Source organism: Macrosteles quadrilineatus, unplaced genomic scaffold (assembly GCF_028750875.1).
Source record: "Macrosteles quadrilineatus isolate MER2022 unplaced genomic scaffold, UCM_ALF_1.0 Scaffold_2__2_contigs__length_208266976, whole genome shotgun sequence".
In the NCBI taxonomy this organism is placed as follows: Eukaryota; Metazoa; Arthropoda; class Insecta; order Hemiptera; family Cicadellidae; genus Macrosteles; species Macrosteles quadrilineatus.
Genome location: NW_026542595.1, coordinates 60,516,735 through 60,588,823, shown reverse-complemented (window position 1 = coordinate 60,588,823; position 72,089 = coordinate 60,516,735). Strand labels below are relative to the sequence as shown.

The 72,089-nt window shown below is 35.9% G+C and overlaps 1 protein-coding gene across 1 annotated transcript; it reads left to right on the top strand.

Annotated features, from left to right (window-relative positions):
• The first annotated feature begins 37,019 nt into the window (after positions 1 to 37,019).
• Positions 37,020 to 42,239, top strand: LOC128984278 (uncharacterized). The gene is made up of 4 exons (XM_054403581.1): positions 37,020 to 37,406; positions 37,866 to 37,980; positions 38,302 to 41,113; positions 41,264 to 42,239. The coding sequence occupies exons 1-4, from the start codon at positions 37,020 to 37,022 to the stop codon at positions 42,237 to 42,239; spliced, it is 4,290 nt and encodes a 1,429-aa protein (XP_054259556.1).
• Positions 42,240 to 72,089: the final 29,850 nt, after the last annotated feature.

The window sequence follows — 72,089 nt, the reverse complement described above, 5'->3', positions numbered from 1 at the left end:
CTCACCTCTACCAGTAAGTTCTTACAATTAATTTAATTGTAATTCATACATTAATTAATATATCCATACCGTACTCCCCCCAATTTAGGTCCGATCTAATCTAGATCATATTTTACTTATCTCTCCGCCGTATTAACTCGGTCTCAGTTAACTTCCGTCCCCATCGTACATCATACCTTCGTCCTTCCAACTCCCAATCCTTTTCCCCTTTTGTTATGTTCTTTATTCCAATAACTAATGTAATTTGTTAATCTAACTATTTATTGTAAAATTTTATTAATTCTGACCCCCTATCATCTATAGTAAGTAAATTATAAGTGTTTTATTGTCTTCTCAGTGCAGCTAACCGGTATGTAGTTCTTTCGCCATATTTCAATTATTGTATATTTATTAGTAATCATTTTAAATTTGACTTCAATCTATTCAATGAATGTTTAAACGAGTCCAAGTGGCATAGACTATTTAATAATAAATGAGATTTATTACATTTTAAAGAAATTACGGTTCAAAGTACCTTCTTAATATTCCTACGCCGATGTAATTAGCCATTTCTCTTCCAGTCTGGCTCTGGCCGCCGCCATTACGCGCTTATATGTGCCGCATGTAAAGTAGTCCCATATTTATCTACGTACATCTCAATAATTACATTGTATTTATGCATTATACGTTATTTATTTTTCATTCCAAGTCGTTTCAAATACATATATTCTCCTAAGACTACTTGTCAGTTAGTATTTGTCGTTTTTCTTGTTATCAAACTACTGTGTCAGGTCCGTTTGTTGCCGTCTTGGGCTAGTGTTTAAACGATCTTCATTTCGTGAAGTAGTAAGGACGCTTTCTTTTCGTTTTCTATTCTGTTTCCGTTGTCAAGTCTGTTTTGTATATATCTGTAAGTATTTACATCTCTATTAATTATCATTGTAGCCTAATAGATTATCGGTCACATTCTATGTAAGTTAATTGGATAATTATTTGTATTAATATTTCTTTCAACTAATTCAATTACGACTAGGCCTAGGCCCTATCTCCAAAACCACCTGCCCAAGTACTGTTAGGTTGACTGTAATCATTTTTTAATTTAAATTTCAAGTTTTAAATATATACTATATATTATTATTTACTCTCAGTAGTAGGTTAATATATCAATGTAGTTAAGTCATGCCTAAATAATTCTCATAAATAGCAGTAGCCTATGTTAAATGCCTATGTTTCAATCTATACTATGCCTGAATTTGGTGCCAATACATTAGTTGTAGTACAATCTTTAGTAATCTTCCCTATTTGTTTATTGTTAATGGCATCAAATAATTTAATCCTAATTATTAACAGGAATACATATACAGTGTGTAAATTAAGTATGGAAACAAATCTGTATTTTTTAAACCAAAATAGATAGAAATATTGGGTTTGTGGCATTGACTGTTAACCAAGGTTCCGCAATTTTTTGCATCAGAAAAAATTTTTCACCCCCTCAGGGGGGGTAGGGGTAGGGGGTAACTTAATTTTTTTAAATAGCAACCCCTATTGAGTGACCTCTCATTTTGAAGGGTTTGTCAAAAGAAATACAATGCCGTAAACCCGAGGTCGATATCTTACCCCTAACCAGAATGGCGGCCATTTTAAATTTCGAGATGGGCAAACGAAATCCAGTGTGGATACCCATAATTTACCTTTTAAATGGGTTACATTGGGTAAGCCGAACTCCAGATACCATTTTTAGATTGAAAAGTGGATGTTTTTATCGTATTCAAAATTTTGCCCCAGCCCCCAAAATAGGGGATTTTGGGGGCAGCCCCAAATTTTTAAACGCAACCCCCTATTGAGTGACCCTCTCGTTTTGAAGGGTTTGTCAAGACAAAAGCAGTGGCACAAATCTTAGGTCGATATGTCATCCCTAGACGAAATGGCAGGCATTCAACATTAATTGTGAAATGGGTAAAAATTTTTTACCCAATCAAGTTTTTGAATGCCTGCCATTTCGTCTAGGGATGACATATCGACCTAAGATTTGTGCCACTGCTTTTGTCTTGACAAACCCTTCAAAACGAGAGGTCACTCAATAGGGGGTTGCGTTTAAAAATTTGGGGCTGCCCCCAAAATCCCCTATTTTGGGGGCTGGGGCAAAATTTTGAATACGATAAAAACATCCACTTTTCAATCTAATAATGGTATCTGGAGTTCGGCTTACCCAATGTAACCCATTTAAAAGGTAAATTATGGGTATCCACACTGGATTTCGTTTGCCCATCTCGAAATTTAAAATGGCCGCCATTCTGGTTAGGGGTAAGATATCGACCTCGGGTTTACGGCATTGTATTTTTTTTGACAAACCCTTCAAAATGAGAGGTCACTCAATAGGGGTTGCTATTTAAAAAAAATAAGTTACCCCCTACCCCTACCCCCCCTGAGGGGGTGAAAAATTTTTTCTGATGCAAAAAATTGCGGAACCTTGGTTAACAGTCAATGCCACAAACCCAATATTTCTATCTATTTTGGTTTAAAAAATACAGATTTGTTTCCATACTTAATTTACACACTTTCACATCAGTTATAATCCAAGTACTAAACCAATAGAATAGGAATTTTTTATATTCGAAGTCCATATTAGGCCTATTCCAATTCTAGTGTAATTACATATTAATGTTTTACATTTGTATGAGCTATCCAGAAGAAGTATAATTATCTGCATTTCTAACCAATGTTAATGTTTTCATATCACTTTTGATAGCGATTAAGTAGAAGGTTTAATGTTCTGTTAACTAATCGTATCCTCATTCTTCCTTTACGACCTTCGCTACAGTGTATGTGTTTAGGCCTAATATTATGCCTTGATTTTGAATTAATCAATGTTTAAGTCTGTTACAAATATTGTTACTATTGAAATATGTTAATATGTATAGGTTACCTATAATAGCCTATAATTTCTAATAGCTCATATATCATTCTAACTACATTATTATAGTCCGGGTATGTTTTGAGTTTAAGATCTGTTTCTTAACTTTACTGAGCGTTATACTAGTAAATCGGCATAATAGTCCTGTAGTAGGCCTGCAATAATCTGTACATTACAGCTGATTACTTAAGGTTTAAATTGTAAAACAATCATTCATATATGCAACGAATATAGGCTTATTAATGCTATTTGTAAGTAATTTAACATGTTGTTTCCGTTTTTCCGAGTGTTACGTCCTTAATGAATTTCGTCTACTAGATGATAGGCTTAATAATTGCTTTTTAATTTTTCGGGGTGAGTGTTATTTAGTACTGTTTTGTTTTACAGAGCTCAATATTAGTATTATATTGAATTATTACATCAGCCTATTATTTATTTTAGGCCTACTTTGATCTATTCATGAACGTCACTTATGTTTTATATTGTCAATGACATCAGCCTATTAATTTATTGTAGGCCTACTATGAACCATTCATGAACGTCACTTTTAGTACTGTTTTGTTTTACAGAGCTCAATATTAGTATTATACTGAATTATTACATCAGCCTATTATTTATTGTAGGCCTACTTTGATCTATTCATGAACGTCACTTATGTTTTATATTGTCAATGACATCAGCCTATTAATTTATTGTAGGCCTACTATGAACCATTCATGAACGTCACTTATGTTTTCACATTAGAAAACTCCATAACAAGCGTCCGTGTATGCAACTTATGTAGACTTATTTATGTTTTATGTACTAAATTCTGTTAATATAACCATTTTTATTCCCTTGATTATTTAACAAGGTTTAGCGTAGGTTATAGTTTAGTTTTGTAGTCGCAATTGTATGCATTGACTTCTAGCCCTATTTGAAGATATTTTATTTATAAAATCCCTTTTACTATATATTATAATTATAAAAATTGTTTAAACTTATTCTGTTGAAAATTAGTCAAGCCTATTTATGTATTAAATTTCAGATATATTTGATATAATTGTCATGGGCTTTGAGAGCGAGGATGAATTTGTGGTAGCGCTTGAGGATATGTTAGGCTCAATGACTGCATTTCCTAAGAGCTGTCGAACAATATTTAATCTAAGAAATTTCCGGGAAATGAGCTATTATCCCTTTCAAGTTAAAGCAGTGACAACTTTCTTCATTAACGGTGTTGATCCCCAGGTTTTTCAAAATTTCTTGGTAAAGTGTAAAACCCATCCAAATAAAATAGTACGTGCCATGAAGCTTTGGGAAGACCTATTACGAAGTCAGCCTGGCCAACCCTGTTTTGAGTATTTTGCGTATAACCTATATACCGGTGGATATACCTATGTTCATGGTCGACCGAGGGTTACAAACGGTGACAGAGAACCACTTCCCAAGCTAGTGCCCATTTTAGGCACAGCAAATGAAACTTCAATATTTTACAATCCACAGGTCTTGAAGATGTCTGAAATTCATATTGGTGACGGCACTACGGTACAACAACTCACTGCTGAATTAAATGAAGTGGAAGCAAACCTGGCTGTCCTTCAGCGTAACCTAGATGATCTTGAAAAGAAATCAAATGAATCTGACAAGAAGCTCAAATACAAAGTTGATGAATTAGCAGCACTTGAACATACCCATGAAGATGAGCTCAACAAGTTGAGGCAAAACCATGCAATGGTTTTGAATAGATTCAGTAGTATGATGAAGCCTCAGCGAGTTGAAACCGCCAAGTTTCGGCAAGATCTTTTGCGGCTGAAGGCTGAAGTAAGGTCTGTCACTGCCCGCAGAGACAAGCTCCGCTCGAAGATCAACCATCACGAAAGTTTGGATGCGGCTCTAGCCTTGGCTGCAGATGAGTCCTCTGGTGTTACTGATATGTTCCAAGCTGCAGTAGCTGGTCCCTCTAGATGTGTCACGTCCACTCCTATCAGAAAAAGTAGCTGTTCGTGTCGACCCTATCGTTATGTAGTTGGTGTCGACAAATGCCTTAAACTCTGTGGTTCAGCTGCCGACTCATTCATTGCAGTATTGTGTTCCCATCCTGAAACTCCCTACCAATACCGTTTCAATCAGGGCATTCTTATTCGTGGTTTGAAGCGATCTAGTACAGACGACCAGAGTGATTGTGATAGATGTGAACCAGTCATTAATTCCATCTGTGACCCGCACTATGCCGTCATGATGTGTGGTACTAAACCACCAAATGCTATATATGTGAATACTTGCAGTGGTCCGGATGGTCTTAGGACCTACGAATTGGAGTTAAATGAATGGTAAACATTATATATACCTTATTTAATATTAATTAATAAAGTTACATGTACTCCATATACTCCATCTAAATTGTTATAAAAAAATAATGTGGGCCTATGTCCTTTTTAATAAACAATTTCACTATAATAGTCAATGCAATAATAAAATGTCATTTTAACTCAATCCTAATAATTGTCAAAAATTACTTGGTATTTACTAAATTATATTCATAAATATTATTGTGGCACCAAAAATATTATATTAATGAAAAGAAATTATCATGAAATTGATACTAGTCTATGTTTCAGGTCATCAACTGAATCACTTAAAGAACCAGAGGGTACTGAGTGTCAACAACCTTTGGCGTCGTCTACCCTTCCTCGACCTGAGCTACATTGCTCTGAGTCTCCAACCGATGCTGCACGTTCTACTTGCGAAGTCTCAGAACCACAGCCATTAGACACTACTCACGCACCCAATCGTCCCTCGTCACCGTGGTAATTTTTTTTGTTATAGTCTATCGTTTAACTAGTAACCAGTCCCACCTTTAGGCATTAATGTGTTATAATAATAATAAAAGTCATTGTTAAATACCAATATATTGCAGTGTATTTAGTCAATCATCTTTAAATTAAAACTTTACCCACACTATATAAATTATGTTGATTGTTTATTAATTTTATTTATTTTTTAATAATTCAGTCTTATTATGGTGAAATATTTATTAATCATATTTATTAATTATTTAGTTAACCAGTAACTTTCCCTTCAATCCTAGAACATTGCCCCTTATTTTTTAATGTCCACCATCAGTTTGATGATGTTATGTTATAGGTAAATTAACTCAGATGAGGAGTAATACTATTTATTATCATGTTTATGGCATTAATAGAAAAATATTATTTACAATTTTGAAAACCATTTAAGTTTTATACATTAATTGTTTTATTTAATTTTCAGTGCTGAGGATAGATCACCTTCTATACTTAGAAATAATGAGTCCGAAGAAGAGGTGTAAACGCAGTGTAAGAACAGGAGACCCACCTAGCAACTCTTCAAGCGAATCCAGTTTTTACGAACTATCTGATGTGGAGAGCAGTGCCAGTTCTCATCGTGATAAGTCATTAACCAAACGGAAAAAATGTATGTGTATGAAATTTAATAATTTTAGCTGTAGGTAAATAGAATATGTCCATCAGGCAAGTGTATGTGATGGTATTATTTTTAATAAAGTTCTAGTAGAACGTGGATTATGGTAATTGCATTGTGTTGTTGTGTAACAATTACATACGTGTTGACTTGGGGTTTTTACGAGTTGCTATTGTAACTCTTTGAAATAGGAATTTAACAGCAGGGAAGGGTTATGTGATGGTTAATTCCTTAATAATATTGTACTAGTAAGTGGTTTGCGGACACTGCATTGTCTAATTGTGGAACTATCTTACAAGATGCCTTGGGCCTTCAAAGTTGCTACTGAGACCATATTCTGCAAAATCATAACATAAGTATTTAATAAACTATAATTCCCATTATTAATTTTTTCTTGTTCAGAATTTTCTAAATTAAATGTGTTGTCAAATTGTAACTCATGTAAATATTTTATTAATGTGAAAGCTGATCAATTCATATTACTAACCATGCCTATTTTTTCAGCTAATCACCACGGAAAGTCCTTTACCAAGAAACAGAGGGTAGTGAACACTGAACAACGTGTTCGAGAAATATTGGAGGAATATAGTGAAGACCATGATTCTGACAGCCCTAATGTACAAAGTGAGTAAACTTATGTTCTTTTTTTAATTGCCCTAGTCAGTAGTCTCTTTGCTATTCTGCTATGTTATAAAATCAAATATGCCCCTATCTATTCTTTGTTAAATTATGTTGTTTTTAAAATTGTCCTAGTCAGTAGTCTCTTTGCAATCCTGTTCTCTCATATAATCAAATAGGCCCCAACTATTCTTCGTTAAATTGTGTTGTTTTTAAAATTGTTCTAGTCAGTAGTCTCTTTGCATCCTGTGTTCTCATATAATAAAATTGGCCCCAACTATTCTTCATTATGTCAGTCTATTAATGAAATATAAATTTTATAGGCCTAAAGTCATACTTGTTAATTTAGGTCCTTTTTACTATTAAAAAATTAAAATATCCCTTATTATAACCAACTAATGTCACTCAATATGGGTATTAAATCTATTGCTCTTAACCTACCCTAACCTAACCTAAACTAATCTATCCTAACCTAACCCAACCTATCATAACCTAACCCAAACTAACCTAACCTAACCTAACCCAACCTATCCTAACCTAACCCAACCTATCATAACCTAACCCAAACTAACCTAACCTAACCTAACCCAACCTATCCTAACCCTAACCTAAATTCAATTTCAACTGGGGCACTACAAAAGAATTAATTTTCCACAGTGCCATTAGAAGAGGTAGTTACCGTTGCCCAGAAAGGTCGTGCAGGAGCCTTCTCCAAATGTCCCCTACCTGTTGTGAAGAGGTTATCTGCTCTTAACAAAAACGTATCATCTGGTCAAATTTTGCCAACACAGCAACCTGATGTTGCAACTGGTCAGCAAAGTTCAACTCAAGGTAGTAGCTTATCATGTTCCCAAACCCGGCCTGATGTTGCATCTGGTCAGCAAAGTGCAACGCAATGTAGTAGCTTTTCATCTGCCCAATCCCGGCCATCAAATCAATCCAAAATCAAACGCACAGGTGCATCAGGTTCAGCATCTAATCAACATAGAGCGCCCCGGGTTACTACTGTATCTACCCCGCAAAACCAACCTCCTGGTGAACCTCCTTTGCGTCATTATGATCTTGTCTTCGAAGCAGGTGCAGATTATGACCAAGTCCAACTAGAGGAGCTTGCTGATATCATGACGGGTGACGGGCCGACAGGGATGTTGCAGAAAAACCAGCGCAGACCTACTTGTAACATTAGTTTACGAGTCTCCTTTCATAGGCAATTCAAATTGCCAAAGAATGTACGCTCATCACTGTACAGACTCTTTAATGACACATTGCAGTTCCAAGTCAAGCAATGTGTAATCGGCCTTGAAGTACACGAGTCTAGATTGTCTAATTCTGTTGCCCACCTTCAAGCATTTTTCCAGTTTAAGAACAGGGTCTACTTTACGGATGTCAGGAAGCATGTAGTAGAAAATTTTGGCAATGCAGTTACGACCCTAGACGTAGGTGGAGTAGGTACAGTTAAGACATTCCGGTCCTACTGTTCGAAAGATGATCCCGACTGTTTTAACATTGGACCACACAAAGATCTCCATCAGTTTGCGAAGAGTATCATATCGCTTAAGGACCAACAAGTTTTCCGATATTCATCCAAGATAGCCTTCCAGTCGCGAAATTGTCTCAACTACACCGAAAAGTGTCACGAAGAGCTGAGGCTTATGTCTGTTCCAGATTTTGCTGGGTTTCAGTATCAGAAGCTACCTCCAATTGGTTGGTGCAAAGAACTCATAGATCATATAAAGTACTTTATTGACAATCCCAATAACGAAAGTGTCAGGCAGCGTAGACATTTGGTATTGCACGGTATGCCTGGTACAGGGAAGAGCACGGCTGTTAGACTTCTGTTTACAAAGATCGATCATGAGCATCGTGTTTTTTTTCCTCGAGATCAAGGCAGTTTTATCCTCAGTGGTTTGAAGGCTGGACATCATAAGTGCATTGTATTTGATGAGCTCAGTTATCGGCAATATAAAGCGAACATGTCATTGTTCAAAAAGCTATTTTCTGGAGACAAGTTAACCATAGACGAGAAGGGTGTCAGTGTAGGAAATACTCTTGAATGGCGTTCACCAATCATATGCACCACAAACGAGGACATCAGTACTTGGCACGACCCAGCACTAACAACTCGAGTAAAGTATGTTCAGGTTAATGAGAGCATAACCGAATTGATTGCCACCTATTGTGCTGCCACTAATGTAGACCCTAATACATTTAATCAAGAACCCGTTGAAGTCATACAACTGCGCAAGGATGTTGACCTACAGATGTGTGTTGTTGATGGAGTAATAGAGCGGAAGAAGATTCAACATGATCTCAATTTGTACATCCCTAATGAACTGTTGGAACCAGTCACTGATGAATCTGTGGATGAACTATTGTCCCCATCTAGGAGTATCGGTTTGTCTGAGGCCATGTCAATATCACCATGTCTTGTAGGCTCTGTAGTGGATAGCCCTGATTCTCCAGCTGCTACTGCTCGTCAGGCTGCTTTTCAGAAACTTCACCAAGCACGTGCCAGGAGGGGTACGCATCGCCGGAGACTCACTTTCGACTCTCCAGGTTCCTCGCGTAATCAACAGTTTGCCACACCTCAAAAGCTATCAATTACTAACCGTAGGCAACGACCCATCCGGCCAGCATCATCGACTCCTAGAAAAACATCCACACCAAATTGTTTTCTCAAGGTTGCATCCCAATCAATGCCTAACCTTTCAGTCAGGACCCCAGTGATGTCACCTACCAATCAGCTCTTATTTACTCCTGTTCCAGTTTCTCCTAATATAACATCTACTCTCACTCCTATATTTTCAGCTAGTTACCCAACCAATTCTCTACCGTTCATCCTGACAAATTCACCACAATTTAGTGTGTCATCCGAAGGTTCTGCCGATCGTTCCATAGTGTTTCTAGGCCAATCCCCACAAACTGTTACTAGTGGGTCTGAATCTTTAAGTGTTATAGTACCACCCAATACCACAGTCACCATGATACCATCACAACCAGGTCCTACTTCCAACCCTGTCCATGATTCAGGCGTGTCTAATACCCCAGCCACCTCAGCTCATACCCTCTTTCAATCATACCCCAACTCCGCTGTAGCAGACCAGCCTGGCAGTCAATAGTGGTGTGTATTGTTTACTAAACCATACTAATAATAATACATAATATAAAGATTTTGTTTAAAAATTACTATCCTGCAATATTAATTGTATAATCTGTTGTGATATTTGAATAATCATTGATATAATATATCTATCAAAAAATAATTAGGCAGTTTTCCTTGTAGCAAACAAGTTATTGTCAAACGTATAGTTTAACAGTGCAACAAATTAAGAGTATTATGAATTTGTTTAATCTGAAGTGAAGTTTTATAATTAAAATAAAATTTTAATCTGTTATAACTTTGTAGTAATTAATATTCAGAATCAAAACTTTATGAATATGGATTTGTAAATTATGAACAATTTAGTAATGTTATTAATAGAAATTAAGAAATGTATATACTAAATAGATTCCGATTTATTTATATCAATACTCTTTGCTATTTTCAGTAACACCATATGGCAGCGACCCTGAATTTGTAAGGCAGCTTGAGAGGGACATACTTTTTCAGGGAACCAACACTAAGTCAACAGCAACACTAAACACTAACATATGACGGTATGTAGGATTGTTTGATGTATTTAATAATGTTGTGATTTATATAATTTTGCGTTAGGGTATGTGTGATGGATTCTACAGTTATAAATAATAATCTAGGTAGTATGGCACCTTGTCTGGCGGTGTTGTCAATGAGTATTGTATATATGCTTTTAAAAAAATTTGTAATAAATGTTCTTCTAATATGATTAATTTTTATTAAATTTAAATCTGTATAGTGTTTTGTTCGCTTCACCCAAACAAGAAATCAAATATAATCATACCACTCAGTAATAGGTAACAATTCTCTCAGATGTTAAAGGATGAAACCAACGATTTAATCAATTTGATAATAATCACTCGCTTAAACCTTGTCATAGCGGAAGCCAGTGCCATAAACCTTATTGTATCGCCTACAAATGGGAGTCAAGATCCCTTCCAAGTCCCGCATGGCGCTAATAAACAGCACAACTCAGTCCGGTACCTCAACTCAGTCCCACTTTATTTTTGGCACAAGGCTGCCGCATACAGTCCCACATTCAAACGGGTTTCGGTATCCGTATCAAGTCCCGTATGGCGCATATAAATGGCACCCTGCATCTGCCTCTCAGTCTGTTTCGAAAATTTGGTCCCTAATCATTAATCATACAATGGTGGGAACAAGGACACACTAGGAACACTCAGAAATAGTTAACAATACCCTCACACATCAAACGACAATACTAACGAGTGAAGAAACCTGATAATATTACAATTTCAAGCATTTTTACTTAGCATTTATTTGTAAACAAGGAACATAATGGAAGCTGGGGCTAATTACTGTCAATTTCTTGTTATGCTTGTGTATAGTATTGTTGTAAATCATGTGCAAATGTAGACTATTGATGAATAGTGTACTAATGTAAATTTGTTTTATTTTCTGTTTCAGTGTTCAGGAAGTCAGCTCAAAATAGTTTGCACTATTTGTTTCATATATGGTTCTGCAAGACTGCACAAACAAATTTCTACGTGGAGCCCATACTTGGCCTCAAGTACCCACTTGTCCACCTTATAAGGGACCCTCAAGCAAAATGGGACGTATCGTCAGGTGTTCCTGGTCCTGTTGTGTCGCTGGTGTTGGATTCCTTGTGTTATTACCAGACCTTTTCAAAGACCCAGAAAAAGAATTTATCAAAATCGCTCAGGCGCTTTGGTAGACGACTCCTGGATGAAGGGACTTACCGATCTCCAAGTACCATCCACGGCAGCCTAGCCACACTCCCTCCTACCAGTATATTCCAAATAGGCAGTGGTGAGTATTATATCAAATAGTAATCCTCACTCAAACTTATTGTAATACTAATCAATATAGAGGCATAGTAAACTATCATATCGGAATTTATAATATTACAGGAATAATGCATCAAACCCATATAAACATATCACCTTTGTAACAAATCTCAATCTCAACCCCCTAAATTCTTCAATAATCCATTAACACCATAAAACCAATAACCCACAATTAATTCAAATTACTCTTTGTTCCAGTGAAGTTTCCAAGCTGTCTTTTCAAGGAGCGAGCAGTTATAAAACTCTTCAATGAGATCAGGAAGAATGGATTTGGGGTTCTGCAGGGAACATCTGCTGCCTCCAAGGAAATTGCAGAACTCGACTCAATGCAATTGGATAACAAACGGCTGCGGAAATTAAATGAAGAGAAGCAGAACCTTCGAGAGAAAATTAAGCGAGCAGAGGTATGTATATCTATCTATATATTAATAGGCAAGCATGTTTCTTTAAAACCTTTTTTCTCAGCTCGTGTGCATCGCAGGGGAAATCTACGCATACTGTTAGAAAGATATTTGCCTGTAGATGTGCAGAATCCCTTTATAAATTAAAATAGGCTAAAAAATAAGCACAAAAAACGAATTTGAAAACCTCAAAAAATTAACATGGACCAACTGGGTTGCCATGATGGTGACGAAATAACAACAAAATGTAAACAGAAAATCATAACAAATGGAAGAAATCCCAATCACGTGTTTTATTTACAGTGTGGGGAGAAAATAGAGAAGTCTGTACATTAATTATTTTTGGTCGAGTTTCGACCACAGGACGACCACTAGTAATTTTATAATGTAGGTGAAATTTAAAATCATTAGAAACTCTTAACATTACTCTACTCAGCCGTGGTTGTATACCATCTCTTATTCTTCATAATTTTGTTAATCAAGTGGCAAATAACATCAATCCTAACCTAATCTGATTGAAAACTTAAGCGGTATGGGCTTAATATCTCTTTGCGTAATTGCTCTACGTTGAATTTTAGAGTCAGAATTAAACGAGCAGTGGTAAGTGTTAAGTATACAGTAGGGTGTAGAAAATGGTCAAGTAAAATCAAATAATCAGTAAATTTGGGCTAATAATAAGGATGTTGTATTATATATTTCTTTGTATTTGTCTTTCCAATCAGAGCAATATTGTCATAATGAAATTTTTTTTTATTGCAGGTCATGATATGCATTGTGAAATGTGTTTGCTGTTTTAACAATATATTATTTGGAATCATTTGTAAATGGCAAAAACTTTTTATTAAATCCCATTTGTTGTGAAAAATCATGCCATGTAGTCCTAATTGTTGTTGTGTTGTTTGTAGGATGGGATAGCGGAGTACGAGCGAGTTCTTCACGAGAAATTGGAGCAATACAAAATGGTGGCGGCGGCTGATGATGCCTTTGAGCGGCTGGTGAAGCACGTTCGTAAGTTGCCACTCAATGGTCTTGAGGGCATCTGCCTTGCGATGGTCAGGAGGGTACTGATGCAGACCGACCCCCCTCCCAGGAGTTTAGTCGATTTCATAAATGTCACCCTCGAAGTGCAATCGGCTTGGAGGTTTGTATATTTAATTTAAAATTTATTGCATCTTTTAATAATTGGTGCCTGCTTAGTATACAGAATGTGTTATCAAAGGCCTTCGGTGGTGATATCACGCGTGTAAACAAGGAGCATAGCGGAAGCCATCGCCATTAACACACAAGTCCATGAAATCAATCATTACCAAACCACTGAAAACTCAATGGTGGCAACAACAACACAATAGTAACACACAGAAATTGATAATAATTTCCCCCGACATCAAAGTACGATACCAACGAGTGAAGACACCTGATAATATATCACGCGTGTAAACAAGGAACATAGCGGAAGCCATCGCCAATTACCACACAAGACCATGAAACCAATCATTACCAAACCATTGAAAACTCAATGGTGGCAACAACAACACTCTAGGAACACACAGAAATAGATAATAATATCCCCCGACATTGAAGTACGATACCAACGAGTGAAGTAACCTGATAATATTTCACGCGTGTAAACAAGGAACATAGCGGAAGCCATCGCCAATTAACTCACAAGTCCATGAAATTAATCATTACCAAACCACTGAAAACTCAATGGTGGCAACAACAACACAATAGTAACACACAGAAATAGATAATAATTTCCCCCGACATCAAAGTACGATACCAACGAGTGAAGAAACCTGATAATATATCACGCGTGTAAACAAGGAACATAGCGGAAGCCATCGTCAATTACCACACAAGACCATGAAATCAATCATTACCAAACCACTGAAAACTCAATGGTTGTGGTTGGTACGGTATGCGCTTGGTACCTTTAATAGGCTTAATATCTTCCGGTATTGGTTTTTTCATCTGTTCAACCGCTGAAGAGGTTATTTCTATTACATTAGTTTTACTCTTTGTAAATAAAGATACCAAGTCCTTAGCACAAACAATGTCTTTTCCTTGTAAAACCATTTTGTCGGCATTTCTTTTCACCGATCCCCCCCACCCCATCCATCACACCTTTGCCGTGACCCGGCTCAGAAAAGTTCCATGTGAACCCAACTAAATTTGTAAAGTATTTTGGAAGCAAATTTTGCATCAGGTAAAAGTTATATATGCAATTGCTGATTGGGAAATACATCTATATAAAATTGGTAAATGTATTTCCATTGGCTTCATTTGGAATAGTTTATGAGATTAGGTTCATTGTATTGCTATTATAAAGCTATGGATTTTAATTTTATGCCCATTTATCTCAACATATTTAACACCAGCCGTATATATTGTAGTTAGTATTGTTTGTTAGATGCATTGTAATTGAAAACTTGTAAGAATAATGTAATTAGCCATCTAAATTGTTTATTGTTGTTTTTAAAAGTTATTAAGTGACCCCGCACCGAAATTATATCCCTCATAACGGCACCAATACTACTCCCATGTTTATCATCTAATCGCCACCCTAAGTAGCACCAATCTGAAGGTATTATTGGCACTATGTATTGGTCCCTTGTTACCGGACTACTATTTGGTCCCTCTTATGGTATCAATCCGTCACCGTAATCGGTACCAATATGTTGGTATCTTTGGCACCGTGTAGTAGTCCCATGTCACGGGACTACAATACACACCCTTTTGTATGTTCTTAATGAACCTATATCAACCTATATGAATGAAATATATCATTTTCTTATTTCTCATATGTATTTACCTCTAACAGGTTCAGGGAAGTATTTAATTTTAAAGCTTCATGCTAATCAGCTTTACAGTCATTATTAATGAATCATGTACTTCAAATTTTTAATGAGTGTTTGCTTGTTGCAGCAGGAGGGGAGGAGCCAGCAATGCCGCTAAAAAGTGCAACGTTATTCTTCGAAGTAGGAAGCGGGACCCATCTCCTGTTTGATTGGTTAATTTGACTACAAGCCCTTAATATTATGTGAGATTGTAACAAAGCTCTTTTCAAATAATTCTTCCATAACGGAACCCTTTTAATAATTACAATAGATTTCTCTCATTAGTATTTCATTTTCATATTATATAATTTTCAATGTATCTTTTTTTATCATTTGCAGTCATGGATTTCCAAATTTTATTATTTTTCAATATCTAAGTATAGTAGTCAGTTAAGCCAACAATTTTCATGGGCCTTTTGCTATATGAAGGTACAAGTTCCTTTTGAGCCCATAATCAAAATGGAAGCAAGATACAGTTGGTGGTACATTGAATTGATTTTATTGAAAATAAATTACATAAAATCACATTGTAAACTGTGTGTAATCTGCGTTATGTATTATCAAATAACTGTTTTAAAATTAGTGCACATATATAGTATTATATATAGTATTAAAATTAAACTGTAAACTGTGTGTAATCTGCGTTATGTATTATCAAATAACTGTTTTAAAATTAGTGCACATATATAGTATTATATATAGTATTAAAATTAAACTGTAAACTGTGTGTAATCTGCGTTATGTATTATCAAATAACTGTTTTACAACAATGTAACTTTGTTATTTCACAAAATATTTGTAAAACATCCTGTGCTGTCTGGGATGCACAACCCACATCGATGTAATGTATTATAATGTAATGTATTGTAAGTGTTTCTTCAATTTACTGTTAAAACTGTAAACTGTGTGTAATCTGCGTTATGTATTATCAAATAACTGTTTTACAACAATGTAACTTTGTTATTTCACGTAAGCTTAGTTTTCAACATGACTAAATGGCATTGTGCCATTAATTTGCTTCATATTATGTTCATATTTCTATAGTGAAATGTTCAAATTAAATTTTTAATAAAACTTTTTTATATCATGTTACTTTATTAGCCTATTCACTACCCTGACTATATTCTATTAAAATTAGTGCACAGGTATGACCTTGAAAATTCTGAACTATACATGTTGCCTACCAAGGTCTTGTAATTTACATCACTTTAATATCAAAATATATCAAATTCTTACTAAAATATTTTGTATCAAGATGAACACCAGTTCATCACAGTTTATTTTGATTACAATTGTTTTATTATATATAAATATTTCTGTTAACTCACCTGAGTATCAGTACTATGCGCCAATTACCACACAAGACCATGAAATCAATCATTACCAAACCATTGAAAACTCAATGGTGGCAACAACAACACACTAGGAACACACAGATATAGATAATAATATCCCTCGACATCAAAGTATGTTACCAACGAGTGAAGTAACCTGATAATATTTCACGCGTGTAAACAAGGAACATAGCGGAAGCCATCGCCAATTACCACACAAGTCCATGAAATCAATCATTACCAAACCACTGAAAACTCAATGGTGGCAACAACAACACACTAGGAACACAAAAAAATAGATAGTAATAACTTCCGTCATCAAAGTACGATATCAACGAGTGAGGAAACCTGATAATATATCACGCGTGTAAACAAGGAACATAGCGGAAGCCATCGCCAATTACCACACAAGACCATGAAATCAATCATTACCAAACCATTGAAAACTCAATGGTGGCAACAACAACACACTAGGAACACACAGAAATAGATAATAAATTCCCCTGACATCAAAGTACGATACCAACGAGTGAAGAAACCTGATAATATATCACGCGTGTAAACAAGGAGCATAGCGGAAGCCATCGCCAATTAACACACAAGTCCATGAAATTAATCATTACCAAACCACTGAAAACTCAATGGTGGCAACAACAACACAATAGTAACACACAGAAATTGATAATAATATCCCCCGACATTAAAGTACGATACCAACGAGTGAAGACACCTGATAATATATCACGCGTGTAAACAAGGAACATAGCGGAAGCCATCGCCAATTACCACACAAGACCATGAAATCAATCATTACCAAACCATTGAAAACTCAATGGTGGCAACAACAACACACTAGGAACACACAGAAATAGATAAAAATATCCCCCGACATCAAAGTACGATACCAACGAGTGAAGAAACCTGATAATATATCACGCGTGTAAACAAGGAGCATAGCGGAAGCCATCGCCAATTACCACACAAGACCATGAAATCAATCATTACCAAACCATTGAAAACTCAATGGTGGCAACAACAACACACTAGGAACACACAGAAATAGATAATAATATCCCCCGACATCAAAGTACGATACCAACGAGTGAAGACACCTGATAATATATCACGCGTGTAAACAAGGAACATAGCGGAAGCCATCGCCAATTACCACACAAGACCATGAAATCAATCATTACCAAACCATTGAAAACTCAATGGTGGCAACAACAACACACTAGGAACACACAGAAATAGATAAAAATATCCCCCGACATCAAAGTACGATACCAACGAGTGAAGAAACCTGATAATATATCACGCGTGTAAACAAGGAGCATAGCGGAAGCCATCGCCATTAACACACAAGTCCATGAAATCAATCATTACCAAACCACTGAAAACTCAATGGTGGCAACAACAACACAATAGTAACACACAGAAATTGATAATAATTTCCCCCGACATCAAAGTACGATACCAACGAGTGAAGACACCTGATAATATATCACGCGTGTAAACAAGGAACATAGCGGAAGCCATCGCCAATTACCACACAAGACCATGAAACCAATCATTACCAAACCATTGAAAACTCAATGGTGGCAACAACAACACTCTAGGAACACACAGAAATAGATAATAATATCCCCCGACATTGAAGTACGATACCAACGAGTGAAGTAACCTGATAATATTTCACGCGTGTAAACAAGGAACATAGCGGAAGCCATCGCCAATTAACTCACAAGTCCATGAAATTAATGATTACCAAACCACTGAAAACTCAATGGTGGCAACAACAACACAATAGTAACACACAGAAATAGATAATAATTTCCCCCGACATCAAAGTACGATACCAACGAGTGAAGAAACCTGATAATATATCACGCGTGTAAACAAGGAACATAGCGGAAGCCATCGTCAATTACCACACAAGACCATGAAATCAATCATTACCAAACCACTGAAAACTCAATGGTTGTGGTTGGTACGGTATGCGCTTGGTACCTTTAATAGGCTTAATATCTTCCGGTATTGGTTTTTTCATCTGTTCAACCGCTGAAGAGGTTATTTCTATTACATTAGTTTTACTCTTTGTAAATAAAGATACCAAGTCCTTAGCACAAACAATGTCTTTTCCTTGTAAAACCATTTTGTCGGCATTTCTTTTCACGGATCCCCCCCACCCCATCCATCACACCTTTGCCGTGACCCGGCTCAGAAAAGTTCCATGTGAACCCAACTAAATTTGTAAAGTATTTTGGAAGCAAATTTTGCATCAGGTAAAAGTTATATCGGTTTCGGTACTGGGAGGAGGGGCTATCTGAAAAAAATGGACCATTTTCGTCTTAGGGAATTGTTCCCCAATACAATAATACTTACAGTATTGGATCAAGGTGTGCCCATACTCCGTGAGCCTGATGATCTAGATTATCTGAAACAGTGCAGAAGGTTTTGCACTGCATTTCTTCGTCTTTGAAATAGTAGATTGCGCCCGTGTGTAAGGAAATTTGGAGCTTTGAAGCGTCGAAATGCATAGACTGAATCTCAGTGGAACATTTCCCTATATAATTTTGGGAAAAGTCTACTTGAAAGAGTAGTTCCTACTTTTTCAAGCTTTCTTTTCATGACTGCAAGCACTTGGTTTGGTATTTCATAGAAAAAACGTGGGACTGGAAAATCACTATTTCCTAAAATAAATTTATTTATCAAGTCTGAAACTTTAGCAACTTTTTGCATTTTTACCACCCTCTTCACCACTTTTTCTACACCTTTGATGTTTTTCTTCATTGAAGTTGTTACCCATTCAAAGTACTCAGCCTCAACTTCTTCTGTAGGATGGAAACAAACAGATTTACTTTTACATTTGTCACACTTTGTCGTCATGCACTTTTCATTATTAGAGGAGCAAACAACCTCTTTTATCAGATCATGAGTCTTATCATGTGTCAATACTTTTGCTTTTTTGTAAGCGGTTGCTTAGAACTGGAAATTGTCATGTCCTTTTCTTTAGGTTTCGTAACCCAAAAGGGCCTACTCCGGCAAAATGTAGCAAACAATATCTTTAGTTTACTTTCTCTGATGAATCTTTGGTAAATATTTTTGAGGCTGTCTAAAAGCAATCTTCTTTGTTTCTTCACCTTTCCTTGTCTCACAAAATCCTTTTTTCCTGGTAGCATGTTGGATACCATGTCCATTTCAAAAAAGTTTACGATGGCTTTAGCATCTGTAACTCTAACTGTCTTGTAGACTTTCTTTGTAGGTGCTGAAAAAAAAAAAGATTTATCCATAGTCGTATTATGCTTGTAAGAAATAATGTTAGACATTTGGTTGGTTTTGTAGTCTATATTTTCTAATTATTTTGCTACCTATTACTTTATTCAAAATCTTTTTGTCATTGCTCCTATTCTTGACAGATCGTGCCTGCTCCTTCAACTGTTGCTCAAGAGCTAAGCCAACAAACAGTCGTTTTCTGACCACTGGTGAAACTTTCTCTGTGCCAATAATATTTTCCAGCTTCTTAGTCGGGGTAGGGGAAGCCGTTTTGTCCATTGTATATTTTTCCTTTTTTTCTCCATCTCCAACCTTTTTTTATACTTCAACAGTTTTCTTTTTAGTACCTAATTTTCCTCTGTTTTCTTCTTTAGTTCTCATTACATCTTTGACCTATCTCGTTTGACAGCTTTTCTTCCTTGTTTCTTCTGTCTAGACTCAGTTGTGGCTCTGTTGTTGCTGTGTTGTGACTGGAGACTTTCACTTTCTAAATTTTCAGGAGTATCATCTGTAAGTTTTTTTTTCATCTTCTTTCTTTTTCTTTTGGGCCGCCTTTTTTCCTCTACTTCTTTCTCATCTCATTCAATTCTCGTTGATTCATTTCACTTGCAAGTTTAATCTTCTTTTCCTGTTTCAATCTGTAATATCTTTCACGATCTCTTTTTTTTTGTTTTCAAGTTCTTCTTCTGTCATCCTTGCCTTTCGCCTCCGCTGTCTAGCCACCGCTAGACTCTTCTGCCTCTTATATTTTTCAACTTCATTTTTATCTTTCTTTGTCCCCTTTGCATTATTGACGAAACATCTAAATCTGAAAACAAAAGTATAGACTGGAAACTCTTCAACTGTATTAAAGAGTGTAAAAGAATTTTAACTACAATTTTGTAAATATTTATTTATTGTAGGCCTACAATAATCAACATGCAAATAAATTCTTAGGGTATTACAATATTAAGTTAGATAATTGTTTTATAATAATTTAAATATTTAATTTATTGTAGGCCTACAATAATCAACATTCAAATAAATTCTTAGGCTATTAAATATTAAGTTTCATAATTGTTTTATAATAATTTATATATTTAATCATAGTTAACACTTAATACTTTTATCATGCTTAAAAAAAATAGTTTAAAACCGTTACTGGTCTCTAGAAACAAATAATGTAAAAGAAAAACCATCAAATCTGCAGTAGGCTAACTATTTGTGCTTCATACAAATTTCTTTAACAATAATAATTTGGTTATTAAAAAAAAAAAATTACAAGTTAAATCATTATTATTATTAAAAAATATATAAAAGGTAGGTTTGGGAGGATATTTTATTTTATTACTGCAAATGCCTAACACATTTGCATTAACTTAAAAAAACCCAGAGGTTAAATTGTTACTTACTAAATTTTATAAAAAGAAAATAAATTATCTTTTGATTTTGGAAAGTAATCATGACAACAAATCTCTCTGAAGAAGTTATTTGGTCACGAAACATTCTCTTCGCTCACGTTTTTCTCTCCGATCACGTGAGCGGAGAGAAAATTTTAAGGCCTATTACTTTTGACGCGACTGTAACTGCAGCTTCAGCTGGCCTGAAAGTGAGGTTATACTGGCTGCTCGGTACTTTCAAACAATACCATTGTAATCTTCTATATATTAATTTGAAACTGTTTTTCTTTGTCATAGCTATTTTGAGAGAACGGCTGGGTGTAGAAACTCGGTAGAGGTGTCTAAAGAAAGGTCTTGGTCTGTAGATGAGCCATCAAAAGAGAAACATGGTGAATTTCCTTGGGGCTCTGCCCCCGTGGCCTTTAAATTCCCATCCCATGTTATTCTTATGGAGGAAAACAGGGTTTTTGTCACAGCTAATTTTGAGAGAACGGCTTGGCGTAGAAACTTGGTAGGGGTCTCTAAAGAAAGGTCTTGGTCTGTAGATGAGCCATCGAAAGAGGAAAGAGGTAAATTCCCTTGGGGCTCTGCCCCAGAAGCCTTTAAAGTTGCCTCTTCAGATTTGTTTACATTACGACCATCTATATATTAATAGGCAAGCATGTTTCTTTAAAACCTTTTTTCTCAGCTCGTGTGCATCGTGGGGTAAATCTACGCATACCGTTAGAAAGCTATTTTCCTGTAGGTGTGCAGAATCCCGTTATAAATTTAAATAGGCTCAAAGATAAGCACAAAAAATGAGTTTAAAAATTTGAAAAAAATTAACATGGATCTTATGCGTTGCCATGCTGGTGACGAAATAACAACGAAATATAAACAGAAAATCAAAACAAATAGAAGAAACTCCAATCACATGTTTTATTTACAGTGTAGAATTTCGGTAGCGTGTGGAGTGGAGTGTATTTATAAGTTAAGCGGAGTTTGATTCTTCAAATTAGAACACTGAGATACAATTAACAAATAGTTTTAATATTAACAAATAAACTTTCAATGATTTTACAGAACTTTAAAGAGAGATTACAAAAGAGAGAGGGATCTTCATCTTGATGTGTTTGTTTTCAACTAACAAAATTACTAATAAATTATTTCATTGTTAAATCACATATGTTGTTTTAAACATTAAAACAAATTAAAAACCAATGCCATCTGTATTTATTTTTAGTTGATAGAAAGCATTATTATAACAAAGTTAATTATGCTGAATATTACTGAACATACAGTGTGGGGTGAAAATAGAGAAGTGAGTAAGTTTACATTACATATTTTTGGTCGAGTTTCGACCACTGGACGACCTCTCGTATGCATAATTCTACACTACTTTTTAATGAAACAGCTGTTAATATTTAAATTGTGATTTATTGAATTTGTCAAAATGAAGTACAGTATTTGCAATGGGTTTTTCTGATTTTAAATTGGATTTTCTTCTGCATCGTGTCATGTTTTGCAATATAATGTTCTATTACCAAATCAGTGGAAAATTCTAATATCACAGTAACTTTTAAAATTATTTCTTATGGAGTTAACTTATATCTATTGTATGGGTTGGTTTCTGTATTTTTTACCACTTCTTGGAGAATGTACGTAGGTGATATTCTTTGGCATATTGCATCTGTAGACGAAACTTGGGTTGGTGTAATTATTACAATGGAAAAGAGCGAAAAATCTTGGACAATTTGATATAGGCTAAAAATAAAACTGAATTAACACTGTGCTACATTTCTTGAGCAATCATTTAAATAACCGATTTGCAAACAATGGAAACATAGAAAAAGTCTAGAACACAACCGAGTAAAAGAAATAGAAATAATGTTCTTTTTCAAGATCAACCTTTTGAAAAAAGATAAGATATTTACAAAAGATTTTGGTTATATCTAACTGTTGTGTAGATCGTGAGTATTTCCATAATCTTTAAGTCGCCTGTAATGCTTCGCAGTTGCTCTAATTCGAGTAACAGGTACACTAGTTATTGTTATTTGTAAATTTATTGAGTTATGATACGTGAGTGAAGGGGACAGCAATAAAGGTACGCACTAATTCTTACCTGAATTTCCGTTTTAACTCGGGAAATATATAATTTATCATCAAGTTTCGGCCGGCGTTCTGTACAATACACTCCACTATCACACAGTGCCGGTGCATGCTGGGATACGTTGATTGGCAGGCGATTTAGCGGCAAATTCAAAACATCGCGGCAAATTCGTCGTGAACTTGAAGACAGTTAAAACTTCATAAATATTTAAATACCCCCGCCGCAGCAAACCTGCAGACTAAGCGAATTTCCATTTGACTGGTTGGATTTACACTGAAATGTCTACTTAAAAATATAACATTTATTCTTGATTTAAATAGAATTAGTTTAAAAAGTACTTAGGTTTGCTGCATCAGGGAGGGTAAAACTGTTTTTTTTTTTTGTAAAATGTGAATAGTTAGTAAGAAATAAAAACATTTTCAAAATTTGATAAAAATATGTTCACAAACAAGCAAACTACAACAGTTTACTTATTCTCCAAAAGATTTTGGTTATATCTAACTGTTGTGTAGATCGTGAGTATTTCCATAATCTTTAAGTCGCCTGTAATGCTTCGCAGTTGCTCTAATTCGAGTAACAGGTACACTAGTTATTGTTATTTGTAAATTTATTGAGTTATGATACGTGAGTGAAGGGGACAGCAATAAAGGTACGCACTAATTCTTACCTGAATTTCCGTTTTAACTCGGGAAATATATAATTTATCATCAAGTTTCGGCCGGCGTTCTGTACAATACACTCCACTATCACACAGTGCCGGTGCATGCTGGGATACGTTGATTGGCAGGCGATTTAGCGGCAAATTCAAAACATCGCGGCAAATTCGTCGTGAACTTGAAGACAGTTAAAACTTCATAAATATTTAAATACCCCCGCCGCAGCAAACCTGCAGACTAAGCGAATTTCCATTTGACTGGTTGGATTTACACTGAAATGTCTACTTAAAAAGATAACATTTATTCTTGATTTAAATAGAATTAGTTTAAAAAGTACTTAGGTTTGCTGCATCAGGGAGGGTAAAACTGTTTTTTTTTTTTTTTGTAAAATGTGAATAGTTAGTAAGAAATAAAAACATTTTCAAAATTTGATAAAAATATGTTCACAAACAAGCAAACTACAACAGTTTACTTATTCTCCATAAGAATAACATGGGAATTTTAAATTTACAATTTTTTTGGAATTTCCTCCGTAACCATTAGGCGCATAATAACGCTTCAATATACTAAATTATTTGTTTTTTTAAGCTCTACAAAATGGTTTGGAAAGAAATTGCTAAATTTTATGTTTTTTTGGTCAAAAATGGGAAAAACCTATGTTTACCCCATAAAACCCCCCGTAAACCCCCGTTCCCATGGTCCGATCATGCTGGATCGCGAACTCGTTCGAATAAACGTACGTTTACACGTTTGTACCAAATTTCAGCAAAATCGGATCATTTTTGCTCGAGTTATAGTGCTGACGGACACATATAAATATATAAATATATAAATATATATATATATATATATGAATTTGAACGGATGGTGTTTTTGGCCTCTAGGGACCTCAAAACGAAAAAAAAATCGGTCCCGCGTCCAGGTCTTACCATGAGTACTACGGTAATAGCTTATTCCCTATATGGGAAATTCGCTAAAACGTGATGATATTGAGCTTTCCTCTTCAATTGATTAACAAATGGCATTCTTTTATCAATATATTGAATAATTGAATGTTCCTTTATTATTTTTTGACATAATTTTCATGAAAATTTTTAACTTTGAACTTAGAACCCTGAGACAGGAGACAGTGAGCGAAGGGCACATATGAGCTGGATGGGCGAAAATAAGGCACATATGATTTTTTTAAACATATTTATTTTTATTTTATAATTGTTTTGTACCACTTACCATGTTAATTATAATAAGTGGCATTATTATAATTTTTTTTGCAAAAATTGTATTTATATATCTTGTTTTTTTTATGAGACACTATATTTGCTTTGAATTTGAGAACGACCCAAAAGCTTCTTTTTGGCAGCAAACAAACTCTGGCAAAATGTCAATATCCTACAGAACATTCAAGTAAGCTCTAGTGTGACTGACAGTATAAATAAGCCTAAGAATAATTTAAGTTCATCCCAGACTAGGCCTAGGTCAGATGGTTTTGAGGTTAAAGCCTTACCTTCTACCAGTAGCGAAAACCAATCGACGTCTAGGCCCAAAAAAGAAACAAGTCGAAACAACGCTAGGCCAACCTCTAGTTCGACACAAGAGCTAAACAGATCTCAACTACAGAGTAATTCTGCAGCCTGTAATCCTACTGGTAACACTTTCTCAACTAGTAGGCTAAAAGATTTAGATTTAGGACAGTGCTCAGGAAAAGAATATTCGGGAGATTGTAGTGCGGAGTATCGACTAGTCGATATGTCTTGCATGAGAGAACTAATTAGTAGCCTAGTCTGTCCATTGTGTTTGTTAACAGCTAGCCTAAATGTGACTGTAACTGAAACTAATGGTTTGCATGTAATTGAAGGTGACAATTGCCCAGATTTAGATATATCCACTCATATTTGACGTAAATCGTAGGATTGTAAAGTCGTTCATGAGTGTCGGGGGAGGTTATAGTTCGCTTGAAAAACTCAGCCTAGTGATGAATATGGATGGTATGAGCAGCAGAACCTACTCTTTGCACTCTGCTGAAGTTTCAAAGTCTCTTGTCGGTATGGGTGAGGATAATATGGAAAAAGTCAGGGCTCGAGTGCGTCAAGTTTATAAGGAAACAGATTGTACCATTAGTGATGATTCGGTTATTGACATTGGTGTCAGCTTTGATGGTTCTTGGCACAACAATGGTACATCAACTATGGTGTTGGCAGTGTTATTGAGCTGCAAACTGGCCTAGTCATCGACTATTGTGTCCTGTCCAAGTATTGCCAGGTTTGTGCAGTTACAGCTACGGACTGGGTTCAGAGTCACCAGAATTCCATATTTGGTACCAAGGCCACAAGCCTGATTGTTTTAAAACTACAGTGGCTCTTCTCCAGCTATGGAAACTAAAGCAGCTGAAATACTTTGGAGAAGATCATTAGACTACAATCTGCGCTACCGAACAATGGTTTCCGATGGTGACTCTGCTGTCTTTTCCCACCTTCAAACATTGAACGTTTATGGGAATGACTATCCCATAACTAAAAAAGAATGTGTCAACCACATTGCAAAAAGGCTAGGCACAGGCCTGAGAAATGTAAAATCTTGCAAAATACTTCCAAGAACGCTATTCTTCGCAATCAAGGCAATGTAGAAAATATGAAAAAAGACATTTTGGCAACATTGCACCATTGTGTTTCGTCTGACAGTGTGCCAAGACACACAAAATGTCCTCAAGGAGAGCAGAGCTGGTGTTTTTACAACCGCGCGATCGCGAAAGGCGAAACTCCTGGCATCATATCCAGAACTTAGACTCTGCTATATCAACGCAGGTTTTGAAACACATTTTTCCAGTATACCAACGGCTCACTTCAAGAGCTCTCCTTGAAAGATGCCAGAAGGGAATGACGCAAAATGCAAATGAAAGTCTTCAATTGCATTTGGAAAAATTTCCAAAAACCCGAAACGTATCAAGAAGAATCGTAGAATGTGCTACTGCAGAGGCTACTCAGAGTACAATTATGGGAAAAGAATTCAAAGTGCCATGATGGAAGCTGCAGGAGTGTCCCCTGGAAGAGCTTCATTGAAGATTATAAGGGCAAGAGACAAGCGAAGAATTCTACAAGCAAAGAAAAGGCGTACCGCAAAATACGTGAAATACCGCCGTCTGATGAAAGTGAAAAAAATTGCAAAGGAAGAAAAACTTAAAGAAAAGGAAGGTGTTCTGTATGGAGCTGGACTTTTTAAAGTGATTTGATACAAATAAAACACCCTACTTTATTTATTATTCATGAATTTGAAGAGAGAACTACATATTTATAGTTTATGGCTATTTCCCGAAAGTTGCATTTTTCCATGTTTTCGCACAATGTTTGCAGGATAACTTTTTTGTTCGTAAACCTACCATGTTCATATTTGGTACTCTTATGCTTAGATATATAATGCACAAACTGTTGTGACGCATAGCGGCACGCTATATTTTTTATAGTGTGTGCAGTTCGCGAAGCCGGGCTGCATGTTCATCTCGTTGCCTGCCGCGACTGCATCAATGCTCTATCCCCACCTTTCCTAGTCTTGTCCTCCTTCTTCGACAACCGGCTTCTACACAGGAAACCTCTCCGTAAAATCCAGGACTTCTCTTCGATGTTTGGGATAAGTTATCATAGTTAGTAATATGTAGAAATTAAGTAGGGAAAATGTCTGGCTAAGTCAGGTAACTAGCGGGGAGCCCTTCTGGCTCACCCGACTATGGAAATGTAGGAATTGACAACTTAGCCGGTTGGTGGCACTCTGCCACCAACCGTTCGAAACATGAATACTAATCCACATGTTCCCAGAATGTAACTTAATAGTTTAAATCAATTCATACTTATTTCTCATTCAGTATTCAATTACATATCACTCATTTGCTCATCAATAATTAGTAAGTAATTACCCAAGTTCAGTTCATAGTGGAAGGATAGGTTTATATTTAAATAGTTAGTTCCATTAGTTCAAATCAAAGCTGGCTAGGCAAGTGTTCTGATCTGGGTAAAAGGTCTCCGTCCCTCTGGTCCCCAGCAATCTTCCTAATTCTATTGGTAGCAGATTCAGCACGCTGAAATTAAGTTTGGTCCAGACACACCCTTTCCTAACCTATTAGCATTACCCTGTTTATTCCCTCCTGATTACCCGAATTTCCCTCCTCCATCCCATACCTTAACCCCGCACCCCCTCACCAAACGGCCCCCCGCTACATATGGTAGCAGAGCGTGGTTTTCTTTCGTCGTAAGGGGGGTGGTTGTGACGCATAGCGGCACGCTATATTTTTTATAGTGTGTGCAGTTCGCGAAGCCGGGCTGCATGTTCATCTCGTTGCCTGCCGCGACTGCATCAATGCTCTATCCCCACCTTTCCTAGTCTTGTCCTCCTTCTTCGACAACCGGCTTCTACACAGGAAACCTCTCCGTAAAATCCAGGACTTCTCTTCGATGTTTGGGATAAGTTATCATAGTTAGACACACCCTTTCCTAACCTATTAGCATTACCCTGTTTATTCCCTCCTGATTACCCGAATTTCCCTCCTCCATCCCATACCTTAACCCCGCACCCCCTCACCAAACGGCCCCCCGCTACACTGTAGCATGTAAAAAGCTGTATATTAAACATTTTATTTGTCATTTTTCAAAAAACAAAATTTTGAATTTTAATTTTTAACACATTAAGATTATATTATTTTTTAACAATAATACTACAGTTTGTAGCCTTAGTAACAAGCTTTCAAACAAAAAAAAAATTATCAAAATATATTCAGATTAACAAAGGTTATGTAGTAGGTTTATGTTAAAAAACAAAACATTTAAGATTTTTCATCGCGATCCCCCCCAAAGGGGGGGGGAGAAGGGGTGGATCAGAATATTCACATATTTTGTTTTCCTTTGGTCTTACATAACTTATATATACTAGGTGTACAATGCAGTTGTCTGCTTGCAATATTGAGCGGAGCCAGCATATTCAATATCAATGATTTTTTTGCATTTTAAATAGAATGCCTATTTGCAGAGGTATCCAAAGTCAATCATAAGTCAGGATTAAGTGAATGAATCGTCTACTTGCAGGAACCGTATTCTATGTTTCATCTGGTTCTCATAAATGAAATGTCTACTTGCAGTATCCAATGCCAATGATATATTTGGTTCGCATAAATGGAATGCCTATTTACAGATTCTAAAGTCAATAGTACGTATGGTTCACGTAGACGGATTGTTTACTTGTAGTATCCAAACCCAATGGTACATGTAAATGAATAGTCTACTTGCAGTATCCTCAATAAATCAATGGTCCATTTATTTTGTTCACATAAATAAAATGCCTAATTGCAGTATCCGAAGTCAATGGTAGGCTTAGGCCTACTTCTGCTTCACTTATATGGGATGTCTATGTGCAGTATTCAAAGTCAATGATACGTCGGGTTCAAGTCAACGAATTGTGTTATATTTGGTTCACATTAGTGGAATTCCTATTTGTAGACTGCAAATAGGAATTGAACATGTTCCAATCAGATAGATATTCAAAGTCTACATTAATTGCACGTCTTGCTCACATAAAATGCTGTAAGTTATTTACAGATTCCAAACGCAATATGGTGCATCAGCCTAATTCCGGCAACCCTTATTATTGGTTTAAGTCCTGTGGTCCGAATATTACCATTTCAGATTTATACCTTCCCATATGGTTGGTTACATGACTGTGCCAAATTTCCTGCAGATCGCTTAAGCCTGTCATGTGGAGCCTGACCTGTATTAGTAAAACAAAGGCAGTGAGTGTAGTATAAGAGCTTCGCTTCACTCCGCTCAATAATTTCGATACTGCAAATGAATCATGGTAGGCCTAAGCAATACCTGTATTATTAAAAGGCAATAACGATTATTATTATATTATTATTACCCATTGTATGTAGAATTTGCTTTTCTTTATTTTTTTTTCAATGTCTTCTTTCTTCATTATTAAAAAAAGAATCATTTATTTGTACAGAAGACTTATTTGCATTGAACATTCATAAAACTCACCAATTCAATTACCTCAATAACTGTTTACCAGTATTATTGTTGTGAGGGATTGGGGTTAGCCTCACTTAGTATAGGCCTATAACTTAGGTCTAGTTTTATTTTAGCAGTTAAAAGTAAGAAATTGTCGTCAACCACTTTCAAAATTTCCCTATTGTGCAATAAAATTTATCAATACAACTATTTTATTGTCTAAGTTACACCATTTAGTCTTAAACCTTACCTGTAAACCACGTGGTTGTGATTTTATTTCGTAAAACGATTTTGTATTTTTAGCTACAAGAACATTTTTTACAAAGTTTCTTGCAAATCAAGGGCGGTGTGATTTTTGTTGGTATAATTATGTTGTAGTGTTTTTTTAATGACCTCGTTTTATCTTCTCCTTCTCCAAGCAACATAAACTTAGGCCTAATTAGTTAACTATTCATTGTTGTTAAAAAGAACAGAACCATTTTACAATTAAATATAAACGGCATGGAGTTTAATCACTCAATATAGAACTGATTGTTAATCATTTCGTATTACATACAATATACTATAATATGCTCTTTAGTATTATCCAATTTTTTCTTTTGTACTGTATTTATCATGTGGTAGATTTGTTGACTAATGTTGAGGCTCTTGTTTACTTTTTAGTGTTTACTCGCAAATAATGACATGGCGACCAATTAACCCATAAGGCCCATGTTAAATTTCCAAAAGTTTGCATTCATGCAGGGAAAAGTCCTATGGTCCGATTTGTACCGTTTCAGATTTATACCTTCCCATGGTTGGTTACTATGACTGTGTTAAATTTCATGCAGATCGCTTCAGCCGTTCAGAAGGAGTATTTGTAATAAAAAAGCAGGAGTGTAGTATAAGAGCTTCGCTCGCTTCGCTCGCTCCGCTCAATAAAATTATAAGAATATAAGTGAGTTTAGCTTAGTTTGAATTTTGGGTAAATGGCCCCCTTCACATGTTCTCTTACAAAATTCAATTCACACAAGAGATCAAGCTTTAACTATGTCCACGCGTTGATCCGTCGTTAAGCGATTCATGACTACAAATGTGAGGTGAAGTGGGGTAAGTGTACGCACGGGGAAAATGGAAGCGTTGACTATAAATAAGCCATAAATGAAAAAAAAAATTAATCTTTTTATGTGATCTTGCAGATTCTGAAGTCAGAAATCTGACATTAGTTTATTAATTAATTTATACATGAAAATTAACGTTTAAAACACCTTTGCATTTCTACTTACTAAGTACCGCCTTCAAATAATGAAAAAGCATATAAAATCAAAAACTTGGTACACTGAAACAGTTTTGTAAGAGGAATCCAAAAATGTGGTTTATGTACCTCTAAAATGATTTGTAAAAAAAGGGGGGGCGTACACTTTCCCCGGGCCACAATTGGACAGTATTTTAAACTGTTGAAGACCACATTGGACGACTTGGAATTGCGAAACAAGCCAAGCCAAATTTTTAACATTGACGAGACAAATTTTTGTCTAGTCCCATCGAAAACTAAAGTAGTTGGCGAAGTAAACCGCCCTTCTTCTAGGATAAGGCCGGGAAGAGAAAATGTGACTGTTTTACTTGGCGGCAATGCGGCAGGACAAAAGCTTCCACCTCTCATAGTCTTCAAGGGCAAATCAGTGTGGGACTCATGATTAGCTCCAGAAAGTGAAGCATTCCCAGGGACTTCTTCCAAAAATGGTTGGATGGAAACCAAAATTTTTGCCAACTACTTTAAGAATGTGTTTTAAAGAACTGCGGAGAAGAGAGGCCAGTAATACTTCTGTATGATGGACACACGACCTATGTAGATATAAGTGTGGTTTAATTGGCAATGGCTGACAATGTTATGATACTGAAACTACCTGCACACACCAGTTATTTGTTACAGCAAATGGGTCTTGCCGTGTTTTAAAAGGTTTAAAAACCAAATGGGATGCTAAACTTGTTGCTTGGCAACGTACACACATGTTGGCGAGAAAATTCTTTAACGAATATTCTCTGTTCTAATAGGTGAAGTGTGGAGTAGTACACCAGCAACAGTCCAGCAAAGTGGGTTTAAAAAAGCAGGTATATACCCATATTATTGTAATGTGGTGCCAAAGGAGAAATACGATCCTGAAGTTTTACGTAGATATGAATTACAAGAAGCCGAAGCTAAAGGCCTTCCAGAAAATCACGCCAACTCCACTGATACTAGCATTCCTGAACCCACCATAGTACAACATGTGATGCCAGTTGCATCTTGTTCATACACACCCAAACTACTCAGTTCTTTACCTGGCCCTTCTACACAGGTACAATCTACGTCTATTGCAAATCAGTGTGTAACACCAAAACAATGGAGGTCAAATCAAAGTGTCTCGCCTTCTTGGTCAGCAGTCTCTGACCTTAGGTCTCCGAGGAGCACTACTTTATTTGAAGAAGTTTTATTACAAACCGTCAAGCAAAATGCAGTTGAAGTTGTGAAGAGGAAGAAAGTGTCAACTTCTGAAGCTGAAGTAATTACAAGTGAGGAAGTGGCAATGCGGCCAAAGGAAATGAAATAAACGGTATCAGCATTCCGACACATACTTTCAGCAAAGGCCTTTTTCACTCGTGTTACACATTATATTTTTCCTACAGTCACTATAAAGCATATAAATAATTAGTCTTTCAAACACTATACAACACGTTTTTAGGTTCAGCTGGCAACACAAATGGTGCCCTAGAAAAAGTAGTACCCGCGGTCCGTATCACTCCGCTATTTTTTCTCGGCAAGAAATGTGCTCAGCGTTTTGAGAATATAGTTCCGTATGTTTGTGTAATTTGAAGTGGTTTCCACGCCTAAAAAAATGCTTTAAAGGCATTTTCTTGTTTATTAAGATCGTAGGAATGTTTTAAAAACGTTCAAAAGAAAAGTCCAGAAAGTTCAGAAATGCCGAAACAACACGAAATGACAGGTTAAATCGTAGTTATAATAGTCAATCAGCTGCTCATAGTATTATTATCTTTAAGTGTTGCCAACCTATTTCCAAGCGTACATGGATTTCGTGCATAATAGAACCACGCTGTTTTGTGTTGTTTCGTTGGAATCCTGATGTGCGGCAAAGTATAAACCGTACGACAAAGTATAAACCGTACGGCAAAGTATAAATATGCAGCAATTAGCAGCTTTCTGTACTATAAACAGTACAAGGCAGCCAACTTTGTCGGGCGACTGTAGGAAAAATAATTTACAACTTAAATCCAAACGTATTGTTACCTGCATTGAATCATACTTTCACAAAAAATATACAAGCACACAATTTGAGCTTTGTTCAATCTTTGTGTTCAGTTAAGTTATGTAGTTTTATGTTATATTTTATGACCCGACAGTATAATCCTATACTCTAATACGAGCAATGTTTATTGTATGTATGTATGCTTGCTTGCTTGCAGAAAGATCTCGAAAACGGCTTCGACGATTTTCTTCAAATCTTGTAAATAGTTATTTTTTGGCCTAAAAACGAGTTTCATGCAGTTAAAACTGCCAACAAAAATCTAATTACGTAGAAAAACGAAACTGAAAGTCACATTTTTTTAACATTAGTCTTATGGGTCGCTAAGCAACCATGTTGGTTGAATTAAATAACAAGGAAAAAGTAAACAAAAGACTTGAAGTTGTAGCATGTGTTCATAATAAGCCAACTACCCACAGTATACTAGCAAAATACAAATACAGTACAAAAGGGAAAGCATCACTTGTTACTATTGAGCAATGATTATACTGAAGATTGCTCAATACATTGAAGGCATAGAAAAGGCAAGCAGTACGAAGTGCGGGATCTGTTTATGACGATTAGATTAAGGTTATCTGCAATCCTAAAATGCTATAGGAAGGGAAGGAAACAGGTCTGCGACGTAGGAAGTGGTGAAGGAAGTAGTAAAGGAAAGTTGTCCGGAGTGTTGGATCTGTTTATGACAATTATATTAAGGTACTTGCAATCATAAAATGCTAAGGGAAGGGAGGGAAACAGGTCCGTGACGTTGGAAGGGGTGAAGGAAGTAGTCAAGGCGAGCTGTCTGGAATGTGGGAACTGTTTATAACGATTGGATTAAGGTATTTGCAATCCTAAAATGCTATGGGAAGGGAAGAAAACATGTCCGCGAAGTAGGAAGTGGTGAAGGAAGTAGTCAAGGCGAGCAGTCCGGAGTGTGGGAACTGTTTATGACGATAAGATTAGGGTATCTGCAAACCTAAAATGCTATGGGAAGGGAGGGAAACAGGTCCGTGACGTAGGAAGTGATGATGGAAGTAGTAAAATCAATAGGATGATGCAATCATGTAAAAATTGGAATTAAATTAATTACTACTTAAATTACCAATTTCATGTATTGCATTAGGTACCTATTTAATAAACTTTTTTTTTATCCTACAGTCAGAAGTCTGTATTTGGTGTAGGCCTAGTGCTTTCCGTACATCCCTTTTTAATTAGGGCTTAACACTTTCGAATCTCTTGTTGGCTGTGAGCCGAGATTGGCCGTTTTGCAACCGTTAGACATTGTGGGAAAAAAATAAAATATTTTATTTTTATTGTTATTATAGTAGTAGGCTAAAATTTGGAGTTAAAATACGGGTAGGCTTAATGATTTGCATAATAAATTAAACCTAGGGCATGGTGGCGGAGCCCTTAAGTGATAGGTGAAAGGGTTAATAATCTTAGTTTTTAGAAACCAAAGGGAATACTTTGTTTCTGAAATTTTTATCATATTGAAATTGAAAGAAAACGGAAGAAAAACAGTGGACGATATTCAGACCGTCATTTAAGACGACTTGCTCGTGATAAAGAAAATATATTTTTAAATGTTGGCAAAGACGAGGATACAGATTCTGATGCCAGCGAGAGTTCAAGGCCTGGTATAAGTGAATCGCTATATAGGCCTAATGAAGATAACTTTGAAAGTCATGAAGACCCATTATCTCTACCCCAATCTGTAGACGATACGAATGTGTGTAGGCTCGTAGGTGAATTATCAAATACATCTTCTGACGTTTCCAATACCTCAACTTATAATTCGTCAAATTTGAGCATGTCTGATGATGATAGTGCTCCAGCTATACGTATCACCCCGAGTCCACGTGAAAGCCCGTCATCAAATTTTAGGGGAGACTTAGTGCAGTGGGCTGTAAATGTTAACACTCCAAACAATGCTCTTTCAGCACTTTTGGTAATGGTAAATAAACATACTGAATTCAAATTTCCAGTAGATTCTAGGACATTGTTAAAAACACCACGGCAGATCAAAATACACCAGTTGCCATCAGATAATGGTTTATATTATCACTTTGGCCTGGATGGAGTCTTGAATATGATTTGTCACGACTATGTTTATTTTCATATCACAACCTATGTGATAAACTTATTAGTGAATATTGACGGATTGCCAATTTCCAAATCGTCGAATAGCCGCTTCTGGCCCATCATTTGTCCAGAAACAAAATTAAAACAAGTTCACATAATGGGTTGCTACTTTGGAACTGAGAAGCCTAAAAATGCCAACAATTTTTTGGACAAAGTTTTTTGTACAAGAATTGATACATTTTATTGAAAATGGGTTTTCGTATGCTAATCTTTCATACCAGGTGTTAAATATTTAGTAATTCAACTAAGGACATTTAATAAAATATTTATTTAATAACATATGAACTATATACAGTCAAATATAAACAATTAATCAAGTAGTATTAACATTCAAGTCAAGTTTTTAGTTCAGTTATTGAAAGGATACAACAGCTGATATGATGACATCACTGTCCAAAGTTCACTACAGCACTTCGTACTAGTCAGTTCAGTTTAGACTCACCTCTCTCACAGTACACAGTGCTTACCTTTTGGTTTAGTTCATATTAAATATTTTAATCTCTCTTTCTCTCTTACCGCTCCAAGTGCATTATTTCATCATTTCTCATTTAAATATGGATTCCAAATTTATAGTACCAAGTGTCAAGCTAGGATCCAAGAAGATATTTTTATTTAAAGTAGATGTGTTGTAAATTTTCGTGTACAGTCCAGAATATTCATGAGTAGTGAATTGCTTTCTTTTTATTAATGAAGAAGAGTTTTAATTTAAATCAGTGAAGAATTACATACTACACAACAATAGTCATTTCTCAACATCATCTTTCATCTGTGGTCCTTCGATTCTCGTCACTCTGGCCAGAGCCATCGCTTCTCTGCTCATCTTGTTCCTGTTCTACCAAAACCCTAATGGATCTTCAGTTTTAGGATCTAAAGGTATTTCTCACAATTTTACCTCTTAATACCATATTTAACATGGTCCTTCGAGCCGGATGTTTCCCAGCCTATGGAAAATAATCTACTGTGACTATTAAGTTTTGTATTTATTTGAACTGAATAAATTAATTGAATAAATCTGTCATCAACATTAAGTATCATTAACAAGAGGATTAAATATTTTTGATCACATTATTATCAATTTATTAAATTGTTGCAGTAATTTGTGAAATAACACATAAAGTTTTGTTGTCCCAGACAGAAAATTTTGTTCTCAGACTGTACTGTCTACAACTCCTGTATTTTCATGCATAGTTTGTCTATTCTCTATTGTGCATTATCGGGCTGCATCCTGTCTGCCCCCCTCTCTCCCCCCTGTAATGTGAAACAAGTTTCTCTCTTGTTGCTGAATATTCAGAAAATCATGGAAGTCATACCAACTTCACAGCTGATCAACACTAGCGCTGCTGATGGATAGAAATGAAAACTAAAATGTCATTATGCAAGACTTTGTTTATGTTTTCATAACCTCAATTGTTTGCTTACACTTTAAATTAAAGTGACAGAAGAATGTTTATTAATACGGATTGAACATTTAATTACAGTTTGTGTTTGAAATAACATGTTTTATTGAATTTCAAATTTATTATCTGGAAATAATTGCAGGTAGATATTTTCTGGGACTTAAACTTTTTATAGGCCTATACTATGGCTGAATATTTCTCTTTGATTTCAAGTTGACTAATATTAATATTTAATACAATGAATCCTGATGGCTGTCTTTAAATAAGTTTTGCTCATTATAAACTTATTTTAATCTGCATTTATTTTTATTTTGGAATTTTATTGAATTTAAGACTTATTCAAAATGAGGTTCTCAACTTTTGTGAAGCAATCTGAGCTTGTGCTAGCCAGGCTTAAGTCAATTGAAGCAAAAGTGCTTGCTATCGAAAAGGAACCTATCACTCCTCAACTTATAACAAAGCTCACTCTTTTGGATTCCACCGCTACAGCCAAAAATAATGATTTTGACAAATTAGTGAATAAGTTGTTCGGCACTGTGCCTTTACCTGAGGAATTAGATGAAAGTGAAAATATCACTACAATTTCAACATTACAAGATGAAATAAGTGATCTCTATGTGTCTATTCACTCTTTGTGTGTGAACTTGATACCTTCCCCAAGCTCTAACCAGTCGAGCCAGCCAAACCTGGATGATTCCAATGCAGCTATCAGCCAAGTAGCTACAACTAAGGTTAGTGTACAGCTTCCTAAACTTCAACTTGGTACCTTCTCAGGTCAACATGAAAAGTGGATGGCGTTCAAAAATTTGTTTGAAAATACTATTCATAAAAATGATAGTATTTCTGGTGTTGAAAAAATGAGTTATTTGTTAAGCTGTCTTGAGGGAGAGGCACTTTCAGTTGTTAAAAACATCCCTATGACTAATGCTAATTATTTTATTGCATGGGAATCTCTACTTAAAAGGTATCAGAATACAAGATTACTAATCTCTCTTCATGTCAACAATGTGTTAGACTTACCAGTTCTTCACAATCCCTCAGTGAAGCAACTTAGAAGGTTTTTGTCTGTTTTAAATGAAAACATTGAAGCACTTAAAGCTCTAGATGAAGAAATTTCTCAGGAAAATTTAATTTTGACCTCTCACTTGTTAAGAAAATTTGATTCTGATTTTCGCCATCATTTTGAACAGAGTCGAAGTGATAACTCTGTAACTCCTAAGTTAGATGAGTTAACCAAGTACATTGAGTCTCACTGTGTAAATCTTGAAGCAGCTAATCTTACTAATGTGGGATCATCTCTTAAGGGTACCTTAGGCCACCACACTCAAGTAAAACCCCCTCAGCGCTCAAATAAATCGGCGCTTATTGCAACTCCTCGCACTGTTTGTACATTTTGCGCAGGTGCAGATCACAAAATCTATCAATGCAAAGGTTTTCTTAAATTGACTTCACAAGAAATGTATAATTTTGTTAAAGGCAAAAATTTGTGCACCAACTGTCTTGGCGATAAGCATAAGGTAAAGGAATGCAATTCATGGCGTACATGTTCTACGTGTAAAAGAAAACATCACTCTCTTTTGCATTTTATGGATTCTGAAAATAATCCCTCTCCTAATGTGTCTAAAGGTAACACAGACAAACGAGCTCCAAGTTCTGACTCAAATAAAAATGAATCTGGTTTTGTTGGTTTGACAAATACAGAGAACACAGTTCTTCTTGCCACTGCTTTAATTGTGGTAAAATCAAGCGAAGGTAAGACCCTAGTTTGTAGGGGAGTTTTAGATTCTGCTGCTCAGTCTACCTTCATTACTCAAAGATGTGCTCAGTCTTTAGGGATTAAGCGCTCTCATGCTAATAAAACGCTTATTAATGGCATCTCGTCTGCTCAGGTGAAAACAAAAGGGTTAACTCATGTCACTCTCCAGTCCCTTAGTGGATATGTATTGGCAAGCTCTCACCCTGTCTTCATTTTGGATAATATCACTCCAGATTTACCTCGAGCTAAGATCACTCCTGAAGTTCGCTCACAGATGCAACATTTAATGTTAGCCGATCCTACTTTTGATAAACCCGCTCCTATTGATGTTCTAATTGGAGCTGACCTTTTTGCCTCCTCTGTGAAAGGCCAGTTTTTGTCACTTGGTGAGAATATGCCTGTAGCAATTGACACCATTTTTGGATATGCGCTCTTAGGATCGACCCCTGTCGCCTCAACTTGCAAAAATTCATTTCATGGATTAGTCACACTCTTAACCACCAATAGTTTGGATCTTCACACCTCTATCCAACAGTTTTGGGCTGTAGAGGAACCCCCTCTTACAAGCAAGCAATCCTTAGCCGAAGAAAAATGTGAAAAACATTTTGTATCTACCTACTCTCGCACTCCTGAAGGAAGATATATTGTCTCTTTGCCTTTCTCAGACGATCCGTCAACATTAGGCAACTCGAGCAAAATGGCAAAATCCCTATTCTGGTCTCTGGAGAATAAATTTCGTTCTAATCCTGATTTCAAGGAAACTTATGTTGATTTTATGAGAGATTACTTGTCTTCGGGACATATGACACTCTGTCAGTCACCACGTCTTAAAAATAATCCTCATTACTACCTTCCACATCATGGAATTTTTAAAGATGGAAAATTAAGGGTAGTATTCAACGCATCAGCACCTACATCAACATCTCTGTCTCTCAACAGTATTCTTCATCAAGGACCAAAACTCCACAACAACATATGTGACATCATTCTCAACTTTCGCCGACATGCGGTTGTTTTTTCATGCGACATCAAGCAGATGTTTCGACAAGTCCTTGTAAAGGAATCTGATCAGATATTTCAACTTATTTTCTGGAGAGAGAATGATAAAATGCCTCTTCAAATCTATCAGCTAGCGACTGTCACTTATGGGCTCACATCATCGCCCTACTTGGCAAATCGTGTCATTCAACAACTCATTATTGATGAAGGAAAAAATCATCCTCTAGCCGCAACTGCTCTAAAGGATCAGATTTATGTCGATGACGCCCTATTGGGTAGTAATTGCGTAGAAAACGCTCTTTTGTTGAAAAATGATGTGGTTCAGTTACTCAAAAAAGGAGGTTTCGAGTTAAGAAAATGGTCTTCGAATAATCCATTACTCTTACAGTCGATCCCTGAAGATCAAAAAGAAAAACCTATTGGTTTTCGAGCTCCCGAACAACCAGTTCATAGTGTTTTAGGACTTAAATGGATTCCTAATGAAGATGTTTTTTCTTATTCTGTAGGAACTCAAAATATTAAGGAAACTCCTACAAAAAGAATTGTTTTAAGTGTGATATCACAGATCTATGACCCGTCAGGATGGTTAACTCCTGTAACCTTCTGGTCCAAATCCTTCATGCAATACTTATGGACACTTGGTCTCGATTGGGATGAACCCCTAGACGACAGCGTTATATCAGTTTGGAACAAGTTCGCCAATGAACTTCCATATATTGAAATGCTCAAGATACCTCGCTACGTGGGACTTTCTTCTGCTAAAGATATTCAGCTACATGCTTTTTCTGATGCAAGTGAAGCAGGATATTGTAGTTGTGTTTACCTGAGAGTTGTAAATTCACAAGGAATTATATCGACTTATCTTCTGATAGCGAAGTCAAGAGTCGCACCTCTGAAGCGTATTTCCATACCTCGCTTGGAGCTCTGCGGAGCACACCTGATGTCTAAGCTCCTAAATTACTGTATACAACTTCTCTCACCTCACTGCAAGATTAGTTCATACACAGCTTGGTGCGATTCCACAATCGTGCTTTCATGGATTGGCATGCCCTCTTATCGACTCAAGGTTTATGTGTCAAATCGAGTTGCAGAAATACAGGAAAATATCCCACCTTCATTTTGGCAACATATTTCATCACTAGAAAATCCAGCGGATGTTGGGTCAAGGGGTACCGCCCCACAAGATTTGATTAACCACACACTTTGGTGGAATGGACCTGTCTGGTTGTGTAACTCTGAAGAAAATTGGCCAAAGTCTGTCTGTAAATCTTTACCTGAAGAGTCTATCCCTGAAACTAAGATTCTCACAGTTAACACTGTCTCTGCTGTTCCGGATGAACCATTTTCTCTCCTCACTCGCTTCTCATCTTGGACAACACTACTTCATGTTTCCGCATACCTGCTGCGCTTCATTCATAACACCAGAAATAAAGTTAAACAAATTGGGAATTTAACTTCTCAGGAGATAAAAGAGGCTCATAACCTGATTTGTAAATTGGTTCAACGAGAATATTTTTCTGAAGAAATCTCATGTTTGAAATCCAATAAACCTTGCTCTGTACGCATTAGACGCCTAGCTCCTTATCTGGATAAAGATGGCCTCATTCGAGTAGGGGGAAGAATAAACAAGGCTGATATCTCTGAAGATCACAAACACCCCGTCTTGCTACCTAAAGGTCATAGGTTAGTTGATATTTTGATTGACCACCATCATGTCTTATATTTGCACTCTGGTCCAACTCTAACTCAGGCTATGCTGGCAAACAAGTACTGGATTCTCAGTGCTAGAAGCTTAATAAGATCTAGGATCTTTAAATGCATAAAATGTTTCAGATGTAAACCTCCTCATTCTTCTCCACTCATGGGGGAATTACCTATGAATCGAGTTACACCTTCAAGGCCATTTTCCATATCTGGTGTAGATTATGCAGGACACTTCTTTGTGAAGCAACATCTACTAAGACGAGTTCAACCTATCAAGGTTTATATTTGTATATTTATTTGCTTCTCTACTAAGGCGGTACACATAGAAGTAGTAACCGACCTAACAGCGGATGCCTATTTAGCCGCTCTTACCAGATTTGTCTCCAGACGAGGAATCGTTTCAGATATTCACTGTGACAATGCTACAAATTTCACAGGTGCATCCGAAAAACTCAGACGCAACTTTGAAAATTTAATCAAGGATTCCACAGTACAATGCTACGCTGAGAATTTCAATATTAAATTTCACTTCTTACCTCCACATGCACCTCATCAGGGAGGCCTTTGGGAGAGGGCCGTCAAAAGTGTGAAATTTCACCTAATAAGAGTCATTGGACAACAGACCCTGTCACTGGAAGAGTTTTCGACTTTAATCACCCGTATTGAAGGAATGATGAACTCTAGGCCTATAACTCCTCTTTCTTCTGATCCCTCGGACCTAGAAGCTTTGACGCCAGGTCATTTTTTAGTAGGTGGTCCTCTTATGACACCTCTTGAACCTGACTTGCGTAGCATTCCTATCAACCGATTAAAACGCTGGCAGTTAGTCCAACAGTTCAGTCAACATATCTGGGCTCGCTGGCAGAAAGAGTATCTGTACACTCTTCAAGAGAGAAATAAATGGGTCAACCCCAAGAAGAATATTGAAGTCAATGACTTGGTTGTCATTCATGAAGACAACTTGCCTCCACTCTCCTGGAAGCTTGGACGAGTTCTCTCCGTTTCACCTGGTACTGATGGAATAGTACGGGTCGTGCACCTGAAGACCGCAAGTGGACACCTCTCTCGTCCTGTGACAAAGGTGTCTGTCCTTCCTATGGAATAGTGAAGAGGAGTTACCACCCCCCTTTTTTATTGATTTTCTCATTTTTTGTGTTGTTTTCAGAACCCAGGGGTTCAGGGGGGGCCGGTATGTTAAATATTTAGTAATTCAACTAAGGACATTTAATAAAATATTTATTTAATAACATATGAACTATATACAGTCAAATATAAACAATTAATCAAGTAGTATTAACATTCAAGTCAAGTTTTTAGTTCAGTTATTGAAAGGATACAACAGCTGATATGATGACATCACTGTCCAAAGTTCACTACAGCACTTCGTACTAGTCAGTTCAGTTTAGACTCACCTCTCTCACAGTACACAGTGCTTACCTTTTGGTTTAGTTCATATTAAATATTTTAATCTCTCTTTCTCTCTTACCGCTCCAAGTGCATTATTTCATCATTTCTCATTTAAATATGGATTCCAAATTTATAGTACCAAGTGTCAAGCTAGGATCCAAGAAGATATTTTTATTTAAAGTAGATGTGTTGTAAATTTTCGTGTACAGTCCAGAATATTCATGAGTAGTGAATTGCTTTCTTTTTATTAATGAAGAAGAGTTTTAATTTAAATCAGTGAAGAATTACATACTACACAACAATAGTCATTTCTCAACATCATCTTTCATCTGTGGTCCTTCGATTCTCGTCACTCTGGCCAGAGCCATCGCTTCTCTGCTCATCTTGTTCCTGTTCTACCAAAACCCTAATGGATCTTCAGTTTTAGGATCTAAAGGTATTTCTCACAATTTTACCTCTTAATACCATATTTAACACCAGGTAAGGCTGCATGCCCTAGTATGTGACGCACCATCAAAGGCATTTTTTTTGTATGTAAAATATCATATAGGGTACAGTAGTTGTTCGAAATGCACTGTTCATGGGGAGTCTATAAACAACAGAGTTTGTTTTGTAGACTGTAGTGCAGCAATGCCAAGAACACATGAGACCTTTGTAAATAAAACCGATGAAGATTATCATAATGGACCAAGTATTTTGTATAATGTGCCACATTTTGATCCAGTGCTTGATGTACCAAGTGACTATATGCATTTGATATGTCTTGGAGTGGTAACAAAAATCACATTACTTATTAAAGGACCTCTTTCAGTCAGGGTTTCTGGAGCACAGATTTCAAGGATCACTGAAATGATAGAAAAACAAAGAATAGCTATACCAAATGAATTTGTAAGGAAACCGAGGGCCTTACTTACTTGGAAGCAATGGAAAGCGACAGAGTTTAGACAGTTTTTGTTGTATCTAGGACCTCTAGTTTAAAAAAATGTTCTAAGGGAAGACATTTATTTGAATTTCTTGACCCTACACCTGGCAATCACTATCCTGGCAGGTCCTATACACGTATCAGTCGATGATAATCTGGAATATGCCCACAACTTGTTAATTCATTTTGTCGAATCATTTGGGATTATTTATGGAGAGGAATTTATTTCACACAATGTACATGTCCTGTTACACTTAGTGGATGATGTCAGAAAGTATGGGTGTCTTGATACCTTTAGTGCCTTCAGGTTTGAAAACAATATGCAGGATATCAAGAAAAAACTAAGGAAGAATGATAAACCTCTTCAACAGCTAGCCAAAAGAATAGAGGAAAAATATGTTCTTAAGATACAAAAATCATCCAAAAAGAAGGAATCATCAAAGATGTTAACACAGAGTCATGCAAATGGGCAACTGCCAACAGAAGCACTTCTTATTCAAGCACAGTACAAGTGCTTTAAAGCAGAAAACTTTATTTTAACCACAGAACAAAAAAACAACTGTTGTCTGTTAAAAGATGGAACTGTTGTGTTAATAATGAATATTGTTGAAATCAACAACGACAGTTTCATTGTTGGCAAACGCCACTCAAGCATAGAAGATTTTTATTCTTCCCCCTGCAATTCAAGTTTATTTCATATCTACAAAGTAGAATTTGAAAGAACTCTCAAATTATGGCCAACGAAAGATATTAGAGCTAAGATGTGGAAAATGTCACATGCCAGTAAACAGTAATTTATTGTATTCCCAGTCCTTCATACAAAAAAGAAAGTTTGTAACCTAAACCATTTACTTACCGGTAACCAATCAAGCCTTAAGTTAGGATACCAAATTGTATATGAAATCTTTACCTTGAATAACAAGCGCTTAAAGGAGTTCTTGATGCTTTTGAAAACAATTTTCTTAACATTTTTTACCTTAATAAAAAGAATTAACATCGCTTAAGAAAATACCACATTATTGTAACTTGATTTGAACTATTACTCACAGTATTCTGGAAGGTAAATTTGTTGTAAAATCGGCATTTGGGTCAGAGTAATCAGTAAAATAACCTGTTTTGTAGGAGGGCCTAATTCTTATCTCGTATTTTACACATTGTTTTTGTTTTAGCTAGCGATGCCATTCCAAATATGGCAATTTGTTTGTGGCGTCCAAGGGGTGCCTCTAAATTGGATTGAGGGTGATGTGTGCAAATACCCCCCTTATATTAACCAAATCAAAATAAATAAAGCTATAGCAACCATGGAATCACCAAAAGAAAATTGGGTTAAACACAAAATTATAAGAAAGTTTGGACAACCCATAGGTAAGATTTTAATTTGGAATAGTTTACAACTTTACTAATGCCACTAGGTATGTTTTTACGATGATATTATTTAATATAATAACAATGAAGTTAATATTTCAATACGCCTAGATGAAGTAAAAACCTTAATCTATCCATTATAAACCGTTATCAAGCCACTGAATTGGATAGTTTTCCGCATCAAAATTAAACCTGTTCATCTTAGAGACAGCATACTAAGAAGCAAGAAGACAAAGTATATATTAGGGTATTACTTTTAAAATAATTGTAATTGGTCAGATACGAAAATTGGGAACCTAGCATCCACTGTACACCTCACCCTGCCTGGTTGCAACAAGAGTTTATTTATCTACAACCTCCTCTACATCCGTTTTAACAATTTATGTTAATCTCTGGTTTATAATAGGCATAAAACTATGTGTTGTCGTGTTCCAGAAAAATATACTGATACCGTAGAAAAAACTAAATTGCCAGAAAGGTTTTCTGACATTGAAACCGGGGATGAGAAAATCCCAAAAAAAATCAGGAGGAAAGATAGGGCAGTCAAATGCCTATCATCTAAAGAAAAAGAATGGGTGACAAAGAATACTTAGTCCAAACAAAAAATGGGTGACTTTACAAAAACTCTACCGAGACTTCCGGTGCCTCCAGGGACAATCGTCAGGTCACTCTGGGGATCGCCAAGGAAGTCGGAGGTTACTGCAACACCAGTTGCCAAGTCACGCCAGTCAACGTGCCGACTCCAAAGACTAATAAACCAGTTGTTGATCAAGCATCAACATAAAAAAAATCTGAGAAAGGTAGGCCTACAATAAAGACTATTATGTTTATTGTATTTGATTGAAGTAGGTAGAGTTGCCTGATTTTTTTCCTATGAATACAAGTACACACTGCTTAAGCACAACAGTGTGATTCGCATGCCATGTCCCGTGTCTGGTGCGAGTGTTGTGTCAGAGCTGCAGTGAATGGCGGTTCCTACTTGAGAGTGATGATTGCACTGTGCTGAAATGCAGTCTGTTGCCCGTGACCCAGTCACCTGCATTCGCATACTGCGTAACCTTATTTAACAGTGGTTTGAAGGTCCATGCAGCTTATATCATTGACCAGCAAGTGTCATGGTTATTGTGCCGAGCAAATGTAATGTACTTTGAGCTTACTTATATAGCTGGATATGTAATCGTGTTGTTATTAATATGCTAAACAGTTGTAGAACAACTGTTTTCTGGCGAACATAGTACTGTAATGTAGTAAAACCAATGACTAAAAACTAAACACAAGACCAGTAATACCACTAATATACTTTATGATTATTTCAATAATCATACTTTATTGTATAACAACTTCAGTCCTTCCATAATTTAACATTTGGCGACCACCCGTTTATCCCCCAAATACCGAATCCTATAGCCCTCGCTGCCGATCTCCCTTAGCTCTTCGAGAGTCAGAGCCTCCGCAAACCTTTTCGGCAGAAACGTGCTGAACTGGCCTCCTCGTTCTGGGATGTCCACATCAAGCACAATTGCCTGTACGAACCTGTTGGCCACTAGCCTACCAGCAACCACCAGGTACCCCGCTTCGTCAGTTAGGGAGGATACCTCCGCTCGAGGTAGATACGCCCCCTTCTCAAGAGTGTTCAATTTTGTGCTTAGAGACATGATGGTTACTGAAAAAAAAAAATAGACTAGTGGCAAACTAAAATATGTATGAATATTTATAATGTAGGGTGATCACTTGTGTAGTTAAAATACAGGGAATATGACATTCCATGTACAAATACCGTGAAGTTATTGTTCACAAACATAAACGGCGGTAATGCCTAAGAATACAATTCTAAGAAATAGCTCCAATCTAACAACAACTGTGAAAGAACAAATAGAAAGGATGAGTAAGAGACCACATCTACTTAAGAGCTTATATTAACAGGTAAAAAAAAAACGCCAAATACTAAGAAATGAACAAAAGCGATGCGACGTAACAGAAAACACAACATGCAATGTGACGAATAGATGTTGCGATTTGCATTATATCCAACATAAGTACCAATGTGTCATAACAGAAAAAAGAAATATGCAACACGACGACTAGATGCTGATTTGCATTATAGCTAAAAAAAAAGCATTGATGGTAGTATAATAATACAAATGCAGTAAATTAAATACAAACTATAGCATGAATACCCATCACTTAAGAGTATCCAGCAATACGAGTATAAGTGCCAATGCGACGTAACAGAAAAAAGAAATATGCAATATGACGAATTTTCATTAGAACAAACAAAGCTACAACACGTTGCTATTAGGCTTATACTTGTTTGGAACACATTGAATTACTTTTACGACGAAAGTGAACGTTAATTCATACTTGTAATTATTTATTAAATTTTATTTTATTTTTTACTATTGGTCAGTATTCGACATGTCCAGTCACCTGTTTCCAGACATGCACTTTGTCGAGCAGTTTTGTGATAACTCGGCCTCACGTGATTGGTCAGATTTTCAAATATTGAAGAGTGGGAGAGACGCTATGATATTTGTAACGACAAAATCCAGTTCCGCTTATGTCTTCACCGTGGTAACTCCCGTGTACTCGCGGTTAATATTGTATTACGCATTTCTTGCACGTGGTCTTTTTACCAGTGTTTTATAACTTATCCTCGTTCTCGCTTTATGCAGCGTCCGTCTGACAAAGTGTTATTTCTTCCAGTTCACCGCATAATTCTCAATTTAAATACATCAAGACGCCAGTTTTTATAAGCTATTTCTCACTTTTCATGTTAAATTTCATGTTATTTCAAGAAACATCAAGCTCCAGTTTAAAGTCTTAAATAATTTTTACTTTGCATTTCAATTTGCTAATTTTAAGATTTATTATTTTGTGCAAGGCATAAAGAAGAGTGCCAAGTGTAAATATTTTTATTTTTAACTCAAATATCACATGAATAAAGTGATAAAACCTCAAGAGGAAGTGATTTTTATTTTAATTTTAAATGCTAGAGAATAGCTTTTTTACTCTCTAATGCTTAACACAATTATCTACATTAACTCTGCACATCATCATCTCTACATACGACCAACATCCTCTCATCGTCCCCTACAGAAGGCGCCTTCTTCCCCCGGCAGTGAGGCCCTAACTCCCCTATGCTGCCATCTCTCTCATCTACAGGATCTTCACACCTCTACGGCTGCACTTCTTCAGCTTCAATAACACCTACACTCAGTAAACTTGGAATTCAGGTACTCTCAGCGTTTCATTTTAATATATTTATTCATGTCACAAGAGTGCTTAAAATGTTTGTTTTCTTTACAGGACTTTCAGCTTTTAATATCTTTGAAAAATCCTAATTCCAGCATTTATGCTGTAGTAGTCAAGCGCTGTACAGTTAACATAGCCCGCACCTTGCGTCACTATTCAAAATTTAAGATGGTCTCTGCTCTTATAAATTGGAAGTACGCAAAGTACCGTTCAACTATTATAGTATAACTAGTAAACCTGTAGCTTTATTCGTAATTAGCTAACATTAGCAGTGGGGAATATCCTTAAACCCAGTAGTTCAGGCTAACAAATAGTTTTTTAATGTTTATTTGGACTACATTTTCAAAGTAGGAATCAATTCGATAACCTCCACTCTTGTGATTCTATTTTTTTAATCATGTTTATTATCTATGTAACCATTGTGTATACTACCATATAAAAACACTGTCTCTAACAGTATGTCTATTTTGTATGTATGATGTATCCTTTATGTTTATATACCTACTTGTTATCATAGTTAGTGCTTAATTAGTTCGTAGTACGTAATTAACACTATAAATAATTCAACTAATGAAACACTATTAAACAGCTATATTAACAATGTTTGGTACATTCTTTGTGTAAAAGTGTTGGAGTATATTTTTATATCCCTTTTGTTCTGGTTGGTAAGCAATTAACAATATAAACAGTGGATCAAAGGTTGTTGTGTTGGTTAGTGAACAATTAACAATATAAACTGTGGATCAAATGTTGTTGTGTTGGTTAGTGAACAATTAACAATATAAACTGTGGATTAAAGGTTGTTGTGTTGGTTAGTGAACAATTAACAATATAAACAGTGGATTAAAGGTTGATGTGTTGGTTAGTGAAAAATTAACAATATAAACAGTGGATTAAAGGTTGATGTGTTGGCTAGTGAACAATTAACAATATAAACAGTGGATTAAAGGTTGATGTGTTGGCTAGTGAACAATTAACAATATAAACAGTGGATCAAATGTTGTTGTGTTGGTTAGTGAACAATTAACAATATAAACTGTGGATTAAAGGTTGTTGTGTTGGTTAGTGAACAATTAACAATATAAACAGTGGATTAAAGGTTGATGTGTTGGTTAGTGAAAAATTAACAATATAAACAGTGGATTTAAGGTTGATGTGTTGGTTAGTGAGCAATTAACAATATAAACAGTGGATTAAAGGTTGATGTGTTGGCTAGTGAACAATTAACAATATAAACAGTGGATCAAAGGTTGTTGTGTTGGTTAGTGAACAATTAACAATATAAACAGTGGATTAAAGGTTGATGTGTTGGTTAGTGAACAATTAACAATATAAACAGTGGATTAAAGGTTGATGTGTTGGTTAGTGAACAATTAACAATATAAACAGTGGATTAAATGTTGATGTGTTGGTTAGTGAACAATTAACAATATAAACAGCGGATTAAAGGTTGATGTGTTGGTTAGTGAACAATTAACAATATAAACAGCGGATTAAAGGTTGTTGTGCTGGTTAGTGAACAATTAACAATATAAACAATGAATTAAAGAAGGCAACATTAGAAGATAAAGGTTGTTTTAAGTGTGTTCGATGTATGCATTGTTATTTAGACTGTTATTGTAATGTTATGTAGAGTCGGCACTCTTTATTTCGTGATAAGGTGTATTAAATAAACCACTTTTCTAACCGTCTATTTGTATATTACCGCATAATTATTGCACATAAATTTATAATCCGACTTGGGATTTACTATCGAGCACAAGTTAATAATATTAAAATAGATATGTTTTGCATGGTTGTGTTAAGTTATTTGCATTATTTTTAAGTAGTGATTGTGTTCCTAGTGGTGAAAGTTATGAAGTTACTAGGTAATTAAGTTCTACAGTTACACGTTAATACAGTGACATCAACCCTTTGACAGATTCGTTTCGTAAGTACAAGTGACATAAGTTGTTTTTTTCCGAAGCGTGTAAAACATCTTATAAAATTATATCGTTTTGCAAAGTACAATGAGAAAAGTTTAAAAGTTAGGTTTAACTGGCAATAAGACAGAAAAGAAACTTACAATTCAAGATGCATTCGAGTCACCAAGTAAGCTCGTAGTGTAGCTGTGATGTCTTGCTGCTGGAGCTCGAATGTGCCTTTGCAGTTTCAGAGGGCCGCTTTTAACGGTTGAGCCATGGTCGGAAGTGGCAAGTTGACCTTTCAGTTGCTTTATAAGCCCCTCAATAGTCAGTGTCAGTACAGTTCTGTCTGCGCAACTAAACAGGTGAGTACCTGGGCCTTGCTCACACTTTGCTACTCTTGGTATTTGCCATAGCTGTACTAGTTTAGCAGATAACACTTTAAAATACAGTTAGTAATTCGCTGTTGCATTTTAGGCAGATGGTACTGTTACATGAATTGTTTTTACATTATTAATTGCATTTTGCTGAATAGACTTGAGTGTTGTATATTCATGCTATGGTGTGTATTTACTGCATTTGTATTGTTATATGTACTTACTACCATCAATGCTATGATGCAAATAAGCACCTATTCGTCATATTGCATATTTCTTTTTTCTGTTACGTCGCATTGGCACTTATACTCGTATTGCTGGATACTCTTAAGTGATGGGTATTCATGCTATAGTTTGTATTTGATTTACTGCATTTGTATTATTATATCATGATTGATTTGTAGCAAACGGATTGATGTTTTAATTAATAATTGTAACTTACGTCAATCAATCCAGTTGTGTATTGGAGGGACGTACGTTTCGACCTTTAGGCCATCTTCTGGCGGTTGCTACACCAACAATGCAACTAAGGATGGAACTTAGTGTAACAGCGGGGCTGAAAATAGCCTAAAGGTCGAAACGTACGTCCCTCCAATACACAACTGGATTGATTGACGTAAGTTACAATTATGTATTATTATACTACCATCAATCCTTTTTTTAGCTATAATGCAAATCAGCATCTATTCGTCACATTGCATGTTGTGTTTTCTGTTACGTCGCATCGCTTTTGTTCATTTCTTAGTTTTTGAAGTTGTTGTTTTTTTTTTTTTTTTTTTTTTTTTTTACCTGTTAATATAAGCTCTTAAGTAGATGTGGTCTCTTACTCGTCCTTTCTATTTGTTCTTTCACAGTTGTTGTTAGCTTGGAGCTATTTGTTAGAATTGTATTCTTAGGCATTACTGCTGTTTATGTTTGTGAACAATAACTTCACGGTATTTGTACATGGAATGTCATATTCCCTGTATTTTAACTACACAAGTGATCACCCTACATTATAACTATTCATACATATTTTAGTTTTCCACTAGTCTACTACCTTTTTTTGTTTTTTTTTTCAGTAACCATCATGTCTCTAAGCACAAAATTGAACACTCTTGAGAAGTGGGCGTATCTACCTCGAGTGGAGGTATCCTCCCTAACTGACGAAGCGGGGTACCTGGTGGTTGCTGGTAGGCTAGTGGCCACCAGGTTCGGACAGGCAATTGTGCTTGATGTGGACATCCCAGAACGAGGAGGCCATTTCAGCACGTTCCTGCCAAAAAGGTTTGCGGAGGCTGTGACTCCCGAAGAGCTAAGGGAGATCGCCAGCGAGGGCTATAGGATTTGGTATTTGGGGACAAATGACATACCTCCCGGCATGCGGGAGGTCGCCAAATGTTAAATTATGGAAGGACTGAAGTTTTTATACAATAAAGTATGATTATTGAGGATATTTTGTTGTTTCTAACCGAGTTTATTGTTTACATATAGCAGCACATACTAGCATTTCAGCAATCTTAGTTTATGATTGCACACTGTTGATATTTTATATTTGTACACTTATAAATGCAGGACTATACAACTATAGGGTTTATTTAGTGGTATTACAGGTTTTGTGGTTAGTTTTTAGTCATTGGTTTTACTACATTACAGTACTATGTTCGCCAGAATACAGTTGCTCTACAACTGTTTAGCATATTAGTAACAACACGATTACATATCCAGCTATATTAGTAAGCTCAAAGTACATTACATTTGTTTGGTACAATAACCATGACACTTGCTGGTCAATGATATAAGCTGCATGGACCTTCAAACCACTGTTAAATAAGGTTACGCAGTCTGCGAATGCAGGTGACTGGGTCACGGGCAACAGACTGCATTTCAACACAGTGCAATCATCACTCTCTCTCTCAAGTAGGAACCGCCATTCACTTTCTCGCTGCAGCTCTTGACACAACACTCGCACCAGACACGGGACATGGTATGCGAATCACACTGATGTGCTCAAGCAGTGTATACTTGTATTTATAGGAAAAAAAATCAGGCAACTCTACCTTCTGGTTTATATGTTCATTTCTTTACGATGTTTAAAATAAATACCCTTCATTACAACAGATCATTTACAGTAAACTGTATGATTCTTTAAGTAAAATGTAATCAAACATTTGTGCAGCCAATTGAAACTTTCCGTTCAAATCAATTGCCGATGTGAATGATTTTGAGAGGATGTCTGTCTGGAGAGGACCACTAATACATCGACAAATGTGCAAGTACATCTTGGGTCTTTGTGTTTCACAATTTCCAGAATAAAATCCACAAATACAGGAAAATATTTCTATAAATTATTTTTTTACATTTATTACTACTGGGTTGATAAAAAATTGTAGCGTAGCTGCTGCACAGAAAATCTAACAATACTTGGCAGTGAAATCAAAGACAGCTGTTGTTAAAGACAGAACGTCTAAACAGCACGGCTGCAAAAATCCGTCAAAACGTCGCAATTTGTTGTTGCAGACAAGTCGTATGTTTCATCGTACAGTAACAGTAGCCTTTTGTGTAATGTTTCAGAAGTAATGTATCTGATACCTATCAGAGAGGTATTTGTGCTATGTGGGTAAGCTGACATGAACAAGCTAATTAGGACATGGGGATCACTAATTAGGAATAGAAGGAATTAAAGGAATAGAGGAAAGTTTGGTATTTTTTAAATATAAGTTCTAAACGCCAAATAATAGTTATTCAAGTCTTAAAATTTTAATAATAATTTTGATGATAGTAATTCACTCAAAAACTACTTTTATAAATCATGCTGCAAGCCTATGGTCACACTAGCCTCCAAGGCTTTGTTCCTATGAACTAACCACAAGCATTCTAAGTTTTTAAAGATCTCTTAATACTTCTAGAATTATTAAGGTTGTAAAAATAATTAAAAAAGGTAATGTTCAGTTTTTCTTAGCAATTGATTAAAAAACTGGTTTCCCCTACAATCATGCTACAAGGCTCTCGTCAATACCGCCTCTAGAGCTTTTTTGTTCTTGGCTATTGGAAACTATTCAAGGGTAAGTAGTTCTGTATAATTGATATTTAGTACCCCAACATCCTATCGTTAGTAAGTGCAATTTATGTTCGCAACTCATTTAAAAAATAAAAATCGTCTTGCATTTAAAAAAACCCTAATTTTGAAAACTAAAGTAAAGTGAAGATTGGATATTTTCATTAAGTATGGATATACTTATTTCTTCAATATTTATAATATTTGAAACTTGGTTAAAAGTAAATATACCGATGATACATATTAAATTTTACTAACAGAAATATCTACATTTAATTACTTAACATTCAATTAGTAAGTCTTGTACTATTGTAAATCACCTCATAATGTTCACACACGAAAACGTTAACAATCATCGTTGAATCGTGTGTTTAACGACGTTTATCTACGAGAGCAATTTTTCTACTTCGATACACAGTGAGCAACTGATGATTAATATTAATTGATGACGACGAGCTGGAGCTGTGCATGAATGACCACCGTAAAAACGCCGACGCACTCGACGCTGGGGTTGTTTGTTTTGACTCTTGTTTCTGTCCCAAAATATCCCAAAGTTTGTATATTCACTGACTAAGTTCACATTCAAGCTTTGTTTTTATTATAACATAAACTGGTACCTGTTCAATATCCTTCCTTTTAATGATTCTTCCAGATTGAATATGGGAAAACTGATCTTCAGCATGAAGCTGAATATAATTATGAAGAGATTAACGACATCCCAAACGAAATGGACAAACCCATTGACCCGGAGCAGATGGGAGATTTTACAAACGAACCTGAGGCAGCCACCGTAAAGCCCTCACATGCAATGGATAATAAATCGCCTTATACGGCAGTGAAACATAAAATGACCGCAATTCAAAGGCGGAATCTAGAATAAAAGTGGCTTAACATAGGCGTTTGATATATTAACATAGTCCACAAGCTCTAAACCAAAATACGACCCAGCAAACATTTTTGGGAAGCTTGTGGCGTAAAAAGTTAAAAAAAATAACAACTACTTGAGGTATTGCGTGGAAAGTAAAATATTACAGGTATTTCTTAAGACCGAAAGAGGGAATATTATTACTGGTTATGTGAATAAACGTGGAATTTATCCACCAACATTCGAATCAAACTATCATCAAAAATAAATTTCCTCCACACTGCAATAATAGAGGACCTGCTACAACCTGAATAATAGAGAAAACAGTCTACTAGAAAACGATTAAGAAAAAGTAAAGCTTCACCAACTAAATAACCCTTTGCCTATGTCAAAGGACCAAACTATTGGGAGGTGGCAAATCTGCTATGGAGTGGCCATCACCGTAGGCTGCGATGGTTGGGGCAGCCTACCCCAGAGGGTATGACTCTTGGTGAAGCTCTGGGTTAACAAAAAGAACGCGCTGAGACCCTGCGGCCTATATTATCAGCTTACCGTAGTGTGGAAATAGGGTCACTTACCTAAACTCCAAAGAACAGGTAGAATCTCTCCACAAACAAAACATTTGAGTTTGTCAAAGTCCAAATCATATAACTTTGTAACAAACCAGCCACAATCTTCATCAGCACCATCAATCAAAAATGAATTACACACTCTACAGCAAATAAATCTATTGCATATCGAATGGTACCAGAATTTCACTAAACACTGTCCGTACTCTATAGCTCACACGGTGAAAGTACCTGAGTGGGGCTCTCCCTCCTGTGGTTTTAAATTTAGAATAAGGGTGCCTATTTAAGCACGAAACACGTGCGAGCTACTCAAAGCCATGGTTTGCGTCAACATATGTGTTTTCCTACTTATGCTAGTATCCCTTCTGACGCTACTCCAGAAAAACGTCCAAGAGTAAGTACAAGTAACATAAAGTATTAAACAAAACACATCCCGAACTATCAACGTCCACAGGAAGAACTAGGGCAAGGTGATCGAGATTGGGGGAAATACATTGAGGTATACATTTAGGCATACAATAAACACTCACCTATGTTTCCAGATGCGACAGTCTGCTGCTCAGTGTGCATCATGCCACGATGAAGCCAACCGCCAATATATTCGAACCTGTAGTTATTGGACATTATTGTAATAAAGAGTTAATTGAAGTGTAAAATTACCGGGTTGGGACGCAATGGAGAGACTTTAACGATGTTCCATACTTTTTTAACGGACTGCGCGCATTGGATCGGTTTGTAGAGCCGTGGGAAGCAGAGGGCGCTAGTGCCAGCCTTTTTTTAGCTGTGGGGTCAAAACGGTTAGGTAAGGCCGAGTGCCACTTGACTCCCCAGAGCGTAAGAGGGAATCAGGGGAGGGGTATTAGTGGAAGGGTGTTTAGTTGGCCGGATGTAATGGATACCGAGTACAGTTTCTTAACTGCGTTAGGCCTACCCTAATATCGATTGAAAATATTGATTTTTTAGAAAGTTTGCATTCCGCCCTGTACTTTACAGCGGTGTAGGACGTTCGTCACGTTTCTAGTTAGGATGCACGTACACTGGAGCAGTTGGTACGAAACGGACAGACGATAGATACTTCCACAAAGCATTTATGCTAAAAACTACGTTATTAAATGGCAAAAAAGTACCGCACATGGGCATGTTCTAGACACTTTCCCCAAACTTTCTTTCGGACCGTGACGGCCTATAGTGCACGCACACATAATAAACAAATCATTTCTATACATTTTTTTAATTTCCTGTCCTAGTGCACGCTTAGCTTTATGGTTAGTTATAATAATAATCAACAAAATGATAAATATCAGGTTGTTGAACTGAAGGCTGACATTTCTGTTTTCATTGCTAAGACAGTGATTACACCAATGGGGATGGGCGGAAAGACCCCCTGTGGAATCGTTAGAAGCCTTATGCCTGCAGTATTTACGCTACAGTCACTGCAAGCATGTTCTCTGACAGGGAAAGCGTCAAACGGGGTTAAGAGCAACCCTGAAATTACCAGGTGATTACTCAACATTAGTGGCTTAACAGCAATATTGGGTAAGTTGTGACCCATATTATGTCTCAAAATACCCACACTCTGTAAAATGCAAAGTGAATATAATATAAAATAATAAAAAAGTGAAATATAAAAAGTCTCTGTAAAAATCTCCCACTTGGCTGGCCATCTTTTAACAAAGATGGAGCGGTAGTCATCCGGAAGGTTACGATCTAGTTGATATCTTGATAGTAGCACAGACTGCCAGAGCGGAGTTGCAGGACACACTATGGCTAACTAACCACTTTATGGGGGATACAAATGTCCCAGAAATAAACCTTACAGTACCTGCAATTCGGAAAGACAATCCGAGGCTCGTTGGAAGCAATACTAGTATCCACTGGGGAGCGAATAACAGAACCAGAGATATCGATAGCGATACCAATTCTAATGAAGAATTGCCCTCTGCAGGAACAATCAGTTGTCGTATTTGTTTTGAACATCTATTGTTTTGAACATCTATTGTTTTGAACATCTACCGAGTATAGTATTAATGACTTGCTGGCATACTTTTTTTAAGAATAAGAATATCTTTATTGTCATTAAATACAAACAAAAGTACAATAGACAACGTCAAAATAAATACAAACTTTCTATGGATTAGATCAATTGTGTTGAAAGAAAATAAGTTACAGGAATTGAAAAGGGGAAAAAACAATGAACTATATATTAGGTATTTGGTATTCTAAAAATTCTTTTACTAAAAAAAAACTTCTGTCAAGAAGCCAAACAGCCAATTTATTTTTAAATTTATTAAAGCTAAGCTCTTGAAACGATACAGGTGTCTTATTAAAGAGCTGTATTTGGAGGAATTTGTGGCTATTATTTGGTTTTTGATAATCTTACTATCGGAATATCTAGATGGTTACTTGTTCTAGTATTATAACTGTGAAATTCATTACGTTTTGGGAATGATGAAAGATTTTCTTTAACTCATAGCAAATTTTGAAAAATGAATATACACGGTAGAGTCATTATTCTGTGTTTGCGAAAAAGAGGTTTGCTGGTCATTCTGCGTGGTATTTCAAAAATTATTCTCATTGTCATTAAATACAAACAAAAGTACAATAGACAACGTCAAAATAAATACAAACTTTCTATGGATTAGATCAATTGTGTTGAAAGATAATAAGTTACAGGAATTGAAAAGGGGGCAAAAACAATGAACTATATATTAGGTATCTGGTATTCTAAAAATTCTTTTACTGAAAAAAAAACTTCTGTCAAGAAGCCAAACAGCCAATTCATTTTTAAATTTATTAAAGCTAAGCTCTTGAAACGATACAGGTAGCTTATTAAAGAGCTGTATTTGGAGGAATTTGTGGCTATTATTTGATTTTGATAATCTTACTATCGGAATATCTAGGTGGTTACTTGTTCTGTTATTATAACTGTGAAATTCAGTACGTTTTGGGAATGATGAAAGATTTTCTTTTACAAATAGCAAATTTTGAAAAATGAATATACACGGTAGAGTCATTATTCTGTGTTTGCTAAAAAGAGGTTTGCTGGTCGTTCTGCGTGGTATTTCAAAAATTATTCTCAGTGCTCAAACCAGCCACATTCTTCATCAGCACCATCAATCAAAAATGAATTACACACTCTACAGCAAATAAATCTATTGAATATCGGATGGTACCAGAATTTCACTAAACACTGTCCGTACTCTATAGCTCACACGGTGAAAGTACCTGAGTGGGGCTCTCTCTCCTGTGGTTTTAAATTTAGAATAAGGGTGCCTATTTAAGCACGAAACACGTGCGAGCTACTCAAAGCCATGGCTCGCGTCAACATATGTGTTTTCCTACTTATGCTAGTATCCCTTCTGACGCTACTCCAGAAAAACGTCCAAGAGTAAGTACAAGTAACATAAAGTATTAAACAAAACACATCCCAAACTATCAACGTCCACAGGAAGAACTAGGCCAAGGTGATCGAGATTGGGGGAAATACATTGAGGTATACATTTATGCATACAATAAACACTCACCTATGTTTCCAGATGCGACAGTCTGCTGCTCAGTGTGCATCATGCCATGATGAAGCCAACCGCCAATATATTCGAACCTGTAGTTATTGGACATTATTGTAATAAAGAGTTAATTGAAGTGTAAAATTACCGGGTTGGGACGCCATGGACAGACGTTAACGATGTTCCACAACAACGGAAGCAGGTGGCTGAAATGGTGGCACTGCCTCCTGAGGAAATCGAAGATATGTTCTCTCAAGTGGCAAAGTTGAAGCCAAAGAAAGTTTGGGAGCTGGCATTGCCTCCCGACAATGATTTCATAGAGAGGTAATAGAGAACTCGAGTAGGCTATGACATTTTTGTTAATAGTTAATTAAGTAAGACAAATTTTGCCAGGACCAAGAAGACCAGAACTATTATTCTGTCATAGAACTAGCACTGTGTTTTTTTTTATTTTCAAACCAAGCCAAGCCTAGTCTATAACCTGGAGTTGTTGAGCACCATGCATGAAATCAGGCTGATCTGAGCTTTTAACTGTGAAATTCATTACGTTTTGGGAATGATGAAAGATTTTCTTTAACAAATAGCAAATTTTGAAAAGTGAATATACACGGTAGAGTCATTATTCTGTGTTTGCTAAAAAGAGGTTTGCTGGTCGTTCTGCGTGGTATTTCAAAAATTATTCTCAGTGCTTTTTTCTGCCATGAGAAAACCTTTCTGGCTCCAGCGCTATTACCCCACAGAATGTTTCCATACAGAAGATGAGAGTGGAAGAAACTATAATAAGCAGTAATGAGCATACTATCCGAGACGCAACTCTTAAGTCTTCTCAACAAAAAGCAGACTCGGGAGATCTTAGACACAACATGCGTAGTGTGGCGTTGCCAGGCAAGCTTTGCATCCAAATGTATGCCTAAAAGTTTCACTGTTGACGGGATATTTGAACCTTCTAAGTGTTTTAGCGAAAAGAAAATCCGCTCAGTTTTATCATGATTTAAGGTAAGAGATTTAATTCACAATAACCTAGATATATTACACTTTTGCAATAAAGGACGCCATATGGACACAATAGAAGAATACGAAATATATAAGGCATCAAAAGAACAACCACATCATATTTTGAACGAAAAACAGTCCTTCGAGTCTAATATAATTTACAACATAGCCATTCTGATATCTGATTACCAAACCAAGGAAAGAAAAGATAAGGATAGAACAGGGGTAGGGGTCAACGCTGCCGACACGTGACAGTCGCGACTTATCCATCACCGGCGCCGCATCACGTTTCGCAGTCGTTCTTTAATTAATGTTTAAATGTTTCGTGCGTGTTTTCGTGTGTGTAAGTGTCTCCATGTTTTTTGTGTAACCATGACGAACTCAACACCGAGGGATGTTTTATAAAGAAGCTGGCGTTCAACAAACCTGAAGATGTGCCAGTAATAGGCATGAAACAGCTGTAGTTTCATAAAACTACCGAGGATCGATGACAGAAGCCAGGTAATTTAAACCTTATTAGTGCTAATTTTAACGATCCAGAGGCCAACCATCATCAAATAGATAAGTATTGAAGAAATTTAGCTAATTTTTTTGGACTCCATAGAATGTTAATTTATGCAAAATAATTCATTAATAATCTTTGTAAACATTGTGCAAATCGAAAGGTTAGGTGTCCATTCTATGGAAAGGCCGTCCTCGGCAGGAATGAATTATTTTTCTAAGCCCCGCCCTAGCAACACTACCCCTGCTCACCGCCATGAAACCAGAGGCATCTGACGAGGGGTAAACACTCTCCACATCCCCTACAACAAGGTAAATATCGCTGCTGTAGTTTACTAACGTAGCCTGTAGTATAAAAATAACAGCATGAGTCCTCTACTGTTAGTTATCCTATACGTAGTTCCCATAGTTTTTAAGGATCGACTGGGGATCAAACCAGCATCCTCCAGATTTGAAGGCAAACACTGCCCAGACAATATTATTAGGACAATATTATGTGGTTTTAGATGGACCTTCCTGCAAAGCTGTCGTCTTGCGAGGTGCTCTCTTCCCCTTTGAAGGTCGCAGTCAAAGATCTGACGGAGCCGGCGAAGATTCAGTCTGCTATAAGAATCAACACCCGTTCGGCACAATGGTGATCGTCCTACACATCACTACATCTGCCGGGGAGGATAGGGTAACCTTTTAACCCTCAAGGTTCACCATCCTCACAGACGAAGATCTAGAATTTTTCACGAGCACAAAACTGTATAGTAAAAAGTGTACAGGGATGGTGGGGAATCCCCAAAACGTTCTTATTTATTAGCGTTAGTTTTTAGCATGTAGTTCAGAAGTTCTCAGTAGTTTTAACACCTGCAAGATTCACTCTGATAATTCTTTATAAATTAGAAATGTGTTTGTGTCTTGCTTGTAGATTAAATATTTGTAACATAATAACTGTGTTTTCAATTCCAAGTGAACCCTCAAAATAAGGGAAGGGGGTATTATATAGTATAATACTCAACCAGTTTCTCTGGATATAAGTTCAATACTATATAATGCCTGAGCCTAGGGGTGTCCTTCAGACACTCGGGCAGTCCCAAACCCTGTCATAAAGGGTGCACAACTAGTTTTTTTTTTTACATTTAACAAACTAAACATATTTTTTGGGGAAGGTGAGGTTATGTTGTTTGGCGCGAAAATAAAAGTAAGGTTATGTCACTTAGCGGGAAAGTGAGGTTTTTCGTTTGGCGAGATTTGATGGGAATGTGAGGTTTTTTCGTTTGGCGCGAAAATAAAAGTAAGGTTATGTCACTTGGTGAGAAGGTGAGGTTTTTTTCGTTTGGCGGGAATTGGCGGAAAGGTGAGGTTATGTTATTTGGCACGAAAATAAAAGTAAGGTTAGACCACGTGGGTAAAAGTGGGGTTAGACTACATGGGTATCAGGGGGCGTGGTTTAAGGGAGGAGTAGGGATGAAGTGCTGCCCTCTGATTGACGGGCCCAAGTATAGCGTATCCTACTCTGATGACTTCTCCGAAAACTACCAATGTAAGTACAACCGAGAAGTCCAAAGTGCACCCTTTGGTGCTTTAAAACCACAGATAACTAACTCTTCATACTAGTGTTTTGTACTACAAACAGGAAAACATTAACAAAAGCCAACTTGGATGATAAAAGGCCAGATGCCTGTTCCATATGGGTTCATCTAAAGCCTATTTTAAAGTTTTTAAAAGAAAACTGCCCAAGTGTGAAGACGATCCACTTGATGGGCCAACGAAGCAATACAAAAACAAATTAACTTTCATCTGATGACAAAATACTTAAAAGATGCTGGCTACGAACACGGAACCTGGATCTTTAGTGAGCCAGGTCACGGAAAAGGGGCAGCCGACGGTGTTGGTGGGCAGTTGAAAAGGTTTGCGGAATAAGAGGGTTCTGCAAGGCAATGACACAATGAATGCAAACAACATGCACAATATCATCGCAAGCTCCAACATCAATATTTTAATATTTGAAATCACTGGAATGGATATTAAAATAGTAAATACACATTGCCAGGAGACATTGCACCTGTACCACAAACAATGCAAATTAGACAAGTATCGTGGTACAAAGAATGGCCTGATGATATTAGGTTAAGAAGTCTTTCCTGCTTTAAATGCATAACTAACACTTGCCAGCACTTTGGGATGAATCTTCTTTCCGAGTCATATTGCACAACATGGAACATCATTTAAAAAATCCAACGTATCCTTTATTGCATAATTTATAAACTAACCATATTGTTTATAGCCTACAGCAGATGTTTAAAAAACCATTTAAGTATAATATCACTAATTAAAAGTTCTTTTTAAAGCTTTGTATTCTAATAAGATCGAATGTTCAGAAATGTTCATTTTTATGACAAATTATAACACTAGACAACAGAAAAGCGTATGCAAATTGATAATGGTAATATTTTTCACTTTATAAGCTTAGGCTACTAATAACATATTTTTTACATAAAATATTAAAAATTTGCTATCAAGAACTATTATTTTTTACTGGATCTTCCTTAACAAATATAACAGCTAAACAAGTCCACACAACAAATCCAGAGTTCAAGAAGCCAATTCAAAACAAGGAGCAGAGAAAAAAATCTGGAAGAGGCCATCATCAACCAGCCAATAGAGATCCAGAAGGGCTTCTGGATACCTGCTGTGTATGAGATCAGTGGCATCCAGGTAAAATAAAAATAAACATGCGCTTTCAAAATATTTTAATTCGATTTGTTTTTATTGTAACCATTCTAATTTTGTTACCTAACCAGGTAGCATAATAATAAATTGAAACAAATGATGAATGATTTTACATGTCAATGACAATAAGAAAAAGAATGCAATGTTTAGGCTTAATCACATGGACAACATAACAAATACATCATATTTCTTTTGTTTATAGTTTTGTCGATTTCATTTTTTGAGAATTTCTTGTTAAACTAAATTATGCTTTGATTTTCATTTTCAGGGCTGGTAGAACAATCAATTGAGAACACCCTTTCAGTAAGCTTCATAGGGAGAGCTGGGAAGGACAGGTAATACTGGCCAGACACTCCGGACAAGCAGGAGTTATCCGGGGAAGGGATCCTTACAGTAATCGGTGCGCCCTTTTCTTTTCATCGAGATATTTAACCCTCAATGAAAATTATTTAGAATCTATTTATACCAAGTCTATTTATACCAAGTTATGTTTTTGTAAAATAAACTTTTCAACGGATAAGTCACTTATCAATAGATTGGGTTTTTGATTTCATTACCGTCCCCTTTATCTTCCTTACTGTCCTTTGATGAGTCTTACCGTCCCCTGTTGTTCACAACCGTCCCTGTCTGCTTTTACCAATTCAACTATTCATACCAATCACGTGATATAATATCTAAATGCATATTTTTTCTACTTTATATTGCTACAGACATGTAAAAAAACATAATTAACCATTACTTAAATCAAGTATTCAACTTAAATGCTAAAAATAAATGCTTATTTACAGTATTTTTTTGGAATTTGGCTTAAACACTCATAATTTGTCATAAAGAACTGACAACTTCATTAGTTTTAGGTTATAAACCTATGGTACTGAGTGTAGCTCAGGATCTTAACACTTTTTAATAACTAAAACTGTAATTGTAATCTCTATAGAACCAGTAACAAACAGGGGATGGTAAGGAATCAAATTGTGTGACCGTTGCATTAGAATATCCATAGCTACTATAAACAAGGGTTAAGTGCACTGCTAACTATATTTTCTTGTTTAGGGAGGTTAAATGAATAAAAATTTATTAAAATCATGTTAATTTGAAGAAGTTTGTATAATTATATTCTATGCTGCTAAGATGTTAAATTTTAGGAGATTTGCACTTAGTTTTAAATATTAAATCGTGGTACTAGTGGTGGTGCTGACGACGCATGGTTCCTGTAAGAATATAGGAGTCAAATTGTCCAGAGCTAAATCTAGGCCAGCCTCCCCCTGCTGTGTAGCGTAACGTACCATTTTATGTTATTATGGGTACTAATAACTGTTGTTTTAGTATACTTGTAAAGGGTTATTTGCTAAAAAAGTATTAAATTACTGAACTATCATTTTCTGAGTGCTTATTATTAGAGCTCCCCTCGTCCACGGGTCAACTTGGCAATCCTCTTGGATTTGATCCTCAAATTAAAGGAAGTGGGTCAAAATTCACTTCCAATTCGATTGGCAACCCTGGAATAGTAGGCTGAATACGTTTTGAAATATTCCTCGGTTAATGGTTTTTAGTACGTACTGTGTAGTAGACTGCCAATTATCTAACCAATTATCTGTCTGTTAGTGACAATAGCTTGAGTTGCTTCAGTTCACCACAATTATTTTTACGGTGAGGGTGGTTTTGCAATTTACTATTATGGAAGACGTTATGAAACGTGGGGCAACAAGTCACAGTGAGGAGAGGAACTTAATTCGTAGAGAGGTTGAAGTTTGTGATAAAGAATGCAGCGACAGAACTTAATCAGTTTCAATCGAAAAAGCGACAGAACGTGCAGAAAATTATTGCTAAGTGTCGAAAAAACTATTGTACATGTTTGGAAAGCAGAAAAATTTACTCCCGATGAGAAACTAAACACGCCAGGGAAAAACGCAAAAGAGCAGACCACCACAACCCAGTCAGCATTAAAATTGTTGAAAAGTCAAAAAAATCGTTGTACAACAATTTTAAAAGAGTTTGCAACAATTTCAAAATAAGTTTGGTTATAAAATAATTTTAATATAAGTTTTGAACAATTTCAAAATTGTTGTAATATAGATGGTTAGTATATTAAATTATTATTTTTTTTCATATGAGTGTGCAACAATTTTAAAATTGTTTTAAAACAATTTTAATACTATTTCGAAAACTTATATCAAAATTGTTTTGATATAAGTTTGCAACCGTTTTAAAATTGTTTAGAAACAATTTTAATACTATTTCGAAAACACATTTCAAAATTGTTTTGATATAAGTTTGCAACAGTTTTAAAATTGTTTTGAAACAATTTTAATACTATTTCGAAAACACATATCAAAATTGTTTTGATATAAGTTTAGAACAATCTTAAAATTGTTTTACACCAATTGAAATACAACTTCTAAAAATCATTAAAATAATAATTAATGTTACAAACCAAAGTGTTCTGGATATTATTTTTAAGAAAGCGGCTTTCCTTTCAGTAATATAAGTTACACAAATTACAATGACCATCCATCATCTTGAAATGGTCTGTTTTGTAAAAAAGATTTATAATGATTTTCTTGTTTTTTTTTTGTTTTTTCCCCATATATATGTTAAATCTTTCGCGCATTTTTTCTATTTTTCCTTATGGGACACTTATACTTGTGGTCAGTGTGTCGTGCTGTGTGTATGTGCCAGTGTACGTCAGCAACGACAGCTCCTCGCGATTTTGATTAGAGTACAGTACGATAGTGGTAAAATCAAGTGAAAGAGTCATCGAAGGAAGATATTTGGACTAGGAAATTGGGTTTTGTGTGGTAAAATGTTTTTTCCACGAAAAAGGATTAGGGCCTACAGTGGTTTCCACTTTAAAAATAATCCACGACCAGCAGTTGTAACTCGTATATAAGTTTGTTTATAAAGTTATAAACAATACAAAAGCAATAACAAATAATTTGACAGGTTGGTGCGTGACGTCATGCGCACATCTTGAGTGTAGTAGGAGAAGGGATGAGCATCCCTAGTCGATGTTTTTCTATCGATGTTCGATGTTTTTACATCGATAATATGTTACCAATGTTTGTGTTACATCAATGATTTCGTCAAACTCAAACATCGATGTTTTTTGCCAAAAGTTGAGATATCGATGTTTTTCCATTACTGGATGAAAAACTAACAAAAACATCGAAAAATAATGATGTTTTAGTCCCGATGGATGCCGTCGATGTTACAATTGATGATTGATTTATCGATGTTTATCACTAATCTACTAATCTTGAGTCTTTCTTTATAGAGGAGGGGCAGACTGCCGAACTCAAGTTAATAGACCTAGACCATCACTAACGGCTGAATAACCTGTGTAAGTTTAATGGTTAATAACAACAGGTTAATAGTCATGAAAATAAATTATTTATTATTTGTAATTGTATAAGTATACTGGATGAGTTTTAACATTCTTACACGTATCATCTACTCTAGAATCTACCAGAGTTTCGCAGTTCACTGGCTACAGCAGTCTGTTGATCTTGATCTGTCGATCTGATCACGGGCAATGGCATCACGGCATTTTGTTTATGTTTTGTTTTTGTTACTGTCCGAATTCTAGAAAAAGTGTAACGTGAAGGCAGTTAGTTTACTAAGTTATTGCATTGAAAACTCAGTTACTTGGAAAAATTACATTGTTTCCACAGACACATTAGTTTGTTTCTATTTCTAGTGTTTTTAAGTTGAAAAGTTATTAGGTGCATTACTGTTTTATCCTACATAGCTTCTTGAGCAGCAAACAAGGTGAGTTATACCATTGTTATACTTAGACCTATTCAGTCAGTGGTGATTCAGTTATTCTAAACTAACATATAGGCCTAACTTAAAATGAAATATTCTAATGAAATAGTCTAACCATTAACTTTGATAGGTATTTGGTAGGTAACATAATATGTTGTAGTACCGGTAGGCCTAATTTAGGCCCATCTCTGGAATTGGCCTAGCATATGTGAACAAACTCTAAATAATTTTCTTTTGTTCCTCATAATTATAACATAGGCTATGTTACTGAAACTGTAAGTTACCCTTGGGGTTTTGATAAACGGTCGTTGCTAAATAAAACAGTTGGATTTACAGTAACCAAAACTAAAATAACTTAGACCTAACTTACACAAGACATCTAACATTAAGTTTATAAACTCAGGTTGAACTACGCACTTAGGTGGCGTCCCCAACTCAAATAGAAAATATCATTGTAGGGCCTATACCTAATGCGGTAACTGCTTAAGTAAAAGTAATATGACTATTTAGGCTTAGGCCTAGCTAAGTTACATCAGCAAGGGATTGATTTAAGTTAGCCTATTTAACTTGTTGTGTTGAGGGCTGCAGGGGTTTTCAAACTTTATTAAGTTAAGTTTACGGTAAAAATTTAGTTGCTTTAGTGCAATCTATGTGTACTATAAACGACTTGTTACCTATAGGCCAGTGCATTGAATCAAACTCTGAAATAAGTTACTACTTATTAATAGTTTTTTTTTATTTGATTTAAATTGTTCTTACAGTTCTTAGACTATTGTATGTTGTCAGTGATAATAAATGTATATTTATAACACAAATAATATGTTCAAATATAACCATAGATAAAATTATACCGTATGAACATAATACTTATTTTATTTTTTTTGTGATTGTGTTTCAGGCTAATGCATTAATGTCAGTGGCAACAAAAACAAGCTACTCAAGAGTGACCACAAGCATTTTGAGGTATGTTCTCCATGAGGATATTGTAGTGGCTTTTACATGGAGGGGGCAGAAGAGGTGGAGGGGGCAAAAGGAAGCTTTCGCATCTTCTAACTTAAGCAAAATGATTATTGGTGAGTAGGACTACTTGTCCAAGTACAATTATTAGCAGTGGCGGCTGGTGGCAGTGGTGGGTTAAGGAAGTGGGACTATGCATCATTTTTGGGATGTTATTCATACTATGGGAAGGGTAAAAGTTACAAAATTAAGTAATTAAAATGTTGGTTGAGGCCACTTTTATTTATATAAACTGTTTTATAAATACTGTAAATTGTCTTCATTAACTATTTTTGCATAGTTAATTATTCTCACAACTTGATTACTTTGCAGACATATTTGTAACATAATTCATCATTCAAAAGCACTTAAACAAAACTTCTAGAGGAACAATAGTATATCAATTAATTAACAACTTGAATACCAGCGGCACAATGAACATAACATGACAAATCACTAAAAACTGCATTCAATTATTTGACAGAATGTTGTGTTGACAGCCTATAGATTGTAGAGCTCAACGCTTGTTTTGGCAACAGTTAAAACTACTGTTTCGGCGGATTCCCTATTCTATGCCCTATTCACTAGAATAGCATTAGAGCCTGACATAGCGCTTTGATTGGTTTGATTTTTAAGTTCAATTAGGTTAATAAAAAAAATCATTAGGGTAATCAATGTTAACACATGTTATTTGATTTAAATAACAACATTTTAATACAGCTTTATAAGTACCTAGCCTATGTTGTAATCAACATAGTAGGCCTATCTGTCATTTCAACTTCCATTCAAACGATTGGGTTTATTGTGTGACTGCATTGGAGGGTCATTGCCCATACAATGAAATGATTGCATGACAAGTCATATTTTTCTGATATTTTACCTTACCCTTTTCTTTGCAATGTTCTATTAAATTCATTTTTTTGTAGAAATGACGAAGGTTATAAAGTTATAAAAATTATTATTATTATTATTGGATGGGCCAACATTGAACAAAGCAAAATTGAGAAATCAGTTGCTTCACGGCTGGCAGAGACACAATTAAAATTAAAGACTAAGAAAGGGTACGTATAGTGTGATAATTTGTATTACAAAATTCAATTAGTGAGGTTAAAAACATAACAAAACAATGTGCTACTAGCTTTCTCTCTTCATTCCGGATGCTTCAGTTTCGATATTTAAATAGCTTGAGTTGCTTCAGTTCACCACAATTATTTTTACGGTGAGGGTGGTTTTGCAGTTTACTATTATGAAAGACGTCATGAAACGGGCAACAAGTCACAGTGAGGAGAGGAACTTAATTCGTAGAGAGGTTGAAGCTTGTGATAAAGAATGCAGTGACAGAACTTAATCAGTTTCAATCGAAAAAGCGACAGAACGTGCAGCAAATTATTGCTAAGTGTCGTAAAAACTATTGTACATGTTTTAAAAGCAGAAAAATTTACTCCCGATGAGAAACTAAACACGCCAGGGAAAAACGCAAGAGAGCAGACCACCACAAAGTGCAGTAAGACGGGTTTGATAGGCGGGTAATGGTTCATTGCATATAACACTTTTACGCTAACGAACAAAATCGTAACAAAGGGTGAAATTTTTCTTCATATTCTAATAATCAAACACACAATACTATTGGTTTGCAGTTATTATAACTATGCACTTTGCACTAGTGACTATAAACTATACGGAACGTAAATTCTACACGAACATTAACATGTTAAAATATTAAATTTATAATTTGTTTGGCTCAGCCATTTTGACGTAGTATTGCACTTATACAATATTAATAAACTCGAGTACTAAAAATAGATTAAAATCACAGTTGTCTATTTTGGTTTTAACGCTGTGAAAGTGAACACTGAATGCCGCATGGAACATGAACATGCGTCGAGCCGTCGAGTAAAAAACGCCTGCATCATTAGGATAGGCCAGGGCTCAGGGGACTTCTTAACTCTCGCCTACAGTTTACAGATAATACTGTATAAAGATGAGTTTGTTTTTTCCGACTATCCGAAAACTCGCCCGAACTAGGATCAATACAGAAACGATAAAGTATTAGGAAAATTTAAAGACGAGGCTTACGAAGTGTTACTTCAACAAATCGTAGCAATTATATCAAAAATGTATGCTGTGAAATTACAGGATTAGAACAAAATAAAAATATCAAAAGGTGTGAAAATTGTTTTATTTGAAGAAAAATGTACTGCAAACAAGTCTTGAATGAAAATTAAGTAATAACAGCAGACTACAACACAATCAGTAGTTATAATCATTAATTGTACAGCGTGAGAGAAATTAATAAGGCACTCTCCTGCAACTATTACAAACGGTACATTCTGCCAGACCGGATCCACACGCTTCCAGGTTGAGGTTACCATTCCCTCAATCCTATTAACTTATTACCTTATCATCGTCCTACACTGCTTATCCTTTCTCCTTCCCATAAAACAGGGGAAAACAGCATTGTCCGTTGTGTTCCCCATTTTTAACAAGGTTTGAATGGCCTTGAAATATACAGGGTTAGTAAAAAGTGTGGAGACCCCCTGTTATTTTTTTAACGGCCCATACTAGAAAATCTAAGCTCGGCACACCTTTATGACATGTTATGAAGTACTTTTTGGGCATAACCGTCACTTGGTTTACATCCCCAAAATGGGGGATTTTGGGGGGAACTCAAAAATTTCAAATACAAAGACCCATCGAGTGACCCCTCATTTTCAAGGTCCTGGTAGAAGAAAACTAACAACGCAAACTAGAGGTCTTTATCTCAATCCAGTCAAAAATGGCAGCCAATTGAAATTCTCAGAAGTTGAATTTAACTTACAGATTTCCAAGTCTGGAGACCCCCTGTAAATTTTGTAGCAGCTCACACTAGGAAAACTAAACTCTACACACCTTTTTGGCATGTTATGAAGTACTTTTTAAGCCTAATAGCCACTTGCTTACCAAACCCAAAATGGGGGATTTTGGGGAAAACTCAAAAGTTTTTAATGATAAGCACCATCGAGTGACCCCTCATTTTGAAGGTCCTGGTAAAATAAAAATAACGACGCAAACTAGAGGTTTCTATCTCAATCCCGTAAAAAATGGAAGCTGATTGAAATCTTTAGAAATCGGAAATAACTTGCAATTTTATATTCAATTGGCTGCCATATTTTACTGTGTTAAGATAGAGACCTATCGTTTGCGTTGTTAGTTTTCTTTTATTATGACCTTCAAAATGAGGGGTCACTCGATTGGCTTATCATTTAAAATTTTTGAGTTTCCCCCAAAATCCCCCATTTTGGGGTTGGGAACTTATGAGAATTTCAATTGGCTGCCATTTTGTACTGAACTAAGATAGAGACCTCTAGTTTGCGATGTTGGTTTTCTTTTACCAAGACCTTTAAAATGAAGGGTCATTCGATGGGTCTTTGTATTTGAAATTTTTAGTTTCCCCCAAAATCCCCCATTTTGGGGATGAACACCAAGTGGCGGTTATGCCCAAAAAGTACTTCATAACATGCTATAATGGTGTGCCGAGTTTAGTTTTTCTAGTATGGGCCGTTAAAAAAATAACAGGGGGTCTCCACACTTTTTACTAACCCTGTATATAAGGAGATGTAATGGCTTTGAAAGAAAACACCGTACATGAGCTACACAAACCTGCAAGAAGAAAACCTACTCTAAAAGAAATAAATTATTTGCACCAAGCTCATTTGATTGAAATGCGACCATATAATAAAAAAAGGACATCATTATATACTTACAGTGATGAACGATTTTACTTAAGTTGCAGATGCATTACCATTAAAGGATAAAACTGGTAACAGCGTAACACAAGCCATGGAAAAAGCTATTAAGAGAGATAAAAACAAAATGGAACATTTACAAACTGATGATGGCAAAGAATGCTTTAATAAAAGCTGCCATAGTTGAAAGATTCAATAGAATGTTAAAAGGAGCGATGTATAAAATGTCTCAAACAGAGGAACATACTTATGGATTGATATTTTACCAAAGCTGATAAGTGATTACAACAACAGGTTTCACAGAACTATTAGGATGACACCGAATGAAGTTAACATAAAAAATGCTAAACTTGTATTAACACTAATAAATCACAATACAAAACCTACAGTTGAAATAAAGAAGTCTAAAAAAAATCAATGTAAATGATTAAGTCAGAATTAGTAAATAAAAGGGGATATTCGCTAAAACATCTACCTCCTTGGACAAATAAAGTCTTTAACATATGCAAAGTGCAACCGACTATACCAGAAACATACATATTAAAGGATAATAAAGGCAAATTTGTTACAAGGTGCATTCTAAGGACATGAACTATTAAAATCTATAGTAGGTGATGTATATATATATATATATTTTTAACGTTACAAAGGAAGAAAACAGGATCAAGTTAAAGTTCGTTGGCTGGGTTTGAACAAAACTAAATATTTTTGAATACCTATAAAAGACCTTATTTAACGGGAACAGCTATCTAACGGATCCCATTGAATTTTGAATAAGATGGAGATTGTTGTTCATAATGATCATTTTAACATTAATAATATTGATGACTACACTGTTGACAACGATGAAATTAACCTTACTCATCCACTGACTTTACACAAGATGGCCAACCAACAGCAACAGCAGCAACAGTGGGCAAGCAATATCAAAGACTATGAATACACCAGACATGAATCGAGGCTTAAGAGCAGGAGCGGAAATGTCAGGTAAATCTACTTCAACTGCTGGAGGAGGAGAAACAGCTTTATAGCAAAATTGATCGTGTTTGGTGT

Coding starts and splice junctions, on each gene's coding strand:
- LOC128984278 (XM_054403581.1), top strand. CDS start 37,020: ATGAGGTTCTCAACTTTTGTGAAGCAATCTGAGCTTGTGCTAGCCAGG. Junction 37,407..37,865: donor GCCAAGTAGCTACAACTAAG/GTTAGTGTACAG, acceptor CATTTTGAACAG/AGTCGAAGTGATAACTCTGT. Junction 41,114..41,263: donor TTGCTACCTAAAGGTCATAG/GTTAGTTGATAT, acceptor AAAATGTTTCAG/ATGTAAACCTCCTCATTCTT.